Genomic DNA, 72,089 nt, shown 5'->3' with positions numbered 1-72,089 from the left:
GTTTCGTACCGTCGGGAGACTTCTTTGGAATAATTACGATATTTGAATTATAAGGCGAATCAGAATATTCTATAATTCCATCTTTTAGATGCTGTTCTAAAAATTCATCCAGTACTGGCTGTAAGTGATGCGCAACTCTATAAGGCTTCCTATAAACTGGGGGGCTATTTCCTGTTGGGATCCTATGCTGTGTGATATCTGTTGCTGGCAGTGGACCTTCTGCATTAAATAAATCTTAAAACTCAACTAAAACTGCTTCTATCGTGTCTCTTATCATTTCCTTGCAAATGCTCAATCTTCTGGCGTAATGCGGTTTTATAGGCGTCTGGTTTCTGACCATCGTTAATATCTGACCAAATGAAATCTTCTTCTTCAAAAGTACTGACTGTAGCTACTAATATTCCCTTATGCAACTCTTTGTCCTCCACTCCGAAATTGTCAATATGTACCGGTACTTTTCTTTCTCCCTCGACGTCTTGAACCCGTACAACACTCCTACGTACAAAACAATGTGATACATCTAATTCCTCATTTTCCTCTAAAGGCTCTATTAGACACACTGTATCTGTAGGTACTTCGGGGTCAACGGTCATCCAGAAAAGTTTTCCTGAGCCAGATGGTATCTGATCCCGCGAATCAACCTTCAAGGATGTTGCACGCAGTATAGTTGATTTCGCCTTCCGGTTAGGGAAATCTTGCGGCAGAGGGCCCTTTGCAGCGGTGTCACCTAGCTGAAACACTATTCCGCTAAGTTCTACAGTTTGCTGTCTGAGGTCGATTTTAGCGTGATGTTTATTCAGGAAATCCAATCCTAGGATCGCGTCGTACCCGTCAGTTACCTTTGTTACCACTTCTACATCTTCCTGAAATTGTACACCGTGAATATAGAAAATCAGTGATGTACATCCTAATGACTTCACTGTACCACCTCCTACTCCACTCAATCTATACCTTGGAGGGTCATATTTCTTTTCTCCAATACATTCATTACTTACTATTGATACGTTTGCACCTGTATCCACTAGTATCCTTGCCTCCTTATCCTGTATGGTAGCAGATAACCAGCATTCCGCCTTCACATTCGCCTTAATGGCATGAAATTTTATTGGGAATGCCTGGCGGCGGCTCCAACATTCCCGTTTGAGTTTAACTGATTTCTATTTCCAATAACTTTCTTAGACCTGCATTCCTTGAATGTGTGACCTATTCTTTGACAATTAGTGCATTGAGGTTGTCTGCAGTTTTTTGCTATATGTCCCTGTCGATCGCACCTAAAACATCGTACTCCTGCTGAAAATACATTTCGCTTCTCCTTGTATCTGGTGGCAATGTCAATTTCTTCAAAAGCCGTCGCCACAGATACAGCTTCCGCTAAATTTTTAGGAAACTCTGCCCTGACACGACGGGAAGTTTCAAGAGGTAACCCACGTAAAAATGTATCCAGAGCTCTATCTTCTGCCTCTTGTAAAATAACTTTATTTGCTTCATCACTAGTTGTCAACTGATAGGTGTTAATATTAACTTTTCTAATCCTATCTACAAAGCTTTCTAACGACTCGTTTTGCCTCTGAGTGATAGTGTTTAATTGTTCCCTATAAAATCTACAGCTGTTCTGTTTTTGAAAACGTGTAAGCAATCCTTTCTTCAATTCCTCAAATGTTAGAGCATTCCTTAATTTTTCATGGTATAAGACGTGTGCTTTAGCCTCTCCTGTCAATCTTAACTTTGTCATTTGTAAGAGCTGTTCATCTGACCGTGATCCTAACTTTGCAGCTGCTACCAAATCATCAAAAAAGGCTGTTATGTCCTCGCCAGGTTTACCTGAAAAAGGAGTTACTAAGGCTGCTGCTGAGGAATCTAGGGTGGGAGGGATTGAACTGGTTTGCCTAACCTCACTCAACTGTTTAAATAATGCATTATTATCACTTTTAAGCTGTGCTATCTGATTAACTAAGCTCTGAATAGCTTCCTCAGTAGAAACCGCTTGTGGTGCTGACTCTGACTTTGTACGATTTCGTGTCATCATTTTACAAACTAGTAGTTACACAATATTACCACACTGAATTCAAAAGATGTTTAAATATTTTCGACAAAACTCTTAAAATCACGAGAGAAAATACACTTCTAAATAAAAAAAAAGAAAATATTACGACTGCTATGCAAACCTCTATCCTTTCACACATTAAACAATACTAACTGTGAACCTTCAGTGACTGTCATTCACACCTCATATTGAGCCAAGGGTTTTTTCTCTGACACCAAATGTAACAACTAAAACGGCTTCTGATCCGAAATGTAACAGTTGTGTTACTAAATGTGACACTTCTGTCACTAAATGTAACTGGGTTTTCTCTTTTGATGCAAGTCAATTGTCAGGATGAGCATTCTAAAGCATTCTGTCACGGTGAAAATATTAAATAAATTAACTTTTCCCTCTTAACAACATGTGGGCAGGGTGGGTTCTTCCTTGGCTCGGGTATGAGGTCGAATGAAACATCATTTTTACATAAGATAACTTTTATTGAAGATTTGTACAACTGTATCTTACGGGATGTTCTGGTTCGGAGAGTGGCAGCTGTGTCGTTTGTGAAGTCTTCTGCTGCGGCAGCGGCGGCGGCGGCGGCGGCGTCTGATTACGCGTAGCGGTGTGTATCTCGTGTCGCTGTCTCGCCCAGCTGACGGGAGACGCGCAGCGCGAGGTGGCCGGTTTAATTATTGCGAGCGAAGTCGTGCATCGGATGATACCTTGGGTGTGGCGTCCCAGTGTTTCTCTTCTCTATGCGGCCGCGTGTGTTGTGCGTCGCCCAGCGGAGCGGCGCGGCGGGGGAAGGCCAGTGTCCCGGACTCGAACCACGGACTCCCGCTTGCCAGTCTTCGGCTGTCAGGTCTTCATCCCAGCTCACAGGTGACTACTGATGTGAGGCCGTCTCCTTCCCGTCCTCACGAGTCACCCGGGTACGTAAAAATCCGACTTCAAATACCTTTTAACTTCTGTCTTCTGGCTGCCGCGGCTGCTGCTTGCTATTCCATAACAGCGGAGGACTTGGTTCGTCTGTGCATGATGCAGACTCTTCTTACATGACGGTCTTCAGCACCGAAACTGACTGAAAACTACTGCTACTCTTCTTTTCTTCCTTCGTACCTCGCCTTCGTCTTCGTCTCCGTCTCCGTCTTCATCTCCGTCCCCATCTGTCTTCATCTGCATTTGTCTGGCCCACTGCGTCTCGCGTATTTATTCACTTCAGTTTACTGGAGGTGAACGACTTCACGGTCATTGCCTCGTCTGTCACGTTGAAAAGCTTCTCGAAGAATCTTCTTAACGTCGGTCGTTGGCTCTTGGAATGTAGGTGAGGGCTTTTGATCCCATGTGACGACTGAGAAACACGTGAGCCGGTCATTGCCTCTTCTGTCACGTTGAATAGCTTCTCGAAGAATCTTCTTTACGTCGGTCATTGGCTCTTGGGATGTAGGCGAGGGCCTTTGCTCACATACGACAACTGAGAAACACGTGAGCCGGTCGGGCGATGCCCTGACGGCTGAATCGACAGCGCCCGCTTATGTGGAAGTTGCTGACTTCGCGGTCATTGTCTCTTCTGTTCTGCTGCTCGGCCCGCTGCTTGCGAGTATGTAATTCTCTAAACTAAACCAAGTTTTTCATTTATATTCTAATTTCTAGTTCACTTTGAGTTCACTAATTTATTTACTTAAGTAGCACTCAACACTATGTCATTAAAGTGGTGCACCACAACTTATTCTACAAAATAAATTACCAAGTACTTGAAAAGAAAATTATGAATGCAGTTCGTGTGAAGGTAAATGTCTTTTTCTGCTCCCACATTTTTTTGAAAAAATTATTATTTACTCGATCTGTAGACAGAAAATATTTATATTAGTACATCTATAAAATTTTATTTTAACCAATGCTGCAGTGCAGCTAGAAACTAGATATTAAACAAAATGAGTAAATAAATACATAAAGCAAGCCATATGGCATTTCTCTCAATTAGCAAGACAATAGCCGTGAAATGTTTCTCATCGTTTCATTAGGCATTTTAGTAAATATCATAAATTAAGAGCTCCACAGTATAATCATATGTTTTCAAGTTCGACCGTGTCGTTTTTTGCGATGCTTTCTACAAAGGAATGTCAATAGCGAGGATAATGGCCTCTTTTTTTTCACCTGTGCCTCTGAAAGGCACTCACTAATGACTTCTTTCCAGGCAACTGTTGCCCATCTGGGTGCCCACGACGCATTACGTGCAGGTGGTCACTTAACTTTCTTACGGAAATATTTACGACAGCAGTTTCTGCTACAGTGACAGTCTCATATAAAAATATTTCCCAGGTCAAGAATTTGCGTTACAAGTGTGTAGAAACAAAATCTTAGTGATATAACAGAGTCCAAAAAATTTTCGTCGGCATTGTAATACATTCACGCATTTACATACATTTCATAACTCTTAAAGTACGATTCTTGGTTTCCAACAACCTGTTTCACAAACCAGAGTCCCTAACCACTATTCATTATTCCTTACCTTATTCGTCGACACTTCTTCAATATTTCATCATAACAGATACGTAGCATACTCAAATAACTCATATAGCATCAGCTTATTGATCATAAACATACCACAACAGCATAATACACATAGTCATCGTAATAATAACATCATAACACCTCAGTCAACTCTCAAAATCGTCGCAGCTTCCTCCAATAATTTCAAAACCTAAAAAAAATTCTCTGCTCATGTCAAAAGTGTCATCTGCCTCAAACGTACTTTAAAAATCGTGATCCCATACCAAATATATCATTCAAAGCTCTCATAATATCACAATGGGTCCGAAAAAATATGAACAGTTCACAAAGTACAGACAAAATACAATTTCGTAAGTGTGAAGTTACCCAACTGTGTAATTGCGTAAACATGTGTCACTGATGTAGTAAAAAAAAGTTTATCTCTCAGTTAAATGATCAGATAGCTGTGTAATTTGTGTGTTAGAGAAATATGGTACCGAAGTGTAAAGTTGTATAAGCAAATACCATATTAGCTAGGGCTCCTTATGCTTGCCAAACACATGGTACACAAAGTAAGCGTGTACCCCCCTGAGGATTAATGTAATTATACCCTAACAGTCCCTGAATAGCTTCAATGTCGTCTTTGCAACGTCCTTCTAAAATAATATGCCGTAAATGTTCAGGCAATTTGATTAAGCAAATGCGGATGAGTTCTGAGGGGCTGTATGGGTTTGAAAGATACTGATTCTTATGCAACATGTCTTCAAAATATTTGACAAGACTGGAAAATTGAGATTGTTCAAAGTGTTTCATCATCATGATGCTATGGTTTACTCGGTCTTGTGTAGCTTGAGATCAATATGCTGAGAGGAAGGCATGGTAAAATTCTCCTTCACTGTGACAATCGTGAATGACCGATCGCATTCTTACAGCTGGTTCATTCTCTAAATAGCCACATATAAATTCTAATCTGTGTTCTAACGACCAGTTGGGAGGAAATCAATGAGAGAATTGATGGAGCCATGCTTGTGGATGAATGTCGTTGCCATAATTCTTAAATGTTTTGAATTTACGTGTAGTAATGAACAGCTTATAGTCAAAGTCATCATGTCGGCGAGTCGCATATCGGGCAATGTTACGTCGTTTCGGCGGCTCCATTTCAAAATTCGGTGCACCTTGCCAATTTCTTTCATAATTTCCGAAATGCGCTGTGTTATTATTTTGTGGCTGTCCCGTATTTCTATGTCCCTCTTCCCGTATTGGGGCGCGAGTGTCCTCTGAAATACGTAATTCTTGTATTACTTGTGCCAACTGATCTTGCACTTCCCGGATTTCTCTTTTGTACTGTGTATTGATTTGATTTTGATTTTGTTTGAATTTTCTAATTTCTTCATACTCTTCAGTGTCAGTGAAGGATATGGGTGTTGTGTCATTCAGATCATCATCTACCTTTGTAGATAAGTTAGTGAACTGATCTGAAAGTTCGGCTACTTTATCCGATAGTGAAATTATTTCCTCTGTATGTTTTTCTGAACCAAGTTTCAGAGTGTCCATTTGTGTTGAAATCGTATCTACTGTGTCCTTTAAGTTTTCCTGGGTTTTTGCAAGTTGCGTAACCATATCTGTAGATGCAACTGAGTCAATTTTAGCTTGCAAGGTCTCATGATTTTCATGAACAATAATTTGCAGTTCTTTTATGGCTGCTTCGTGATTCTGTAATGCATTTTCATGCCGCGAAAAAATAGGTTGAAAATGCTCACAAATTTGTGTTTTTACGTCATTACAGGCTTTTTGACATTTCGATTCAATGTTATGTAATTCAGTAGTTAAATCTTCACGTGTTTGTTCAGGAGTTTGTTCCAATGAGTCTAACTTTTGAAGCTGTTGCTGTGTTTGTCTCTGGTGTTGTTCCATTGTGTCTAAATTTTGAAGATTTTGTTCCATTGTGTCTAACTGTTGCTGTGTTTGTCTCTGGTGTTGTTCCATTGTGTCTAACTTTTGAAGATTTTGTTCAATTGTGTCTAACTGTTGCTGTGTTTGTCTCTGATTTTGTTTCATTTGCTGCGTTAATTGCAATAATAATGTATTAGTGTCTGGAATCTGTTCCTCTATGCTTTTCGGCAGTGCATTTGCACCGGCAACATTTTCATTTTGACGAGCAGAAAATGTGTCTTGACTAATTTGAGAAAACGGTGGGGACCCAAAACCTGAGTCTACAGTATTTGCAATATTGTGTTCTGTCATTTCGGATTCCTGAGGCGAGCTGTTGCGAACCGATCAATCTATAATGCTTCCCTGTTCACTAATTGTTCCACTGTCTACGCCATTATTGGCCGCCCGCTCCATTTCCCTATGCACAATTACCAAATTGGCACTTTGAATGTCTGTTAATTCATTACACAGTGGTACTGATAAGCTACACTCGTCGTCACTATTATTTCTCAGTTTACTTTGTAGCCTAGTGTTACGTTTTCCACACGCCATTATTGTCGCAATATTTCACACAATAACACAGAAAAGCACAACTTGAAGAGCAAAAATAAGAGAACACATTAACATAGCACTGAAAATAATATCTAGTTAATTGCAGCTGCGAAATACTTGGTGCAAATCTACATGCATGCCACAACTGTTTTACTGTACAACAATGAAAAACTACAACTACAAAGGAAATTCTCTCTATGATTACGTGCTAGCAATAAACAATAGCTACACTAATTACACAAACTACAAGAAAAAATCAGAAGATTCCATTGAGGTATCCTGGCAGGGTCGCCATACGAAACGTCCTCTTTTGAACAATTAACCTTGACTGTGCTTAAACTGACACACAGTATTTTTTAGCGCAACGCAATCTGACTTTCAAAAACCCCTACAAAAGAATGGCCCTGACTAACATTAACCTATACCTTTCACAAATCACTTACCTCACCAAAAATCTTCGTTACTCGAACTACTGCAATACAGCGAGCGCCACTACTGCCACCTAAATAAAAGATTCAAACTACGGAAGGCACTAACTACTGATAGGCATAGTTAGCAAATGAAAGATTTTAATAGAGAACAAACAATGTATTTACCTTAATAGTCATAATTGACATCCAGTCTTACAAATTTCAAAACTCCACCATCTCTCTCCCCACATCCACCACTACTGGCGGCTCACCTCCAACTGTGCAACGCTACGTGCTGTTAACATCCAGCTGCCGCTGCCCAACACTACAATGGCAGACAACAATGCAAACTAGCCACAGACTGCACACAGCACAGCCAGTGATTTTCATACAGAGCGCTATGTAACGTTGCCAATAAGAAAACATAAAGAGCCTACTTACAATCTCATAAAATATTTACATTTTCTCTCAAAATACATTATATTTATTGGGGATGTGTTGTCCTTAAATGTTACATGATTATTCCCTATAATAAACGTGACTTCGCGATGACTTTCTCTACTCTTCCAGCAGAGTACACACTGTGATGAACGTTAGCCACAAATTAAAACTGTGTCATCTCAGTTACATTCCTAAGGCTGAATTTAAGTGAAAGTTAGCTCCGTTCTTTCTCCTGGAGGTTTCAGGCTATAAGCAGAGAAGTAGATCCTCTATGGACAATGGAATTTATGGAAGGAAACATATGAGAAGTTGCAGCTTTGAGTCCAACTGTGAGGAATACACTGATTTGAACCCTAGGAATTCGCTTCTTAGCCCCTCCCCGTCCAGAACATGATTTTCACTTGCCACAAAGATTCAAACCAAAAAATATGTTCCTACAGAATATGTTTACACAAGGATTACCCTCGTAATAAATATACACATTTACTTTATTATAGTGTTTTGGTGTCTGTGTATGTCCCAGTCACTATCATATATCTGCTGTAAGATAGTCTAAGAAGTTATATGGATGCTTATTATGGCCTTTGAGAATGATCTTGTGAAACCCAATACGCTCTGTCAGTGACGAGACCCGGAAGGTAGCAGATATCGGCGTTTGAGTGATGCCATGTTCACTGTCTTCCGAAAGATGTTTGATACAGTCCCGCATCGCCGCATAACGAACAAAATCCGAGCGTGAGGAGAAGCGGACCAGCTCAGTCGTTCTTTGATGCAGAGAAATCTTCAATAAAAGTAGCATGCCCGAAAGAAGTGTTACAGGACCATTGCAGTTCGCAATGTAGGTAAGTCGGAAGCCCTATGAGACGGTTGCGAATGTTGCTGTGTTGCCTAAAGACGAATCAACGCTAAAAAATTGTAAGTAATTGGAGGAGGATGTGCAAAAGATCGGCGCTTGATGCCGAGCTTGGCAGTTGATTCCACAACATATATAACTATAACGTACAAGGTGTCAACAAAGTGTTCACAGAGTTATAGTTCCAAAACACTGTAGAAAGAGAAAGACTGCTCAGAATGTCAGATTTGAACAGCATGTAACTGACGAAAGGGGAAACGGCATGGAAAAAAATGACGCATGGCACGAGGTTGTTTCACAGTTTGCCCAGCATCACTGTCTCCATAGAGGATTGTGCGCTGCTGGTTTACAGGAACAATGAGTTTGCGCCAGTAGTCTTTAAGAAGTTCCAGACATTGCTAAGTCTGTCTCCTAAGGGTCTGGAGAAAATGGTCCACTTTTGGCAGAACCGCATCATAATCCTGTGTTCGGTGTGGGGCTGCGGTGGCGTGAGGGGACTGCTGTCGCCTGTTGTGGGATTGTGCACCACTGAGGGCTAAGGTAGGCCGAAGTCTCTCCGTCGTTTCTAGGTCCCCGGTTTAATAGACAATACAATGTCTGAGGTAGTGCTAGAGGGAATTGACACCTTGAATCCTGCAGGGCTGTCCATAAATCCGTAAGAGTACGAGGGGGTGCAGATCGAGGGGTGCAGATCTCTCCTGAGCAGTATGTTGCAAGGCATCCCAGATATGCTCAGTAATGCTCATGTCTGGGCAGTTTGGTGGCCAGCGGAATTGTTTAAACTCAGAAGAGTGTTCCGGGAGCTACTTCATAGAAATTCTGGCGTGTAGGGTGTCGCATAGTCCTGCTGGAATTGCCCAAGTCCGTCGGAATGGACAATAAACATGAATGGATGCAGGTTGTCATACAGGATGCTTATGTACGTGTCACCTGTTAGAGTCGTATCTGACATATCTGGGGTCTCATATCACTCCAAATGCACATGCTCCACACTATTACAGAGCCTCCACTAGCTTCAACAGTCACCTGCTGACATGCAGGGTCCATGGATTCATGAGGTTCGTCTCCTTACCCCTACACGTCCATCCGCTTGATACAATTTTAAACGAGATTCGTCCGACCAGGTATCATGTTTCCAGTCATCAACAGCCCAATGTCCATGTTGACGGGCCCAGGCGAGGTGTAAAGCTTTGTGCCTTGCAGTCATCAGGGGTACACCACTGGGCCTTCGGCTCTCAAAGCCCATATCAATTATGTTTCGTTGAATGGTTCGCACGCTGACACTTGTTGATATCTCAGTATTGACATCTGCAGCAGTTTTCAGAAGGGTTGCACTTCTTAACGATTCTCTTCAGTCGTCGTTGGTCCCGTTCTTACAGAATCTTTTTCCGGCAGCGGCGATGTCGGAGATTTGATGTTTTACCGGATTCCTGATATTCACGGTACACTCGTGAAATGTTCGCACTGGAAGATACCCACCTCATCGCTACCTAGGAGATGCTGTCCCATAGATCGTGCGCCGACTATAGCACCACGTTCAATCTCACTTAAATCTTGATAATCTACCATTGTAGCAGCAGTAACCAAAGTAACAATTGCTCCAAACACTTGATGTCTTATGTAGGGGTTGCCGACCGCAGCGCATTATTCTGCCTGTTTACATATCTCTGCAGTTGAATATGCATGCCTATACCAGTTTCTTTGGCGCTTCAGTGTAGCAGCCAGGAAGAATTGTTACAATCACTTCCTTACTGACAGACTTTCGCATGAAATAAAAGCTTAACGCAACACATCTACTACCTCCTTGTTGCCCATACAAGCTACTAAATTCACCATCAAATATGCTGCTTTGTCATTTCTGAGAAGCCTGAGCTGTAAGATAGACAATCCCCTCAAAAGTACAAATTTCAGAATAGGTTCCTTCAAATACAATAAGCTGCAAAAGCAAGCGATTCATAGTATCGGTACTTCCGTCCATCACCATAAGAAATCTGATATATGCAAACTAGTGTGTGAATCTTGTCCAAAATACTTCACTGTCCAGACAGACAGAAGCTTCGAGATAAGATTTAAGGAGAACCTCAATGCAGTGTGACTACACAATATAAGCAATCCCTTGTTTCCTCACAACTTTGATCAGGATGAGCACCAGAACTGAAGTCATAGTTATTTTACAAGTGAGGCGGGTCTGACCAGTCAAATATATCTTTTCTGCTCACTTTCTATACAAATAATTGAAAGCAACTTACATAACCTTCACTATGTACACAAAGGCAATATTATGAATCTTCGAAGAAATAGAAATATTTTCAAGTAAAAGTATATCACCTCACGACATCGTATGAACTGAATGGACTAGCTAACAATGCTTTTCTGAAAAAAACTTCCAAAAGTTATTCCCTCATAGAACACAAAAATAAGTTTCACAAGCTACTAAAGCAAATATATGTTTCACTTTTATGTATTAAATCTAAGATCTATTATTATAAGCAATCAGGAAAACTATTTATGTTTTTAAAGAGCCATTACATTTAGTAATTTTGTGCTACACTTTGCACCATTTATTTGCTATTGTCGAAAATATATCCATGCCAAGAGTATGTCTTGCAACGCATCTCTAACACCTAACGTAAACAAAGCACGTCTTTGTTTGTAGCCTATTTGTAAGCTATCGGTACACGTAAAACACATGAAGCTAATGTCAAATCAGGTTGTTCTACGCAGAACTGCCAATGATGACCACCTTTTACTTTGCGTTTCCGAGATTGTGTTTATAACACTGGAATAAGTTTAATATGATAACGTTCCGAGTTGCACGGAAAATAATACAAATTCATTCAAAGCAACCAGGGCACGTTCACAGGAAGTTCTTGAGCTATACAGATATTATGCAGTTTCCTTCTTTACTTTATTTTCATTTGCTTTCTGAATTTTTATCTGTTAAAATATTTTCACTATGACACACAAAATATCCAACATCTGCTCAATAGTTCGCCTGTAACGCAGCCACTTGAGGAAGAAAGTTCGAAACTAGTAATGACACTGAACAAAAAAATGTGTTAAGCAAATAGTCTTGAAATTAGTGTTTTTTTGCTATTTTTATGACACATAATATAACCACGGAGCCCTCATGATATCAACTACTAACAACTTAACAGCTACCTGTCACGCCTAATGCTGAGTTCCCTCATAGCCACGGAGAGGCGAACAGATCTCTACTGTCTGGCTAATCAGTATCAAATATCATGATTTACTGATAATCTTATCCATAAATTACAACCCAAACCACATTCTAATTGCAGCAGCATGTAATGTAACTGCTAATGTCGAGTAGTATTGGAGAAGACAACTGAGATTAACAAGCAACCCGATACCGTACTCACATCGTTTTACCAACGAAAGATGTTACATTGCATCACGTGGAGCTGTAATGAAATGTTTTCCGTATGTTTTATACTTATTTTTTCCTAATTTCGGGTTTTATGATATTACAAATGGTTCTTCAGTAATGCAAGTAGCCGTCTTTTGTCGTTATATATAGACACTCATTTGTCCTCCGTACATATTTTAATGGAAAGAAAGAGAGAAACTCGCTAATAATGGTAGCAAATGCTCTTTGCCATGTACTGTACAGTTTCTTGTACAGTATTTATTTGGATATAGACGTTCAGTGATGTTTAGACCTTTACCGGAGGAGAGGGGGCATCTTGGTGAGTGCGCTGGTAATTGAATTTTAAAAAATTACCTTACCGTTTTTGCCAGAATTCCATTGCAAGCATCTAAAAGCCAGAAAGTTCGTATGAGACACTTCCCCTAAATTTCTTGGCTGACAACTACTGCAGTCTTAAAGGAACGCTGTCGAGAAAAGTGAATCAGAAATTAACCAAACTGTCGAGAAACTGACATCGCAAAAACTATTCGCTCCTTAGGATTCAAAGTTTGTGTTTATTCTACTCAAAAATTGATTACACAGGAGATGACGAACCGTCCATAAATTGACATCACAAAGATTATTCGCTCTCCTTAATCAGAAGATTGTGTCCAGTCCATTCAAAAATACTTTCTGGGAACGAGGGTCCCAATCTCAGATTTGCACGTCAAAACTAATAGAGTTTTGTGAGTATTTCGATGTGCAGTTACCCGTTAGTGTGCGGCCAAGGTAGTAATATAACCTGAAGATGGCTGAGGGTGTTAACTGAAACCAATAATGGTGCGTTTAATGTGTTATTTTGTCACTGCATAAATCATATTTAAAACGAATCCGATCACTGCGTAACTTTCCGTCCTACTTTAGAAAGTCAAAAATCATTTTACAAATGTCTGTGCTACTGAGGGATAGGGTATGGAAAGCTTACTCCCGTAAACATCCGAAAAGAAGATATTTAAATAGGATGTCCTATTTCATTACTGGATCTTGCATAAATTAAGAAATAAAATTCCCAAGTAACAGTCTTCGTAATACTGAGTGTCACAGCCTGGAACATGTCAATGAAATCAAGTATACGGCTAAATTTAATATTAGCCGTTTCATGGCAATCAGAGAAACAAATGACAATCAGTATCTCCGCTGATTAAACAAACATGGTTTCCATGTGGCTGCAAATTTCGTAGGGTGCCATCGTATTTGATTTCATCGTAGTGATGAAGAAAGCAGAAAATCTTGTCATATCCATCCGAACAACATGCCTGTGTGAACATTTCGTAAGCCTCCTCGACCTACTAAAAAACATAGGTTCTTCGCTGTATGTACGCCGCACAAGGAAAAGAGAAGTTTATTCTCATTTTATTTTGAAACAAAGTCATAGGAGAATCATAATAAATAACCTTCAAGTAATACACAAGAAAGTTAGATTTAAGATTTACGTAACTTACGTTATTAACTAATCACCCAAGTAGTTCACGAGTAAATCAGCATAAAGAAATCTAAAACCCATTGAGAGATCAGACTTTAACAAAGAAAGAAAAGGAGAAATCGGCATAAAGAAATTTAAGGACATTGTGAGATCAGACCCTAATAAAGGAAGAAATGAAGAAATTTCTGTCTCTACCTTAGGGCTGCTGTACATCGGAGGATTTAATGCCACTTTTTCTTTTATTAAATAAATCATGCATAAAATTAAGAGCACGTTTTATAAGACATAGAAACACCTTCTTCACTCGACACATTATTGTTCATCAGTCCGGGGCCCATACAAGGTAGGAAACTTCAACCTAAGGACAACATTTCTAAGACTGAATGATGAGAGCAGCATAACGGTAGTGAAGAAATGAATTAATGAAGAAAAAATGTAAAACCTGACGGACTTAAATGTTAAAAAATGTAAATGCAAAAAACGGATAAACGCGAAGAGTAATGAAGGTTATCCTGTAAATCAACTTCTTAATGATTTCAGCTCATCTGGTGCTAACAGCTGTAATCCCTAAAAATACCCTAACTTGAAAGTAATGATAATAAAAATAAATAAATGACAGTATTTTGTAGCTGTTTCTTCTACAGTCTGCATGACTTGACTCAAGCCGCCATACTTACGTGACGTTTATTCCATTGTCAAAAGTTGTCCCGATTACAGATCCCTTCGAAGATGAAGCTTGTTTTGTAACGAGAAGTTCTTTGTCATTTCGTCTCTGTTTATGGTGAAAATGTGACGAACAGGCAATACATGAATTTTAAGGGAGAATAAGTATGGCTTATAATGAAACAGTTTACTGAAGACCATCTGAATTCTGTGATGAAGTTCCAGACCACTAAATGGGAGACTCGTGTCGACAGGTGAACACCCACTAATGAACATGCAAATTCGTAGAAGAATTTCGTAGTCGTTTCCAAAGGAATGATGTCTGTAGATCACTAAATTAAGCCGAAATTGTTAATATTGATGACACTAATTGTGACTTGGGCTTTATCAAATTTCGATAGCAGAAACTGCTCGAGAAGTTGCCTCCAAATATATTTTCTTATTTCAATTTATTTGAAACTATAAAAATATAGGTAAAGTCATGAGAGTTCAATAAATAGTAAAAAAGTTATTGAGAGAGCAGGCCGAAAGTCCGTGGAGTAAATATTTTGTATATGGTTCACAGGATACATAAACGTTAGTGGCGACTTTGTGGAACTAAAGATACGTTCTGAACATATTCCGGTTAGTTTTAAAATACAATAGTTCTGTGATATTTATTGTGATTCGATTCTTTACTTACCGAGAAGTTGCATACCTCAACATGTTCCATAAAAAAATCGTAATTTCAGGATTTGTTTACTATTGGAATCTTCCGAAGATATATTTGTTAACATTAAAAATTAAGGATTTAATCTACGAAGGTTCAGTGACAGATATCTACAAGATTACAGGTGCCTACCTCGTTATCTCCGCTCTTTACAGTTTCGTTGCCGTGGTAATACTCTGTGAAGCTTGAGACGATTAAAAAGTCGTTTTATCTTGAAAATTTTTGATCTCTCTATCCATTTTAAAACAGTAAAATACAGGGTATCGGAAACGAGACTCTTCTAAGCTTGCACTCGGGCAGCTGGAGTCTCTGTTAAAGGAACACAGTGGGAAGTGTACACGGAGCCGGTTTCTTTTATTACTAACCGCAAGGAGACCTCACGGAGAGCTTTGTCGAAAGCGGTAAAGGACGACAAATATTTGAGCTCTGGGAATTCGCAAACTTTATTTCAGTTCCAGAGAGTGAGAGGAAAAACTTGCGAACGCAAGGAAGCGGAGGTAGAGCCGCTGTCTCGAATGTTTACCAGAGTAATCCCGGCTAATTAAAAAAAATATAATGTCTGTGGCGCAGCAGCACTCTTAATAAAGACGCTGACATTTACATCAACGTAGAAATAATCTTCCAAGGATGTCACAGACGTTCGCAAATATTCCAGTTTCAGCTTGCAATGACACACGCTGTTTGCCATATACCTAAATCTCACAGCATAAAATTTCATCGACACTGAAACTGGTGAAACTCGCCGACGAGATTAAAACTTCAAACGAATTTTCCCCGAGAAAACATAGCAAAACTCTTACGTTACTGGTGGCCGGGGGTTTACTGATACGCTAATTCCACGTACCCAAGTGAAATATCACGACGTCGCGAAAGCTGTCTAAGCTGAGCAAAGTCATCTGACAATACGAGCAGCAGGGAAAATAACCACATTGTGCAGTAGTTACATCGTTATCGCTGTATGTGGACTGCTCGGGGGATCAAAATGGTAAGCGCTAAAATGGGAGTTGATTAAGTTTGCAATTGGTTCACACATCTGAATAATTGGATTCCAGCATCCCTTTTGTTCTAGATGGCTTTTAACATGTATATTCCTCCATGCAGAGACAAAAACGAGAAACATACCGTAACACATGAAATATACAAAAATAAGCACATTACTGTAGTGCCTATAAAATTACGTTACCAAAATCACATACGCTGACAACAAAACGTAATGACAGATAATCATATTAGACCATTTAGACAGAGTTACTAGAATACTTAACTGTATACCTCGTTGCTGGAAAGTCCTCAGTCATTCACAGACGTGTCCATTGTTCAGACGTGTTGCTTTTAATGGCAAGAAAAATCCGTGAACAAGAGGAATGTAATCTAAGTGGGACCGGACGTCAGCAACTTTTTTCTTTTCAATGAGTCTGCGTCCGTCGTATTTTAATCGAAGAGTAAGAACTGGGTTTTGCCTTACACGTTTCCTGAAATTTAGTTTGCGCCAGGTGTCATGACATTAGCGAATAAAGGTGAAAAATATTCAGAAGTCACCTGACATATGCATACTTTCCTTAGGATGTCTAACAAATGTATTCTGTACATCAAATTCACCAATTTTCCCAAAATGTTTTGAACGATTACCCCACACTGCTTTCATCTACTTTCTCAAAACAATTAAAAGGACAGTGGTAGTATTTTATAGAACGAGAAACATATTCATTACATTTCTCCTGCTTGAACTTCCACTGTGAAGTGTATTTCAGTCTTTTCCGAAATGACCTTTTCCGTGTGTTCTTCTGTCCCATCACGACAGGGATCAGAGACAGTGACAGTCTGCTCGATATGAAGGCCAGTTCGAAAGTCCAACAATATTACCCGAATAGCAACAAAGAGTATTACTATTACACCATCATTGCTGTTGTAGTTATTATTATTTTTATTAATTGTAAGAATATAAATGAAGTAGTATGCATAAAACACCATCAGGCCTTCAACAGCAATCATTCAATAACAACCTCGAACTTCACGCATTTCATGAGCGTAATGATATGTCCAAGCACTTTCCATTACGTTCGTTAAACGTAGTAACTACAACAGATATGCAAATTTGCGTACCTCTGATTCAAATGAGTCATTGGAAATGTACTCCTGAACTGGTCGGAGGTATTAGTATCACTAATAACATTTTCTTTTTCTAGTAACTCGTCAGATACGGCTATAATGTCGGCAAACGTACATTCACGGGTGACTCTTAGCGCCAGCAATTTTAACAGTCGCTTGCCATGATATTCCCACTGCAGACAGCCTCTGGCGTTTACCACGAAGCATCGCCCTAACTTCTGTTGAGTCAAATAAGAACTTCCTCCTGATGTATTATATTCTGCTGTTTATAAACAGCTCCGCTTGCCATATAACTCAAAATACTTAGCGCTTACCATTATGTTCTCCCAAGCCGCTCATAGCTTACTCATGGTAAAGCATGAATAAACTTCGTATACAGTACTGAAATATTTTCGTAAGATTTCCGTTCATCGACAGTTGCCATTTGAGGCCACTTTTCGGGCTAGTGCACCTTGATCGTGTTTAATGGAACAGGAAACTACTTGAAAAAGAAATTCGAACCACGCTACTTTCGGGGGCAAATGATTCGGGTAGCTAGTCGCAAAACACTTGGCTGCAGTGAATTTTCACTCTACAGCGGAGTATGCGCTGATATGAAAGTTCCTGGCAGATTAAAACTCTGTGCCGGACCGAGACTCGAACTCGGGACCTTTGCCTTTCGCGGGCAAGTGCTCTACCAACTCAACTACCCAAGCACGACTCACGCTCCGTCCTCACAGCTTTACTTCTGCCAGTACCTAGTCCCCTACCTTCCAAACTTTACAGAAGCTCTCCTGCGAACCTTGCAGAACTAGCACTCCTGAAAGAAAGGATATTGCTGAGATATGACTTAGCCACAGCCTGGGGATGTTTCTAGAATGAATTTTCACTCTACAACGGAGCGTGCGCTGAAATGAAATTTCTTAGCAGGTTAAATCTGTGTGCCGGACCGAGACTCGAACTTGACCTTTGCCTTTCGCGGGCAAGTGCTCTACCAACTAAGGTCCCGAGTTCGAGTCTCGGTCCGGCACACAGTTTTAACCTGCCAGGAAGTTTCACTTGGGTTGGAGGTTATCTTCAGTAATGTTTGCGAATACTCCTGCCACAATGTTGAATTATTTTCTTTTGAACAAACGTGTGATATCTGCCATTTTTACTGTTGCTCCTGATTACTTGTCGTATAATGCTACAACACCAATCGGTTTCAAAAACGGATGTATATATAATATCAGATAGGAATGGATTCAAGCTCTCGGGGGTGAATGTTCTATTCTCCCAGCCTAATGATTCTCGAAGGGACGTATTCCTGAATACGCATGGTTGTGTGTGAGATATTGACTTACTGCCGCGGCCAGCAAGATCTCCAGCTCTGTCTCCGATAGAACGTCCAGCTCGGATGAGAAATCTATCCCACAGACAGGATCCAGAATATTAAAGATCAGTTGTAGCAGCTGTCGGTCAGCTTTCCGCAGGAAAGGCTGCGGCTGCTTTAGGACACCCATCCCAACCGAAGCAGCGCATTCATCGTCGCCAGAGAGGGTGCAAGCCCGTACTGACAACGTGTGCTCATACTGCCAAATTCTTTGTAGATTTGACTTGATATTATAATCACTGAAATAACATCGCATAGCCTATCAGTTGATGAAGTTCCGTTTCCTCCCTCCTTTCTGTGTGCTTCACTTCTTTTGTGTCAGGGCGTGTATAACGGATCCACTGCTTTCGACAGCTCGTATCGCATTACGACTCGTCGAGATGGCGAAAGAGAGGTTGAAGGCAATTACTTCTGTTTAAGCCTCATACGTGTTGATGAGGTGGTAGAGGAAGCTGAATTGCTTAGAATGGGTCACTTTTCCTTTTTTATGTCGGTATGTTATGCTACGGTCATTAACGAAATAGTTGCAATGGAATCGCTCTTTTTTCTGCTCATTCATAACAACTTCCGTTACCTGATAGACATTTTGACAGTCGTTGACAACAAAAAAACGTTCAAATGCGCCTAAACAAAATTATTGTCTGTAGTATGAGCGTCACTCCAAAAGAAATGCACACTATTTTTTTTTAAATCCATTTTTTATTCTACATTTTTGAAAGTTTTACAGTGTGTAGATACATCCTTTAGGAACAATATTCTCATTTCTCCACATAATTTCCATCCCTCTCAACTGCCTTACGCCATTCTGGAACCAGCGCGTGTATACCCGCACGGTAAAATTCTGGACCAACCTGTTGGAGCCACTGTTTGGCAGTCATCATCTACAAACCTTGTTCCACGAAGAGAGTCTTTCAGTTTCCCAAAGAGATGATAGTCACATGGAGCCAGGTCAGGACTGTAAGGCGGGTGTTTCAGAGTTGTCCATCTGAGTTTTGTATCGCTTCCATTGTTTTTTGACTGACATGTGACCGTGCATTGTCGTGCAACAGAAAAACATCCTGCTTTTGCCGATGTGATCGAACACGACTCAGTCGAGCTGGAAGGTTCTTCAGTGTCATCACATATGCATCAGAATTTATGGTTATTCCACTTGGCATGATGTCCAGAAGCAAGGGTCCTTTGGAATCGAAAAACATCGTAGGCATAACTTTTCCAGCAGAAGGTTTGGTTTTGAATTTTTTTTCTTGGGTGAATTTGCATGATGCCACTCCATTGATTCTCTCTTCGTCTCTGGTGAAAAATGATAGAGCCATGTTTCATCACCTATCGCAATTCTTCCAAGAAATTCATCTCCACCATTGTCGTACTGTTCCAAAAGTTCGCTGCATACCGTTTTTCTTGTTTCTTTGTGAGCCACTGTCAACATCCTGGGAGCCAACCTGGCACAAACCTTTTTTAACGCCAACACTTTCAGTATTCTGTAAACACTTCCTTCCCCTATCCCAACGTAGCGTGACAATTCATTCACTGTGATGCGTCTGTCAGCAGTCACCAATCAGTTAACTCTCTGCACATTGTCTGGAGTGTGTGGAGTACGAAGCCTGCCGCTGCGAGGACAATCGTCAATATTGCTGTGCCCACTTTCATCAGGGGTAACCTGCTTGCCCACCGACTAACTGTACTGCAATCGACAGCAGCATCTCCATACACCTTTTTCAACCTCTTGTGGATGTTTCCCACTGTCTCCTTTTCACAGCACAGGAATTCTATGACAGCACGTTGCTTTTGAGGAAAGTCAAGTGTAACAGCCGTCTTGAAGACATGCTGTGACGGCGCTACTCACGGGAACAGGTTGAACGAAGTTTGAAAACAAGCGGGAAGGATGTCTCTACACACTGTAAAACTTTTACACATTCAGAATGAAAACTGTATTTTTCTTTTGGAGTGACCCTCGTAAATAGTTTGGATCTAATATTGTGGTCATTAGCAAAAGCAGAATACACAACATATTATTAGCCTGGATGAAAATATACACGATAAGATCAGCAAAGTCAGATGGTGGCGCATAGAAAAATGGTTTCATGGTGAAGAGATAAAAATTAGGATTGGTTCTACTGGGACAGCATTTCAAACACTCAAACATTTGACAGGTAATCGCCATCTTTATCACACGTTGTCGAATTATAAGTGAACGCGTCACAAACCTGTCAAAGTTTCAAAGACAGCAAACCTCAAGAAACACGTTGCAGTGCAAAAACTACTTGAGATAAACAAATTATCAACTGCGCTCATGCCTTAAAATTCGACCTAAAAACGCGGGGAAGTCTAAATACAAAATAAGAATACCTCGTTTCGCTTAAAAGAGTTTTCTTTTTGAAATAAATGTTCTGTTTCCGCATTTTCAAATTTTTCGGTAATAACAATTTTCAACGCAGTCACAAATAAATGTTTGTGTTCAAGAAACTTAGTGTCAAGTCCAGCCTAATGGTAACTGCTACCGTCTCTTTCTTTTATTGATGTATGAATCTTTAATAAAGAACAAAAGAAACAAGAAAAAGTTGCAGAGTAAAGTCGCAGTTGAAAATTTTCACTCAGTAGCTGTTTGGAGTCAGTAGTGAAATATACAACAAAAGTTGTCGTCATGATCCGTTCTCATGTCTGCTATTTGTAAAAATCGAATACTACAACGTTCGAGGCAACTGATGATATTGACAGCATGGATTATTTGTGTGTAATCGCTGAATCTGCACTAAAAATACAGTAAATACACCGCACCCAGCCAATTTAATAATGAATTATTCCAGGCAAGTTCCAGATCGTTTAATTAGTAGTCCTTCTTCTTTACTATAAGCTTGTTTCCTCTATAGCGCCATTCTCAGTGAAACCTGTAGATGTTGTAGTTGGTGAGCCTACTTACCTTTATATAAGTTGTACATAAAGGTCTGTTACATCTGCACTTACGTCTAGCTGGTATAGAAGCCCATATTGCATCAGTTGGTAAACTGTCGACTGTCTGTTTATTGCTAGACAATTGTAAGTCATATAATTTCTGTTTATGAAGAATTTTTTCGTGAAGTCCGCTCCAAATGGCCATTACTTAACAAAATTGTATATTACCTTAGATAAGCAGATGAAGCTTTGTTAATAATGGATGGAAATGATGAAGACAACCTATAAGTTCACAATGACCTCAGCAACAGTAGTCCAAAAATTAAATTCACAATGGAAACAGAAACAAATTAATCCATAATCTTTCTTGACCTTAAAATCAGCAATATTAACAATCATCACATGTTTGAAATCTGCAGGAAACCAACTACTAGAGACAACATAATGAATGGAAATTCTTGTCACCCAGGATCGCAAAAATATCCCTATTTCAATCCAATGGTTAACAGAACAATCAATTTGCCACTCGAACACCAAACACTACAAAATGAGCTTACAATCCTCCAATATATTGCCCAACAAATTAATTTCAACCACAATACAGGGCACTAACTCTATGAAAAACACACGAAACCTAAAAATCAAGTCATTCACAAGGACATAAAATTAACAAAAGTAAAGAAATTTAAACAAAAATCAAAATACGTAGCGACAATATACTTGGGACAAATACAGAGTAAAATAAACCAAATCTGAAACAAAACAAACAAAAAACTAATATTCCGAACAAACGACAATCTAAGGACAAAAATTCTATCTGGAAAAACTAAAATTGCTGATTTCGTCTACTCAGGCATATAAAAAATTTCGTGTAACGACAGCACTAAATTCTATACCGGCCAAACTCCAGTATTAGATTTAAAGAACACACAACAATCTCCGACAGCAATCAAGCCTTAAATAATGCGTGACTTAACAAATGAAAACAGCTTTTCATAACGTACTGTCAAGAATCTAATTATTGAACTAAGTTGGTTTAAAGTAGAAAGAGGAATAATCTTCTTCAAATCAAACTTAAAATTGCCCCCCCAAACCAAGCTTTTACCTACATCTAAAAAATCAAAATCATAAAGCAGAAAACATTTAATGCATTAAAGGTATACACAAAATACCAAACGGACATGCTACGAATATTCTGGAAGAATTAGAAATACATACGCAAAAGAAAAAGCATCAAAACGATATTCTCAGTGAACATATAGATCTTAAACATAAAAATTATCTAGGAAATTTTATTGACATTTTGGAAGTCTAGAACACATAAAACACACAGTAAATGAAAACAAAAGATAACCATAGATACAAATCATAACACAATTGTAATGACAATGAAACACAACTAACGTCAATGACTAGCAAAGATTACGCTGTAAACATAAAGCATCAGCCATAACAGACTGTCATCCTAGCTGTCAAACGTATTTCACAAATAAAAGATACACAAATAGATCTTTATGTACAACTCTTACAAACGTAAGTAGTAGAAAAAATGGCTCTGAGCACTATGGGACTCAACTGCTGTGGTTATCAGTCCTCTAGAACTTAGAACTACTTAAACCTAACTAACCTAAGGACATCACACACATCCATGCCCGAGGCAGGATTCGAACCTGCGACCGTAGCAGTCCCACGGTTCCGGACTGCGCGCCTAGAACCGCGAGACCACCGCGGCCGGCTAAGTAGTAGACTCACAGACTGTAACAACTAAAGGTTTACTTGAGAATGGCACTATAGACGAAACAAGCTTGCAGTAAGGAAGAAACAATACCAATTAAACCATCCGAAGCTTGGCTGGAATAATTCATTGTAAAATGTCATATTATGACGTATTCTAATGCTGCGGACCGGGCCGAAAAGAAAAAGAAACCAGCCAACTTTTATAACAACATTTTCACTAGTTGTATAGCCATAATGAAAATTAAATTAAGTATATCTTGTGACAGGACCTGGCACAATTTGATGTCATCTTCGTTCTATCTAACTTGCCATGCATGCCAAATGATCTCCAATCGACGGTACATGGATTCATGTCATTGTAAACACTACCAGTTTTGAATTAAGTTACAGAATTTCTCCTTTTATCCAATCGTTTAGGAAGTTTATTTCATTCGTAATCTCCGTTGTCATACTCACTCTCAAATGTCACACACAGAGGACGACATTGGGGATAATTCCGGTACACTGCTGTCTCGAGTGGGATTGCATTCATACGTGTTTTACATAACCAAATTTTATTTCAATCTTTATAGTGTTACAGAAATTAAAGAAATCAAATAACACCAGGGGGCTGGGCTGTTTGGGGTAGGAGACCAGACAGCGAGGTCATCCGTCTCATCGGATTAGGCAAGGATGGAAAAGGAAGACGGCCGTGCCCTTTCAAAGGGACCATCCCGGCATTTGCCTGGAGCGATTTAGGGAAATCACGGAAAACCTAAATCAGGATGGCCGGACGCAGGATTGAACCGTCATCCTCCGGAATGTCAAATAACACCAGTTGAGTAATTCACAGTCCACTGGTTGTATAGCTATATACACTACTGGCCATTAAAATTGCTACACTACAAAGATGACGTGCTACAGATGCGAAATTTAACAGAAAGGAAGAAGATGCTGTGATATGCAAATGATTAGCTTTTCAGAGCATTCACACAAGGTTGGCGCCGGTGGCGACACCTACAACGTGCTGACATGAGGAAAGTTTCGAACCGATTTTTCATACACAAACAGCAGTTGACCGGCGTTGCCTGGTGAAACGTTGTTGTGATGCCTCGTGTAAGGAGGAGAAATGCGTACCATCACGTTTCCGACTTTGATAAAGGTCGGATTATAGCCTATCGCGATTGCGGTTTATCGTATCGCGACATTGCTGCTCGCATTGGTCGAGATCCAATGACTGTTAGCAGAATGTGGAATCGGTGGGTTCAGGAGGGTAATACGGAACGCTGTGCTGGAACCCAACGGCCTCGTATCACTAGCAGTCGAGATCACAGGCATCTTATCCGCATGACTGTAACGGATCGTGCAGCCACGTCTCGATCCCTCAGTCAACAGATGGGGACGTTTGCAAGACAACAACCATCTGCACGAACAGTTCGACGACGTATGCAGCAGCATTGACTATCAGCTCGGAGTCCATTGCTGCGGTTACCCTTGACGCTGCATCACAGACAGGAGCGCCTGCGATGGTGTACTCAAGGACGAAACTAGGTGCACGAATGGCAAAACGTCATTTTTTCGGATGAATCCAAGTTCTGTTTACAGCATCATGAATGTCCCATCTGTGTTTGGCGACATCGCGGTGAACACACATTGGAAGCGTGTATTCGTTATCGCCATACTGTCGTATCACCCGGCGTGATGGTATGGGGTTCCATTGGTTACACGTCTCGGTCGCCTCTTATTCCTATTGACGGCACTCTGAACAGTGGACGCTACATTTCAGAAGTGTTACGACCCGTGGCTCTACCCTTCATTCGATCCCTGCGAAACAGTACATTTCAGGAGGATAATGCACTACCGCATGTTGCGGGTCCTGTACGGGCCTTTCTGGATAGAGAAAATGTTCGACTGCTGCCCTGGCCAGCACATTCTCCAGATCTCTCACCAATTGAAAACGTCTGGTCAATGGTGCCCGAGCAACTGGCTCGTCACAATACGCCAGTCACTACTCTTTATGAACTGTGGTATCGTGTTGAAGCTGCATGGGCAGCTGTACCTGTACATGCCATCCAAGCTCTGTTTGACTCAATGCCCAGGCGTATCAAGGCCGTTATTACGGCCAGAGGTGGTTGTTCTGGGTACTGATTTCTCTGGATCTATGCACCCAAATTGCGTGAAAATGTAATCACATGTCAGTTCTAGTATAATATATTTGTCCAATGAATACCCGTTTATCATCTCATTTCTTCTTGGTGTAGCAATTTTGATGGCCAGTAGTGTATTTCAGTTCGTGAGGCAGAAACCGCGAAATCTGGTGACCATGACAGGACTCGAACCTGAAGTCTTTCATATGATAGCCTACAGCGTCCAAGTTCACTAAACAACTGGCCCCTACTATAACTCGTAGCACTGCACAACTCTGACCTTCCTTTTCCGCTAGTGAAACCGGAATCGGAGGAAACAGGAGTGTTTCACGTATCCCGCATATAGAGAAACAGCACGTCTGGTTACCCGTGTGGTTTAACTCCCGTGACGCGTCGGAGTCTGCTGACCAGACATGCAAATGCGTCCCATCCAGCGGCCTGGCGCTTGATATTAACTGCACGCTCAATTGTCACGCTCCCGGGGGCTCTGCTTTGCTCGCGTAATTACAGCGGAGCCGATAACAGGCGGAAGGAGGGAGCGGGAAAGGGGGAAGGGGATGGGAGGGCAGAGATCTGGGGAGGGCCGGGCTGGTGAGATGAAGCGACGACGATGCGCCGACCTGAGCTGAGCTGATCTGGCGGCGCCCCTGGGGGCGCTGAGCCCAGCGGAACCTAACCACTGCGCTTCCCGCGGGATCTGCTTGCAGCAAACACGTGGAGCGCCGATCCCTGGCCCGTGTGCGGCGCGCGACCCCTCCCTACTAGCCTCCACGGCGACCGAACATTATCAGCTCTAGCCCCTGACCTGCGTCAGCTACCCTCGCTGGTAGTGGCACCTGAAGGCGCCGCTTGACAACTGTCCGGAATCACATTAAATAAATTCACAACTGCGAATAAGGACAGCCGTCAGCCGTAGAATGGAATGGCGTCAATGAAAATTTGTGCCGAACCGGGACCCGAACCCGGATTTTCCGCTTATCGCTAGCGGCAGGATTACCATTCGGCTATCCGTGCACGACTGACGTCCAGACCCAAATTCCATATATCCTCAACCATACGTCTACGATCTGTACTCGCACATCCATTATTTACCGGGTGATCAAAAATTCAGTATAAATTTGAAAACTGAATAAAACACGGAATAATGTAGATAGAGAGGTACAAATTGACACACATGCTTGGAATGACATGGGGTTTTATTAGAACCAAAAAAATACAAAAGTTCAAAAAAATTCCGACAGATGCCGCTTCATCTGATCAGAATGGCAATAATTAGCATAACAAAGTAAGACAAAGCAAAGATGATGTTCTTTACAGGAAATGCTCAATATGTCCACCATCATTCCTTAACAATAGCTCTAGTCGAGGAATAATGTTGTAAACAGCACTGTAAAGCATGTCCGGAGTTGTGGTGAGGCATTGACGTTGGATGTTGTCATTCAGCATTCCTAGAGATGTCGGTCGATCACAATACGCTTGCGACTTCAGGTAACCCCAAAGTCAATAATCGCACGAACTGAGGTCTGGGGACCTGGGAGGTCAAGCATGACGAAAGTGGCGGCTGAGCACATGATCATCACCAAACGGCGCGCGCAAGAGATCTTTCACGCGTCTAGCAATACTTTGGTTTTTTTTCCTAATAAAACCTCTCTTCCCAAGCGTGTGTGTCAATTTTTACCTCTCTATCTACATTATTCCGTGGTTTATTAAGTTTTCAAATTTATACTGACTTTTTGATCACCCTGTATATTCCTGTACAGGTCATACGTTGTACTTGAAAGTCGCTTGTCCGGTATCGGCAGATAAATACAATATTGCAGTGCTTGTAATATTCTGATAACGATGCAGAGTTCCTTTGGACATGAATGCAATATCGTAAATATCCGGAAGGGACCGCTACAAAACGTTTAGTTAGTTGGAGTAAACGGAACATGATTATGAACCCTAGACAGGGAGGCAAAATGGACATAAAACTATGTTTGTATTTCCTTGAGGTTGCACAAAACATGGAAAAGAAAACTCTGTTCATTGACGATCCGTTTCGGTTTAGGAGGAGTTAGGGTCCCAGAAAGGCAGTTCTAATGTTACGGTTGGTAAGCAAGACTTAAGCAAGGTACTACTAGCGCGATGGTTCTGGTATCAAAGGTCTTTGTAAGCATGATGTTGCACGCTGTATGTTATATTGCAATATTTTAAGCAATATATATGTTCTACGAGGGTTGGAACTTAAACAGTGTCAACTATTTATTCACAACCGATACAAAAGAGTTAAATGTTTGCCCCGGCAGACCGTCAATGCAGAGTATTACTGTTCGTTTTTGGATCATCACCTGCGACCAGCTTTGCGAAAGAAGCGGCGACACTTTCTGCGTAATCCACCCATCATTTTGCACGACAATGCGCGGGCGCACACAGCGCAAGCTGTGGCAGGTCTGTTCAGTCGATGGGACTGGGAAGTACTCTACCATCCACCATACTCCCCAGGCTTAAGTCCTTATGACTTTGATTTGATTCCGAAGATGAACCACTTCGTGGCATTCGCTTCAGAACTGTTCCAGAGATCCGACAGGCAGTAGACCGCTCCGTTCGCACCATCAACAGAATAGGTTCTGCTAACGGTATACTACGCCTTCCACATCGCTGGCAACTGATTCTATACAACGCTGGTATCTACTCTGAAAGGTCGGCTGGGGTGGTCGAGCGGTTCTAGGCGCTACAGTCTGGAACCGCGCTACCGCTACGGTCTCAGGTTCGAATCCTGCCTCGGGCATGGATGTGTGTGATGTTCTTAGGTTAGTTAGGTTTAAGTAGTTCTGAGTTCTGAGGGACAGATGACAGAAGTCCCATAGTGCTCAGAGCCATTTTCTACTCTGAAGGACAGTAACAGGTGCAAACATGTAACGCTTTTGTATCGGTTGTGAATAAATAGTTGCCACAATTTAAGTTCCAACCCTCGTATTATGTGTTTATGGACTTAGATTCGAATGCAGTGTATGCATTACAGCGTGTTTTATTGTCAGTAAAAATATAATGGAGCTTTGTTATGTTCTTGCTTAAGTCGTTTGGGCATTTTACCTTATGTGACCAAATAATTTGGACTGTATAGCATCGTATACGTTACATTCATACGTTATACTGATAGACCACTGCTGGCGCTACGAAGTATGGAGCGGAAGCCTTCGTAAAATTCTCTTTGTACTATTATGCCCAAACGTACCTGAACGATCTGTACTGCGCTTCGCCTGATTTGTATGCAACCCACATAACGTAACTGTCTTGCTGGTCCCCCGTTCTCTATTCAGTACAGTCGCCTGACTATACAAAATGGCTAGAGCAAGAGGCCACAAGAGATAAACGCTCTCTATGGCTACCAGTTCAGATTCAAATTAATACCACGATAATGCAAATATCAGAAATCAGTTCATTGAAGAAGTCATAGCCATTACGCTTGTAAAATCAAATTTATTACAACTGATGATCTTTCAAAATGCAAATTTCACCTAGAAATTATACAACGCAAATTTTTATAATGGACTGGGATCCGCAACTCTAATTAACCAACTATTGCTCACATTAAGTAACCATGGAAGGTCTTGAATATGGTTTCAGTCACAAGTAACAAAGTATGTGCCCACTTCAACTTGAAACGACATGGAAAAAAGTTTTTTGATGGATGATGATTCGAACTCAGCACCTAATTGAATTGTTAATTAAGCATAATAAAATGTTAGCAATGGTAATTTTTTCACCAGTACCGAAGTGACTGAAACTAAAACGACGACACTGAAGAAGATTTTCCTTACAGGGAATCGAACACAGCACCTATCTTCGTTGTGTTCTAATCACGAATTGATGTTCAAAATAGGTAGCGAGATGTGCACATGGCTGAACTGGAAACAACACGACAAAAAGTTCTACGCTGACTGGGAGTCGAACGCTACACGTATCATCGTTGTCGACTACACATGAAGAGAAGCTGACTATCAAATTCTTTTTTGCCAGTAAATAGAAGTGGCATATTTGAACCCGAAATGATATGATAAAAAGTTCTATGTCTGACTGGGAGTCAAAATCAATACCCATCGCTATTGCTGACAAAGTGGGAGAGGCATAAAAATGGTGATGATGTGTTGACATGTAGCTTGGTTTGCGATTGTTAAAGGTTGAAATGACTGGACATAAACCTTTGTGCTAGACAAGGATTCTAACTCAGACATGTGCCTTTCGTGGAGACACTGCGTAGTTCGGGATCTTCGTTAAACAATGAGGTGTTTTAAATGTGTCGTCTTTAAGGACTCGAACCCAGCAAAAGGTGAGATGTGTGTTCAAGTTCTAGGACAGCAGCAGTATTATCAACATTTCATTTTAAAATACAATAAGCTGTAAGTGCCTTGTGACCCTACGTGGCGACTGGCTCATTAGTAAAAAAAAAAAAAAAAAAAAAACTCTCGTATAGAGAAAGTAAGTGGTGACAGAGTTTCAACCTCTTGTAACTTTCCCCTCACTCGTGGCCCAAACTACACCGACTCATCTCCAAAAGTTAGCGAAGAAACGCCGTGTTTAATGTGGATTGGGAACCACGTTGCAACCCTCTACGGTTCCATTGGCGTTACCAGAGGTGAAGAGGGGCTGCATGTGCTTATTAAAAATGGTTGCTTACGATGAGAACCGAACCTAGACCTTAAGCATAAGTAGCTATCATCATTCCAACAGACCACCAAACTGCACAGTGCATTGGTCCAGCGACACGTCTCAAAGAAGGATGCCCTACACTGAAAGAGAATTCCGAATCCCAGTTGGAAACATTTATTTTCTTGTTCATTCACATCGATAATCACAAGCTGACTTGGCTACTCAGTGCATTCATTTTCCTTGGTTTTATAATCACTGCAATAAAATCACATAACAGGCAGCTACACGAATTGGCAACATGGTAGGTTGTGGAAATTTCTGTTGGAGGACTTGCTTTCCACTTGCGATTCTGTGCTGTCATATAGAGTTATGATCTACTCATAAATATGATGCAATGCAAACACAAAGGCTAATTCTCGCGACACTCTCATCTTTACGTTTTTAAACCGCATTTAGTCTCATATAATCACGTAGGGAAGGACGTAGTGACATTTTCGCGTGCAGCATATTATATGAAGTCTATGAGGAAGTGCAGGGCACTCTTAGTTTTGATACGATGTCATGTTGCTTAATGTTCATAGGGATGGTGATCTTTATTACTTGGTTGCTACATTTGATACAATCAGGGTTAATTCATATGATGAAATTATTAACAGTAGTTAATGCTCTTGCTTGTGTGCTCTAGTGGAGGTGTAGCGGTAGGCTTTACCTGTGTTTGAAGGAAAAGCGTGCCGAGTTAATTGAAAGCAGTAAAACCGTACGGTGGCTAAGAGCTGAGGGGAGCTTTTTTTTCTGTGGAACCTGGGTGAAAACGTTTGCCGACAGCCAAGTTCCCCGGTCTCACTGTGTGCAGACACATTGGGTATCGCTGGTCGGTCGGCGGCTGCGTCCAGATAGGCTGGCTATGGTCGAAGAGTCGATGCAAGTTTGACCGGCGCATTGTACGACGTGATGGTCAGCAATAAAGCAGAGTATGGGCCCTTGTTAGGTAGAAATCGGATGAGATGTCTGAGAGGTTTTGCGAGTTCCGTGGGACAGGGCAGTGGCGCCAGGCATCCAGGCTCCACTACAAAACGTATTTGTGAAGGTGTGAGCTTTTTAGCGATTTTATGGCCATTCTTTAGAAAGTTCGAAATGGGCATGTAACACTATTCTTGATTATGAGTGGTTGTTGTTGTTGTGTTCTTTAGTCCTGAGACTGGTTTGATGCAGCTCTCCATGCTACTCTATCCTGTGCAAGCTTCTTCATCTCCCAGTACTTACTGCAACCTACATCCTTCTGAATCTGCTTAGTGTATTCATCTCTTGGTCTCCCTCTACGATTTGTACCCTCCACGCTGCCCTCCAATGCTAAATTGGTGATCCCTTGATGCCTCAGAACATGTCCTACCAACCGGTCCCTTCTTCTTGTCAAGTTGTGCCACAAACTCCTCTTTCCCCAATTCTATTCAATACCTCCTCATTAGATATGTGATCTACACATCTAATCTTCAGTATTATTCTGTAGCACCACATTTCGAAAGCTTCTATTCTCTTCTTGTCCAAACTATTTATCGACCATGTTTCACTTCCATACATGGCTACACTCCATACAAATACTTTCAGAAACGTCTTCCTGACACTTAAATCTATACTCGATGTTAACAAATTCCTCTTCTTCAGAAACGCTTTCTTTGCCATTGCCAGTCTACATTTTATATCCTCTCTACTTCGACATCATCGGTTATTTTGCTCCCCAATAGCAAAACTCCTTTACTACTTTGTCTCATTTTCTAATCTGATTCCCTCAGCATCACCCGACCTAATTCGACTACATTGCATTATCCTCGTTTTGCTTCTGTTGATGTTCATCTTATATCCTCCTTTCAAGACACTATCCATTCCGTTCAACTGCTCTCCCAAGTCCTTTGCTGTCTCTGACAGAATTACAATGTCATCGGCAAACCTCAAAGTTTTTATTACTTCTCCATGGGTTTTAATACCTACTCCGGATTTTTCTCTTGTTTCCTTTACTGCCTGCTAAATATACAGATTGAATAACATCGGGGAGAGGCTACAACCCTGTCTGACTCCCTTCCCAACCACTGCTTCCCTTTCATGCCCCTCGACTCTTATAACTGCTATCTGGTTTCTGTACAAATTGTAAATAGCCTTTCGATCCCTGTATTTTACCCCTGCCACCTTTAGAATTTGAAAGAGAGTATTCCAGTCAACATTGTCAAAAGCTCTCTCTAAGTCTACAAATGCTAGAAACGTAGGTTTGCCTTTCCTTAATCTTTCTTATAAGATAAGTCGTAAGGTCAGTATTGCCTCACGTGTTCCAATATTTCTACGGGATCCAAACCGATCTTCCCCGAGGTCGGCTTCTATCAGTTTTTCCATTCGTTTGTAAAGAATTCGCGTTAGTATTTTGCAGCTGTGACTTATTAAACTGATAGTTCGGTAATTTTCACATCTGTCAACACCTGCTTTCTTTGGAATTGGAATTATTATATTCTTCTTGAAATCTGAGGGTATTTCGTCTGTCTCATACATCTTGCTCGCCAGATGGTAGAGTTTTGTCAGGACTGGCTCCCCAAGGCTGTCACTAGTTGAGTGATTAGTATAGTGTAATTAAGTGTACATAACTATGAAGTGTTTATTCTCTATGCGTTAAGTTCTTTGAAGGGGAATGGGAATTTATGATGTATACTTTGTAAATACTTAACGGTGTGTTTAAATAATGGAATTCTATAAAATGCATCTGTTTGTAAAAACAAAATTGTATGTAGAAAACTGGTTCATACTAAGGGATCTGGTAGTGTGAAATAGAAAAGACGTAGGGACCCCCCCTCCGACACAGACTGGGCTTGGTGCACAAGAAAAGGTGGAAGTGGCGGTCAATCTGGGCGGCAAGAGAGAGAGAGAGAGAGAGCACGTTAGGCAGTGGCCAGCAGTTGTGCATTCAACACTGCAGGTGCCAAGTGAGGCATCCAGAAACCGAATTTATGATGGAATGGCCTCGGATGTGGTTCCGCCTGTAAAATGGTGCTCTCGCATTTGGAATGGCTCTATAAATGATTAATACGTCACCAAGGAAAATTAAATAGAGCTTAAAACCGCCAGAAGGTGACCTGATAGCCACCACGCGCTTGCCACCACGCGCTTGCCACCACTATTCCGCCGGCCGGCCGCGGTGGTCTCGCGGTTCTAGGCGCGCAGTCCGGAGCCGTGCGACTGCTACGGTCGCAGGTTCGAATCCTGCCTCGGGCATGGATGTGTGTGATGTCCTTAGGTTAGTTAGGTTTAAGTAGTTCTAAGTTCTAGGGGACTGATACCCACAGCAGTTGAGTCCCATAGTGCTCAGAGCCATTTGAACCACTATTCCGCCACTGCTTCAGCTACTTTGGAAAACAGATATGTATGCCAGTATGAACCAGTGTGGTTGTGTATGCTTTTGCAATAATAATTCAAGTGTTCCAAAATTTGTATTTGAACTTTCAAACTGTCCTCTTCATGATACCAAGCAGGGTCCTATGCTAAAAGTGCTGAAGACTGAGTTCCCTGTTTATGAAGGAACGCAAATTTGTTTCTATTTAAATGTGCCTAAGTTTCAGTTATAAAGTATATAAACGTTGCTGGTGAAACCATTTGTTTCATTGATAAACAAAGAGGCACATTATTTTAAACTTTTTAAAAAGCTTTATTTTGCTTTGATTGCGCCAAAGTTTAGTGCTAAAGAGTATAAATGTTGATAATTAAAATCACTTGCTTCTCAAGTCATGAAAAGGCACACAATGCTAAACCTATTTGAAACTTTACTTTACCTTGAATTTGTTTCCGAAGCCAGATAAGAATATTGCTTGTGTAAATTGTTATAAGGCAGTGAGAGCTAAATTATCTTAAGTGGGGTTGTAATTCAGCATTTATGTGATGCAAATTGTTTCTGAAATGTGTGCATAGTTGCTTATAAAGGAAGGGACAGTATATGGGCCCCCCACTTTAAACTTTGCTAATACGGTTAATTACAATTTCGTTTTTGCTATTGAAATATGAAACATAACTAGACTGAAATGAATATGAAATTTGATAGTATAGTGCTATTTCATTGCGTTTGTGATGTGAATGTGTTGGTCCAACTTGAACTCTTTTCTGGTGCCACTTAGTTTCGTGAGGTCTTTGAGAACATTTAGTGCTGAATTAGTTGAAAGCTAAGGTAATGACTGTTATTAATAAGGAGAAAGTCTCATTTACATTGCTGCAACTGATTATCTGCACAATTAATAACTGCTGCTACCCACTGTGCAGTTCGGCTGGTTGTTGTGTTTGTGCCCATTGCACTTAACTAAGAAAGAATTTATGGAAGTCCCTTTTGAAAGAATATATATACATATAACCATTGAGAATAAAGTTTTCTCCATATTATGCCTAATTAGGCTGGCGACCGTTTTTTTGTTTCACTTTTGTAAATTATCACTAACTTCATTATTTTCTAAGTTATAGTCTTTCTGCTTTCTACTAATTACCACTATACGAAGTTCACGTTCGATACCCTCTATCCGTTAGGTTAATGCACGGTCAAACTTTTCAAAATTCCTTCCAGAGGGTAACGCTTACTGAATGTTAAGGTCATATTTGGCATTTTACACTCCTGGAAATGGAAAAAAGAACACATTGACACCGGTGTGTCAGACCCACCATACTTGCTCCGGACACTGCGAGAGGGCTGTACAAGCAATGATCACACGCACGGCACAGCGGACACACCAGGAACCGCGGTGTTGGCCGTCGAAAGGCGCTAGCTGCGCAGCATTTGTGCACCGCCGCCGTCAGTGTCAGCCAGTTTGCCGTGGCATACGGAGCTCCATCGCAGTCTTTAACACTGGTAGCATGCCGCGACAGGGTGGACGTGAACCGTATGTGCAGTTGACGGACTTTGAGCGAGGGCGTATACTGGGCATGCGGGAGGCCGGGTGGACGTACCGCCGAATTGCTCAACACGTGGGGCGTGGGGTCTCCACAGTACATCGATGTTGTCGCCAGTGGTCGGCGGAAGGTGCACGTGCCCGTCGACCTGGGACCGGACCGCAGCGACGCACGGATGCACGCCAAGACCGTAGGATCCTACGCAGTGCCGTAGGGGACCGCACCGCCACTTCCCAGCAAATTAGGGACACTGTTGCTCCTGGGGTATCGGCGAGGACCATTCGCAACCGTCTCCATGAAGCTGGGCTACGGTCCCGCACACCGTTAGGCCGTCTTCCGCTCACGCCCCAACATCGTGCAGCCCGCCTCCAGTGGTGTCGCGACAGGCGTGAATGGAGGGACGAATGGAGGCGTGTCGTCTTCAGCGATGAGAGTCGCTTCTGCCTTGGTGCCAATGATGGTCGTATGCGTGTTTGGCGCCGTGCAGGTGAGCGCCACAATCAGGACTGCATACGACCGAGGCACACAGGGCCAACACCCGGCATCATGGTGTGGGGAGCGATCTCCTACACTGGCCGTACACCACTGGTGATCGTCGAGGGGACACTGAATAGTGCACGGTACATCCAAACCGTCATCGAACCCATCGTTCTACCATTCCTAGACCGGCAAGGGAACTTGCTGTTCCAACAGGACAATGCACGTCCGCATGTATCCCGTGCCACCCAACGTGCTCTAGAAGGTGTAAGTCAACTACCCTGGCCAGCAAGATCTCCGGATCTGTCCCCCATTGAGCATGTTTGGGAGTGGATGAAGCGTCGTCTCACGCGGTCTGCACGTCCAGCACGAACGCTGGTCCAACTGAGGCGCCAGGTGGAAATGGCATGGCAAGCCGTTCCACAGGACTACATCCAGCATCTCTACGATCGTCTCCATGGGAGAATAGCAGCCTGCATTGCTGCGAAAGGTGGATATACACTGTACTGGTGCCGACATTGTGCATGCTCTGTTGCCTGTGTCTATGTGCCTGTGGTTCTGTCAGTGTGATCATGTGATGTATCTGACCCCAGGAATGTGTCAATGAAGTTTCCCCTTCCTGGGACAATGAATTCACGGTGTTCTTATTTCAATATGCAGCAGTGTACATTGCACGGTAGTGTTATACTTGGCTCCCCTGTGAAAACAAAAGTCAGTTAGTCGGGAGCACCTTCGTCAGGTAGCACAATAGCGTTATAGACGGAACAGGGGAGATAACGATCTTTTTATGGAGGGCTGTGGTTCCATCCAAGTTATGCTTTTAGCAAGGACACGGTGTAAACACATGGGAAAGAGAGAGCAAAGCTGAATCTTTTTTCGTTTTCTCCCAGTTAATTTTTGAAGTCGCTGGTTGGTAAAATCTGTGTATGCAGAGCAGGGCGATGGTCTCCCAGCTTCGAATGCCGAGCTCCAGCTCGTGTCTGGCTTGTGCTAAAGTGGGTGTAGTCAAGCACGCTTATATTCTATGCTACCGAACTGCTGAGGAAAGCTGTATAGAAAGAGAAGATCACTCTTGTACTGGTGCTTCGGTAGTAAAGACCGCACAGGCGTGTCACAGAGTCAAATTGGTTTGGCAGATCAGCAAACGGGTTCACCTGCACACCGGAATCCACCGGCGTTTCAGAGGCTCACAGGGAAGTATCAGCCGAATGTGAGACCGCGTACTTGCATCTTTCTGGGTGCGCGCCGTTAATAACAGATTGCCGCTGTCCGTGACTGCACTCATCCCTCACCTGTAGAAGGGTAAAGTATTCGCTGCTACGTCGTATGGCTCGAATATATGCTTCTCAGCGATCTGTTCTTTAGAACCATATTTTTCTTTGTGCAATAGTAGAGTATAGATGCTTGATAGTAGCGTAGTTTTTGGGCCATACGACAGATTCACATTTATGAAGTCAGATAAATCGATTAGTTCTACATAGTGTAGCAAGTTGATCCCCAGCTGATCACTTTATTAACCGTAGACCGCATATTACTGAAAGCGATTGTCCGATAAAATATTTGTGTGGCTTTCTTTAGCCATCATTTGTCATGTGATATTATGAAAGAATATATCATTTGTTATTTACAGCACAACTCCTCCCTGTGTTCTGATTTATATTACCTTTGCCATTCTATTAAAGTCTTGGTTGCAACTGATCGAACCCAGAAACTTCGAATTGGCGACCCTGCCAGAATCTATGTCCTTGGCACTTCTGTGATACTGTCATTTAGCGTTCTTGCCCAACAGGTCCACATTATGTTGGTCAAAAAGAAACATGTGGTTCATTAGTTTGTTGTACGTACTTAATTCTCTAATTGTGTGGTTTTTGTATTTATTAGTATTATTTTCATTGTATTTGTGTCACTGACCTCTGTGTCACTTCTCGACCATTTTCGCGTCATTGCTAATGGCGTTGTCGTATTATTATGTGGTGTTTACTATTTTTTTTAATTTTGGTTGTTTGCTGATTCTTCATCTAGTGTACTATTGTCATAGTCTCGGATTGCAAACTGCTTTGTTAATTTCTTTATGTCCTTGTACTGTACCGCATGTTGAAACCTTCCCGTCTCCTCTATACCTCTTGTGTTACTGATAACCTTCCCTTTTACAATAACCTATGTAACCTTTCCTTAGGATTTCTATCTCTTGCTTAATAATAACAAATGAAATCTTCCCTTTGAAATTTATTCTCTTTCTCTATCTTCGCATACGAATTTAATTGCTGCTTATTAAAAGTGATTTTCTGATTATTTCGACGAAACATAGAATGTGTCGTCGTCGTGGCCCTCAGTCGTTATCTGCAATAACCCAAAACTGTTCCTTACCTTTTTTAGTGTTACTGGATCGCCATCTAACTGCTACATCGAACTGCGACAAGAATATACTTACTCTGTTTTACTATACTCTATTAGCTGTTGGTGGGCTTTCATAATAAGTGGCTGTATTTATTACCAAAGCTGACGTTATTGTTGGTGGGCTTTCATAATAAGTGGCTGTATTTATTACCAAAGCTGACGTTATTCTTTAACAGCAAAGCTGACGTTATTCTTTAATTAATTTGACTGAAGTTACGTAATTCATAGTTAAACTTTTTCTTGACAACAATAAAATTTTGCAAAGTTTTACGTTTATGGTTTTTGGGATGGACTGTAATTAGAAATGCAATATTGCTGGCATAAGTTAATTATATTCTGAATGAAATGATTTTACAAACGTTCAAATGGGACTTACTTTTTACAATAATCTTACAACTAGCAATGCGCAAACATACCTTTAGTAGTCTTGAGTTTCTCAAAAAAATTAATTCAATAATATTAGTTCCTCTTATTATAATAGTTAGCTGATGTCTCTGTACATCCGTTTATAATCTCTTGTAAATCATAGCTAGTGGCTGGCCGGCACACCTCTCCTCTCAACCCCTCGCTTCAGACCTGCTACCGACTCGCTTCCCTACTCGCTTACTACTGATTTCCTACGAACGCTAAAGTGCCGTTTCTCCTGCCAATAATGCTTTCTGGTACAGACAATCCCTGCTACCATTACAAAATGTATCCATACGCGGTCTCTCCCGCCCTTTTTAAAATTATATCAATTTGCGGTCTCTCTTGTCAACAATACTTTGGTGCAGACATTCCCTGCTACCACAATTATTTCCAACATGACAAATATTAATTATTCCTACTTAATACTATTAATAAAATATAAACATGTTTCATAAATTGTGATTTGACAATAAACAATAGAAATATACACGTCTTACATAACCCTCCACTGGGTTTCCTTAAAATTTTCCTACGTCGTTCAGTCATTTGGACTTGACGTAAGGAGAAAATTTGATTATAGAAATATGTGTAGTAATAAGTAAGTTAATAATAGAATATTTCTTTCAACAAAGCACATACATATACTGTCATAAGAATTTGTTTTCCTAAGTCTAACAAAGAGAATATTCAAAAGAGTATACATCAAAATATACAAATAATATGAGTCAGTAAGTTGGAAGTGTGCATCAGGTAGTAAAAGTTATTTATATTTCTAATAGTAATGGATGTCAAAAATGAGAACATAGTTTATGTTTCATTATAAATTGGCATCTATTAGTACCATATTCAAGGAAGGGAAAAAAGGAAATGGATAGCATGGTCAAAGCACTGGCAACTCTCTGTGAATGCATTCAAAGGTCCGTTTCTTTTCCTCACATAGCACAACACCTGTTTCGCCATGTGATTCCGTCGTCTCTTTGATCCATAGTTTTAGTGTAACCAAACACTAAGTTAACCGTCGAATTGCCTGAGTTGCTGCAGCTACATCAAGTACAAGTTCCAACTCCAATTGTCCATTAGTAGGGATGGTGTGCATCTTGGTATGCAAGCACCTATTGACGTACATCATGACTGTGGTGTGCATCTTGGTATGCCAACACCTCATAGAAAACATCGTAGATTGAAGTTACGTCGGTCACTATTCACTTTGTTTGTGCTCCATAACCATGGGGATGCACAGGAATTAAGGTACGGGTGTAAGCATTTTGTCAAAAGGTTCACGGATATTGTTAATACCGTTATTACCAAATTTTACATCATCTCTTTCCTCTGCGCTCATAAAAATTATCTTTACCGTATTCTTATTTTACGTTTAAAAGGACAAAATATGTCACCTTGTGTGACTGTAGAAAAAGTTTATAGTTTTAAACAATTACATAAAAAACATATTTTCCATCTGTAGTGAATTCAGCCTACAACACATGTTACATTAAGTGACAGTCAATAACATAAACAAATATTTCTGTAAGTGGAATTTAGTAGTACATTTAGGCATCAACATTTTTAATAAAATAGACAAGTACCTTTATACAAACTATGTCACTTTCTGTGACTCTAAATAAATCATAATCTGGTGTTCATATAAATAATTACATAAAGACGCTGTTATATTACTTCACAGGTTGTAAATTCACAGTTTCTGAAATATGAAAGTACATTTTGACAAACTATGTCACTTTCTGTGACTTCAGTATGTTCGGTAATGTGTTCGTCAGTTACGAGTCATATTGTCAGTCAACTATATATTATGTTTGAGTTGTGTAGCACACATTGTCATTGTTATTTAAGAGAAAACATTTGTATTTTACGTAGAATGCGAATCGGTATGCTGACATTTGGTGTGATCTGTTTTTCCTATGTATGTATCTGATGTAAAAGATATCATGTTCAATGCAGAAAAAATTTTTCGAATAGCAAAGTACATATAGTAAGAAATTTAATGTGGTTTCTCCATCCGTAGTGCTGTGCTGCGCTGTATCACCTTTTATCAAAATAAACCATTACCAAATTATATTCCTTACATACTAACATCTTCATTCTCCTCTCTCCTTTGTACCTCGTGTCATCTCTCTGCATAGCCTATAATAAAATATTCATTGTTAATAATTATCAGCGCACGGCATGACTTCAATATCTCTCTGTATCTGGAAAATCGCGTCAGCATTTATCCACATTTCTCCATATTCAATACTTATATTATAATTAAAACTACGTTTATTTTGGTGAACTATAACAACAATGCTGCACGGGTTAAAGAATACATCTAATTGCTACTACTGTATGAAAATTATTTGTACGTGTTATAAATTTACTTTTAAAGTAGCCCTGTTAATTGCTTCACTTACCTTACATAATGTGAAATAAATGTCCTGCGAGAACGCTTCTAAGACTGCTATTAATGCTCAGTGTATTTATCTGCGGTCGAATCGAGGTGACCTGTTGTGCACGTAAATAACCCATTAGTAGCTCACTGTATTCGGGCTTGCTGGAATGTGTCAAAAAGCTCATTGCTATACTCTGTCTATATGTATCCCTGTTAGAAGCTTTTTCTATTTTAAGAATTTCTTTATGTTTGACATATGATGGTTTCCTTTCGATTTTTTTGTTCTGAGTGTCTCAATGTGTACTACATTAGCGTGCGGAATATTTCGAATTCTGTATGGTCCTGCGTATAGAAGGTCAAATTTTTTGCAACGGTTCTTCCCTTTATGTGACAGATAATGGGTGCGGACTAGTACCTTATCGCCAATCTCGTACTTGCGTAATCTACTTACCTGCTTCTACTGTCTCTTCCGACGATCTGCAGCTCGTTTAATGTTCGCTAATGCCATGTCTATTATCTCACAATGACGAAGTCTAAGCTTCTCTGGAAAAGTAATCATTTCAGTAAGTTTATTCGGTGAGTCTTTATTCGTCAGTATTACAGTTGGTAAGAGCATCGTTGACTCATTAGGTATTGCATTTATTACTTCCTGAAACTGTGAAATGCATTCTTCCTATGTTGTATGCTTTCTGTGGCAATAAATTCTACAAAGTTTCCCGATCTCTTTCATTATTCTTTCTGCCGGGTTAGAAGAACTGTGATATCTTGATATGTAAATTGGTGTTATGTTCTTACTGTCTAACATTTGTTTCCATATGTCTGACCTTAACTGCGGTCCGTTATCTGAAATAACCTTCTGTACATGTCCTACTATTGATAGAAAATTTCTTACAAATGCTCTTGATACTGATCTAGCTGTTGCTTTCCTTAGTGAAGAAAATGTTAAAAATTTGGATGTCAGTTCTACGGCTACTAGAATATAACTATAACCTTTACTTGTGCTGGGGATTTGACCGAAAAGACCTACTGCTGCCATGTGTCTTATCTTACCGGTATGATGTGATACAGTGGTGGAATATTTGATACTGTAGATGATTTAGCTTTCTGACGTATCTTGCAGGATGCTATAACTTTGCGAATGTATTTTTCCATATTGTTGAAGTGACAATTTTGTCGAAGAATTAGAAAGCATTTCCTAGCTCCGTAATGTGCATAGCTTAGGTGTGTATACCATATCAATTTGTTTCTGATCCCTTCTGGAATGCATAAAAGCCAACTGTTGCCGTCTGGGTACGAGAGAATAAACAGAATATTTTGATGTATAGTGTAATTATGTCTGATTTTTGCGTTGTTCTTGTCTCGCCAAAGCGTTAAAATCTCTTTTAGTGTTTCATCTTTCTGCTGTTCTCTCTCTATGTCCTGTAATGCTGAAGATATAAAGTTTTCGAAAGCTACTTGTTTGATATACATAACGCTATGGTTGTTGTAGCAGAAGGAATTTTCTTTCTCTAGTCGTTTATGCTGAACAGATCTCGATAGTGCGTCGGCAACAATATTCTGCGTGCCTGGAATGTGTACAATAGTAAAGTCGAACTCTTGTAGATATAATTTCCAACGGCTTAATCTATCATGCGTAAGTTTTGCTGATAATAAAAACTGGATTGCTCGGTGATCGGTATATACTGTGGTGTGTCTTCCATATAGATAATGACGGAATCTCTTACATTCCCATACTACACATAGCGTCTCTAATTCTGTTACAGAGTAATTGCGCTCTGCTGGAGAAAGTATCCTGCTTGCAAACGCAATATGTTTAATGATTGTCTTACCTTCCTCCTCTACTTCCTGGAAAATATTCCATGACCAAATTGTGTTTTTACTTGTGAGCTGGTTATAGCAAGGGTGTGTCAAATGCTTTATAATGAATGCATTTTCTAAAATATTAATAATGCCTAAAAAGCTCCGAAGTTCCTTCTTATTTGTTGGCACGTCGATATGTTTCAATGCTTGCAATTTGTTGGAGTCTGGTGCAATACCTGTTTGTTAAATGATATGACCTAGAAACTTTATTGAGGCTTTTCCAAATTCAGATTTACGGAGGTTTATAGTTATACCAGTTTGCTCGAATGTATTCAGTAATTGTTGAAGGGTGTAGTTGTGCTGTTCCCAGTTTTCTGCTGCGATTAGAATGTCATCTACATATGTAGTAATTTTGTTTTTAAGATCCTGTGGGAGATTGTATTCATGCCTCGTTTAAAGGCTGCAGACGAAATCGTTAGTCCCAACAGAAGTTTACAAAATTGGTAACATTCACCAAAGCAAAGGAATGCCGTATACGTTCGGCAATTTGGATTTAAGATCGAGGGTGGTATATATAGAGGTGCCATGAAACTTTTGCAGTAACTCTTCTAACGTCTGTGGTCGGTCAGTTTCTGTAATGATTATTTTATTAACCTCACGTGAATCTAAAACTAAACGGAGTGATCCATCCTTCTTTTCAACGATGTGTAATGGATTTATATATTGGCTTGCTGCTGGTTCAATTATACCCTGATCAATTATTGCTCGTAACTCTTTCTTAACTGCTTCTGTGTATATATGCGGGATTTGATAGTGTTTTTCTTTGAAAGTCTCGTGTGCTTTCACCTGAAATTCGTACAAAAATCCTGTCATTGTTTCTGGAACATTGTTAAGAACTGTTTCATGTTGCACAAGAATATTTTCTAATTCTGTGCGCTCTGTGTCGTCTTTTGCTATACTGTCTCCAACCTTGCGTGTAATTGTCTCTAATACATTATACTCCTGTTCCTCTGCCATTTCGTTATTATGTGTATTCTTGTATAGTGTGAGATAACAATCATTATCTTTAGAATCTGCAATAATCTCGGTCCTGTGCATATTTTGTTCTTCTGAGGATACTGTGTTTTGAAATCTCACTACCACTTCACAGTCTTCCTTCTGTAATGTTAGGTATGACGATTTAAAGTCAATCTTTGCGTCGTACTGTACGAGAAAATTCATTCCTAATATTATATCAGTTGTTAAATGTGGAACTATCCAACAATTGCTGTGGAAAGTTTGCTCTGCAAAAACAAACATTAATTGTGTCTGTCTTTTGACTTCAATGATTTTTCCTGGAAATGCTCTCTTAACTTTAGTTTTGTGTAACGGGAATACTGGATAATAATTATCGCTATTGCATCTGTTAAATGTGTCTTCGTTAATTACGCACATTGGTGAGCCTGAACCAATTATTGCTAAAATATTTTGTGACTTTAAATTTATCTGGATTATTGGATGGCATATAGTTTTCTGCATGATCGGTTTTTCTTGTAACAATGTGTCTCGCACGTCGTCGAATGTAATGGCATTCTCTATCGTTATCTTTTCTCTGTCCTTACCCATAGTGTCGTCATTTAGAGATTCATCACAGGCTATCTCTAGTCATAAATGTTCTGCCATTTCATTTTCTGTTGGGGAGTGTTGTATGTTTTCTATGAGCTGTACTGTTCTACCGTTTTGATTATTAGCCGTAGGTGGCAGATGAAATCTTGTGTCAGGTACATTCATACGATAACTTGGTTGTTGTGCACTGTTTGAATTTCTATAAAAATTATCATTGTAGAATGTCCTTTGCGGTCGTGTTCGTTTTCTCTCCTTCTGTCGTCATAACTGTGGTTATACGGCGAGGCACGCGTGTTTCTCTGAAAATGCTGTCTTTGTTCGTTTTGTGTATTTTGCGGCTGACCCATGTTATCGTTTGCACCTGTCGCATTTTCTTGGCGATGAGTCATGTGAAAGTTTGACCGGTTCGGCATTTCCTGTCGTATATGTGTCGTATTATTTGGATGGCTTTGTTGTTGGCTTGAATTGTAATGTACATTGTTATTATACTGCTGTTCATTGAATCCATGTGTGTATTCTCGATTAAAGTTTTCATTTTCGCTGCGAAAGCGTTTATTATGATTGTTATTGCCAAATCGTGTATGCTCAAAATTAGTATTGTTTTTCTGGTTTGCGTTATGTCGTGAAAAGGTCTTATTAACAAACACATAATCTGCCTGGTTTACCTCTAGCAATTGCAGGATGTCTCTAAATGCGTACATGCTGTCCTTTTGCTGGCCTGTTAATAATGACACTTTTAATACTCTGTGGAGTTTTGAAATACACAGCTGTATTAATGCGGATTGACTGTATGGTTCATTGAGGTATTGGTTTTGTTCAACCATATACTCGAAAAATTGTGTGATTGTTGGCAAAGTATGATTCTCGAAATTTGGCAGACTAATTAGCAGATCTTTAACACTACTCTGTGTGGTATCTGACCAATATGCTGCTAGAAATACTTCCTGGAATGCTTCTACTGAAAAACACTGTCTAGCAATTGCTCGCAGTCTTCTCGCAGGTTCCCCTTCAAGAAAACTAATAATAAAGTCTAGCTTATGTTGAACTGGCCATGATGGTGGGAGTGCCGCATTGAATTATTGGATCCAGTCCAGTGGATGTATTTGCGCCCTGTCGTTTTAAATGTTTTTAACTTTCTCACTGAAAGGAAATGCTTGTGGTCGAAACCGTCATGTCTTTGTGTGTAATTATTTTCGTAATGTTGTGAATATGAATTTGTGTGTCTTTCTGCCTGGTTAAGATCTCTTACTCTCTGAAGTCTACCGACATTATATGTATTGTGCATCTGCGGCATGTCGTAATGGTGTGTGTTCTGTTGGACTTGATTGTTTGCAGTTGTTTCTTGTATGTCAGCTATCCTTTGCTGTAAAGACTTGATTCTCAGATGTAACAAATTATTACGTGATTCTAGGTCTGCGATTGTTTGTTGCACATTTGTAACTTGCGTATCTTTACTATTAGACATCTGTTGAACTGAGACTGGTGTAGAGTCATCTGATTTACTGTCATTGGTAGTATCTAACAGGCCTGTTCTTGTAGTGAGTTCGTTGATCTTTTCTGTCAATTCGTTTCGTAATTTACTATTACTTTTGGTTACTTTCTTAATATCTGCTTTCAATTTTTCTGAGTTTTGATTGATTTCTGTGTGTTCCATTCTGTCAGTTAGTGTCAGAACTTCTTCTGTTAATTTATCCCTAATATTCTGGATTTCAGTGTCTGTAGAAATTTTCGCCTCAATTGTGTGTGACTGGATTTCCGTGAGCCTCTCTTGTATTTGAATATTTGTCTCCTTAACCATTTCGATTTCTTCCGAAATCGAGTGTATGTAATTTTCCACGTAAGTTTTTCCCCGAGCAAACACTTTCTTTTTGTCATCCTGTCGCTGTTTATTAATTGTTTGTAATAGTTATTTTCGTTCTTTATCCTGCGATCGCACCAGTTTGCGGTGACGTATCAAACAGTTTTCTATGTGATTGTTAAAACGTTCATCAATGTGAGCGTTTTGTTTACAAAAGTTCTCTGTCATTGTTTCTCGTATGCTAACCGCGAATGCTTCTTGTTTATCTGTTATTTCTTGAATCTTGGCGTGTAATTCTTGGTTTGATTTTTCAGCGACTACCTTGATTTCGTTTTTTAGGTCTCCTGATTCTTGTGCCCTTCTGTTAAAGTTTTGATTCATGTCTTGTCTCATTTTTAGCAAAAAAAGCCATTATTGGATCCGTTTCGGATTGACATCTGTGTGTATTTGTATTCGTTGTTAAAGGTTGTACATCTGTATTCATTTGAACATCCTCAGACGATTGTAATCGTGTCACCTCCTCCGTGGTTTCGGAATTTTTGTCAATAAAACTGATATCTGCGACGCTGATTGTGTATCTGTGTACCGTTTGAATCTGTTTCAGCACATAATGGAGTCACACTGTTTGACTGCATTATAGTGGTTTCGTTTCTGAAACTATTATGTCTGCTACGCGTAATTTGTGGCTGTGGAGCGTCTGTTGTATTTAAAAACAAATTACTGTGCACTAATTTCTCATAATCAGTTGGCATTTCTGAAGTTGATTGTTCGTCAAAAGATTCAAATGGTTCAAATGGCTCTGAGCACTATGGGACTCAACTGCTGTGGTCATCAGTCCCCTAGAACTTAGAACTACTTAAACCTAACTAACCTAAGGACATCACACACATCCATGCCCGAGGCAGGATTCGAACCTGCGACCGTAGCAGTCGCACGGTTCCGGACTGCGCGCCTAGAACCGCGAGACCACCGCGGCCGGCTCAAAAGATTCCATATTATTACTGCTCTCGAATGTCTGTTCCCCTAATGTTTCACTACCGCGTTTTTCACACGTATTATTTCTGTCTATTCCTGAAAAGAATTTCTCATCACTATTTTCTACACTTTTATCGCTTTGAGAACGAGTAATTATTCTGCGGGACATTGTCTATAATTAACACACGCAACAAAATATATCACTGTTCAAAGCGGATTTAACACTGAACAAACACTTTTCAACGCAGAATCAATGGAGCAAACAGAATTGCCGATGGGCTGTGAATTAAAGGTATACAGTTTAGTATAAGCGTTGCGCCCCTTAAGACTAGCTTATTCATACAATTGTCAGAGTCCGTATATTTATTTTCACAGTCGATTCACTAAAGAGTCTTACCGATTGGATGTCGCCAAGTGAAACCTTCCCGTCTCCTCTATACCTCTTGTGTTACTGATAACCATCCATTTTACAAAAAACTATGTAACCTTTTCTTAGGATTTCTATCTCTTGCTTAATAATAACAAATGAAATCTTCCCTTTGAAATTTATTCTCTTTCTCTATCTTCGCATACGAATTTAATTGCTGCTTATTAAAAGTGATTTTCTGATTATTTCGACGAAACATAGAATGTGTCGTCGTCGTGGCTCTCAGTCGTTATCTGCAATAACCCAAAACTGTTCCTTACCTTTTTTACTGTTACTGGATCGCCATCTGACAGCTACATCGAACTGCGACGTGAATATACTTACTCTGTTTTACTATACTCTATTAGCTGCTGGTGGGCTTTCATAATAAGTGGCTGTATTTATTACCAAACCTGACGTTATTCTTTAATTAATTTGACTGAAGTTACGTAATTCATAGTTAAACTTTTTCTTGACAACAATAAAATTTTGAAAAGTTTTACGTTTATGGTTTTTGGGATGGACTATAATTAGAAATGCAATATTGCTGGCATAAGTTAATTATATTCTGAATGAAATGATTTTACAAACGTTCAAATGGGACTTACTTTTTACAATAATCTTACAACTAGCAATGCGCAAACATACCTTCAGTAGTCTTGAGTTTCTCAAAAAAATTAATTCAATAATATTAGTTTCTCTTATTATAATAGTTAGCTGATGTCTCTGTACATCCGTTTATAATCTCTTGTAAATCATAGCTAGTGGCTGGCCGGCACACCGTTCCTCTCAACCTCTCGCTTCAGACCTGCTACCGACTCGCTTCACTTCTGGCTTACCACTGACTTCCTATGAACGCTGAAGTGCCGTTTCTCCTGCAAAGAATGCTTTCTGGTGCAGACAATCCCTGCTACCATTACAAAATGTATCAATGCGCCGTCTTTCCCGCTCTTTTCTTAAAATGTATCCTTACGCGGTCTCTCCCGCCCTTTTTTAAAATTATATCAATTTGCGGTCTCTCTTGCTAACAATACTTTGGTGCAGAAATTCCCTGCTACCACAATTATTTCCAACATGACAAATATTAATTATTCCTACTTAATCCTATTAATAAAATATAAACATCTTTCATAAATTGTGATTTGACAATAAACAATAGAAATATACACGTCTTACAATGTATCTTGTGAGTTAGATAATACGGTTGTCCATGTGTTGCACAGATAATTAAAGTTTGTTGTTGATAGAGAATTTGAATGATAATGAGAAGTATGGGACGGAGACAAGTACACTGGGAACGGGAAAATAAAGCCTACGTCATGGAGGAAGAGCGGAATGAAATGGTGGAGGCACAATTTGAACGTAGGGAAGCGTTGGTGCGGAACGGTGTTAGCAACAACTATGTTGTGCAGCAAGGAAATCAGGGAGACGAAAGCGATAGAGTTTATTTTGAGGGGACAGACAGTGTCAGATCGCGTGTGATAGATGCGAGCGTACCACAACATATCGAAGCAGAGATAACTATTAGAAATAGGGACAGAGAAGAAAAATGTTGAAATGTATGTGAAATCTTATGGGACTTAACTACTAAGGTCATCAGTCCCTAAGCTTACACACTACTTAACCTAATTTAGCCTAAGGACAAACACACACACACACCCATGCCCGAGGGAGGACTCGAACTTCCGCCGGGACCAGCCGCACAGTCCATGACTGCAGCGCCTGAGACCGCTTGGCTAATCACGTGCGGCGACAGAGAAGATAGGGAGGTATCAGAACTCAATGATGCGGGAACAACACCGCAGAAATCATGTATGAGTTCGATCGATCACAATACTTAGGAAAAGAAGAGGACTTCAATCTGGTGGCATTTTTAATGGGAATGGAGAGGAAAATTGATGGGCTAAAGCGATTGGAGGGTAGACTAAATGGAATGGAGGAGGAGAATAATGTACTAAAAGGAATGGAGAAGAAAATTAATGAGTTAGTACGAGATAATAACAAGACGAGGAAGGACATCAAAAATATCGGTGCTCAGGTAAATCAGATGCGAGAGGAACACAAGTCATGGGCAAATCAACTATAGGAAAATCTACTTAAAGTAAACACCAAAGCAATCGATAGATTAAAGATTGCACATGATGCTTATAAGAAAGCAGAGAGCGCCAAGACAGTAGCAAGTTTCGCAAGACGAGTAGCAGCTGAAGCATCGAAAACGAGTAAACGCACAGAATAGCAAGGACGAGAGGCAGTGATCATTTTGAACAAGAAGGTCGAAAGCGTGGAAAAGCGGCAAAATGACGAGGAGCAGCGCATGGGCACGAAAATACGTGAAGCCACTGATCTTCATGCGACAGCGGCCATGGACAAATTAGAGTCTGAGCTGCGCAAATTAGGGAATGGTTCGGACGTGACAACTGCAACTCCAGTGAGCGAGACTGAAGAGTTCCGGACTCTTCTTTCGTACAAATCTCAATTGGAAGCTATCAACACGCGTATGGAGAAGGAATTGGAGGAGGCGCTAAGGAAACAATTTCAGATGCGGCCAAGCGCTGACGTAACAGCACTAGAAACAACTTCGGACGGCACGGATAACTGCATACCGTTAGCAGCAAGCAGAGGATATAGTGATACAAACGTTGCGTTTTCTCGAAGCCGTGGAGAGAGCATAGATGACGGGACGTCTAACAAGGACATCCAAAGGAGTGATATTTTCCGTAGGATGCAAGTTGTCGACGAAACGCCATTCGATTTTCAACATTTCTTACAAGTCCGAAAATTCGAAATTTTTCGAGATGAGAGTAATTTTACTCACCCACGCACTTGGATATCCCAATCTGACCTCTCCTTACCTCCAAATTGGCCTTCAAAATACAGGCTGGACTTTATTTGCGGACACTTGCAAAGGTCAGTTGCGGAGAAAATGCGTGGAATATCATCGACGTGTAGGAGTTACCAGTAGTTCGAGGACAGCTTCCTAAATATCTACTGCTCCAAGGAGACGCCAAGAGCGCATAAAATACTAGATGATTGTTGACAAAGATTTCGAGAGTTCAGGCTACAACAGTCCAGTCAAGTTCCTTGATGCAATGATTGACAAGAACCAGTACCTTGACGTACCATGCTTTACCGGTGAAATCATACGACACTGCTACACCAAACTTCCGTCAGCGTATCAACAAGCATTAGCTCGCAGGTGTAATGTGGAGCTCAGTACTTTCCGTAACACTCTTTTCGAACTAGAGTACGCATTCCGAGCAGAGAATATCATAGAACACACAAGAAACTCCGACAGATACGTAGCAGGCCCTATGACGCGGCCACACCATAACAATTATAATAATGGGAACGAAAATGTACGAAATGGAACACCTTACGGAAACCATTCACGGTCGGGAAATTCCGGGAGTAATTAAGTGGAACAACGAAGAGACTGGAATGGGAACCGCAATGGTTATGAACTACGCAACAGAGGCTGGAATGGAAGAAGGAATGACAAAACAACGGATGGCGAAACCGTAGATCCGGATTCAATGACAATAGGAGATGTGCGCGAATGAAGGAGGAAACGGAAATGAGAGGTCAGGCCGAGAAAAGGACCGAACACAAGACGAGGGGTGCGAGGAAAACGCGGAAGAGGCACAAAACGCATCTGCAACTGAACTCGGACTAGCCACATCAATGTTATTAGATACGACGTTCTTGAAAGAACGTTGCTGGAAGATTTCTATTCTGAACAAGCTACTGATAGTTTGATGGTCGGTGACAGCCGAACATAAGCATAGTAGCATAAGTTTTGTTTAGTTATAATAGTGTTAAAGACAACCAACATCTCTTTAGATTTTTTGTGATTCACTATGGTAATTAGCATAGGAACTTCTCCCATTACTGCTAGTCGTAAGAGTTAGGCATTGTTAGAATTTCACTGTACATGTATTTCTTCGTCACATGTATCAAGTTTATAGATGTACAGATGGTCATTCAGAACTGACTAATTACAATTGTTGAGAGTAGAAATGTGCCGATTTCACGACGGAAACTCCGTTGCTTATTTAAATCACATTTCGCATGAGTTAATATGTTCTCACAGAAGTTCTACAGTTTGCACGGAGCGACAGAATCAAGTGTCACAACAACGATAGAATTTTATTCCTTCGATTCCGAAACAAGTGCACGAGTTTGTGGAGGTAGGCACCGTCTATGCAATTAAAGAAACACAAAAGCAAATACATTTCTTGGATATAACAATAAAGAGAGAGAACAATAAACACACATTTGACATCTCCAGAAAGCCAATAGTCACAGACATACATGCTTCATCCAACCACCCGCAAAATCAAAAATTAGTGACCCTATGACACATGTTACACAGACTAAATAACATCCCAATCAGCAAAGAAAACTATGATTCAAATCGCTCTTTACGTTTTTTAAAGATTCACTTGTTTAATATCACTTATATGTTGTTTTGTTGTGATGACACTTACATCTTTGTACTAAAGGAACAGACTGACACATGTTAAAGAAATAAGCTGAACAGATGACACATGCCACAAGGACACTATGATTCTTTTATATTGGGTGAGTGTGAAAACGTTTGTAATCGATGTTCTGTCAAGGAATAAATGTTGCCATGTGTGTAACTGAGCAGGGGTAGTAATTTTCTATGGGGCAAAGAATCCTCAAGACAACAATATCATATTCTGGTTAGGGAAATAACCTTCTCTGGCCCCAATTTCAGGATAAATGAGTAGATAAATGTCTGCATGACCCTGTAGCCATTTAGTAATTATCATCAAAGTCTGGGTATGCAAGAATATGACCCGATGGTATGCCCATCACATTTTTTTCTCCCTTTAATTTCGTAGGTATGCAGCAGAGAGTGTATCTATAATCCCTAGTTGAATGTGGTAAAGACAGGGTATAACACTGTCATGGGGTTTACGGTGAACAAGGACTGATTTCAGTGGAACCTGGGCGAAAACGTTGGCCGACAGTCAAGTCCCCCGGTCTCATTGTGTGCGGGCAAATTGGGTGTCGCTGGTCGGTCAGTGACCACGTCCAGGTAGGCTGACTAGGGCTGAGGAGTCGATGCAAGTTTGACTGGCACATTGTACGACGTGATGGGCAGCAATAAAGCAGTGTATGGGCCCTTGTTAGGTAGAAAGTGAATGAGATGGCTGAGAGTTTTTATGAATACCGTGGGATAGGGCAGTGGCGCCAGGCATCCAGACTCTGCTACCAAACATATTTGTGAAGGCACAAGGTTTCAGCGAGTTTATGGCCGTTCTTTAGAAAGTTCGAAATGGAAGGAACAGGTGAGATAACGATCTTTTTATGGAGGGCCGTGGTACTCCGTGGTACTCCGTGGTACCAACCAAGCCATGCTTTTAGTAAAGAAAGACACGATGTTAACGCATGGGAAAGAGGGAGCGAAACTGAATCTTTTTTCGTTTTCTCCCAGTTAATTTTTGAAGTCGCTGGTTGGTAAAATCTGTGTATGCAGAGCAGGGCGATGGTCTCCCAGCTTCGAATGCCGAGCTCCAGCTCGTGTCTGGCTGTGCTAAAGTGGGTGTAGTCAAGCACGCTTATATTCTATGCTACCGAACTGCTGAGGAAAGCTGTATAGAAAGAGAAGATCACTCTTGTACTGGTGCTTCGGTAGTAAAGACCGCACAGGCGTGTCACAGAGTCAAATTGGTTTGGCAGATCAGCAAACGGGTTCACCTGCACACCGGAATCCACCGGCGTTTCAGAGGCTCACAGCGAAGTATCAGCCGAATGTGAGACCGCGTACTTGCATCTTTCTGGGTGCGCGCCGTTAATAACAGATTGCCGCTGTCCGTGACTGCACTCAGCGAGCTCATTGTTCTGTGCCCTCCTCACCTGCACTGCTATGGCATAGGGGTTGTAATGGTTCTTTATTTACGTGACCATTACGGCACTCCAACCCCGGTTCTCGATACCAGTAATATCGTACTAGTTTTCTGCGAGGTAACAGACATATTTTTGTGACAATATTCACATTTGGTTTTGTTAATGTATAGTTACTCCAATGTATCGATATATTACAATGATATGGCTCTTGTGTGTATTCATTTCTGTGAGACTTTCATAATCTTTGACTTACTTGTAACCGTTTTGGGGCGAATGCGCACAGAGCAGTCTTTGTTTCACTTTGCAGAAGTTAAGTTGTTATTTCGCTTTGTCAACAGTCAAGTCTTGCGTTTGGTTAAAGTGGACATTAAATATATTAAGATTGATACAAAACTGTTTTCTTGATGATGTGACAATTAAGAAGAAGTATATGTGAATTTAAAACAAGTTTAATAAAAATGTGGATCGTGAACACCAAGTCAAAAATTATTTCTACCATACCATTGTTCTGTTCTGGGATTGTTTGATCATTAAGAATTTCCTGAAAAACGCATTTGTTAGGTCTTCAAATATTGCTAAAATACAGATCTGGACCTTCTAACAGTCAAAGTGGAATCACCCTAGGATTAACAAGATGAGCCATAACAACTTCGACGAAATCTACGTGGGAATCCATTCAAGATAAGTGCCAAAATTAATGACTTTTGTACAGTGACTTATTTATTTCCATTCTGACGATACCATCCACAGTCAATAACTTTGTTGTTGCCCGATAAAGCGAACATATGCTGCGTGAGCAACATTATTAATTTGATTTCTAACCTACTTTGCAAGTGGTGGTATTGTTAGAGGGTCCAATATATGCTTCTCAGCGCCCTGTTCTTTAGAACCATATTTTTCTTTGCGCAATAGTAGAGTATAGATGCTTGATTGTAGCTTAGTTTTTGGACCATACCACATATTCACATTTATGAAGTCAAATAAAGCTATTAGTTCTGGATAGTTTGGTGTGTTGATCCCCCCGCTGATCACTTTATTAACCATAGTCCGCATATTATTGAAAGCGATTGTCAGATAAAATGTTTGTGTGGCGTTTCTTTATCCATCATTTGTCATGTGATATTATGGAAGAATAAATCAGTTGTTACTTAGAGCACAACTCCTCCCAGTGTTCTGATTTTATTAAAGTCTTGGTTGCAACTGATAGAAGCCAGAAGCTTGCAAGTATTGTTGCATGTCATCACCAGAGTAAAGTATACCTAAAAAAAACCGGATAAGTGCGAGTAGGACTTGCGGTCTGAGGATCCAGTCAAAACTTAATTTATGTGTATATAATAATAATAATAATAATAATAATAGCCAGTGCCCTGGTGCAAACCTCTCTATTGGTCGCTAGTTTGGCAATTCTCATGTTCCTACCCTATCGAAGATATACGACTGGGGAAAGGGCACCTACAGTTTAGCGTAGAATTCGAATCATGCGTTATTTCTGGCGACTGCTCACCATGTTGAGAGGGGAAGATAAGGTTAAAAGTATGACTGAAAAATTCGTGATTCGTTCGAGACGCGATCCTGTGACCTGGCATGTTACAAGTACACACTTTACCGCAACACCAGTAGTACCCACACAGGGACAGCCATTCATCTACTGGTGTTCGTGATTGAGTTTGCGGTGTCAAAATATGTAGCATAAACAGCCATATCGTTTGATTGCATTTACTCAAAATCCTAATTTTTTTACATCACCAAAGACTGTAGACGTTAGTAGTTGACATAAATTTCTTCTTGATACCTCTACCCTTTCCTGAAAAAAAGATATCTTAACACATGGACAGAAAGAAAAACTCCAAACGCAACAAAAAGAAAACAAAAAAATTTTTAAAAGCTAACGAAATTCTGGTAGACCACTATGTATTAACCTTATAAACAAAAAATATTGGTTGCGCCTAACAAAAAAAAAAAAAAAAACAGAGGCATAGGCCAGTGTGAGTCCTCAAAATGTTCCGTTATGCTTAAGGTGTTAAAAAATGCATCCTAGGGATGTGTCCAGCGCAGATGTGATCTGTTTTCAAGAACTGAGGCACTTTGTCATCGCAACATATGAAAATCGACCATGGAAACAGCAATTAGTGTTGATGCCGTACGAGAACGCCCGTCTACACTCTGCTGACTTCACAAAAGAAACTGTCCAGGAGTACGGCTAGAAAGCAATCCCTAGCGCACTTCATCTTCAGATTTAGCGCCCTCAAGCGACTACCTTTGTCGTTCCTTATCGAACAACCATCAAGAACAGTTTTTGTGGACGTAAACGCACTTTAAACTTGGATTGTCGATATCTTTATCGCCAAATGGTAGCTCTCTACAGGTGTGGGATCAAAAAACTCCGTGACCACAGTCGGATTATATTACTTAATGTGGAGGAGGCAGGGAAGGGGAATATAATGTTGATAATTAATTTCTCTCTTATGTTTTCTTGTTACATTAAAAAAAATAAACCAACAAGAAATGTCTTGAAATTTTCTGTTTTCTAATACAAATGAATTACAACTTCCCATGTCCCCATACTACTTAAGTCTAATTTAATAAAAGAAACAATATTTATAACAAGAGATTGCCGAAAGCATCAGGTATTAGCAAAATTATATGCACTTTCGGCCCTCATGTAGCCTGTGTATACGTGAAGACTTGTGTCCTACCCAAGAAGCATTTCGGTACTACCACAGATATGTGTAAGCCATGCACTGTGAGTAGACCCATAAAGAACCCAGTTATCGAATTATTCACACCTAATCAATCAAATTGTTTAATAAAAAATTAAGATGTGTGTCAATATAAGCAGGAAAATTAAGTTTAGCCAAAGGTGCAAGATCACAGTTTCTCAAATTTTTCACATTTAGATCTACATGGTATTAAACTGAAATTGCTATGAGATTTAAGATGGTGAAGTTAAGATTTCCTTAATGGTTTTCAATCTGGAACCTTATAGTTCGGGAAGAGAAGGAGCGATAAAATGTTTTAGACTCCATCGAGATTAGAACCTAGACCAGAAGCGAAGTTTCCTGCACAAAGGAATCACTTTAGCGCTTTTTTTAACGTTATTGTTTTCTGTAGATGGTCAGGGCAGACGTCATATGACATCTTTTCTAGTTGATCGTTGAATACTTCAGTCAGGTTTTTTTATTACAGAGGGCAGCCCACCCTCTGACCGAACACACTAAGCTACTGTGCCGGCCCTTAGCTAGCGAATATGTTTTGCTAGGAGTATGCTCTCAAACCAGCATTCTTCCCTAATAGACGGAACTGATAATGTTAAATATGAAATTGGTTATAGATTCTGTGTGGAATGACCTTTGTGGACTCGAGACCAACCAACTGGCGTGTCAGCCAATGGCGTCACTGGCTGTGGTATTTAAGGGTGTGGGGTGAGCACACCATTCTCACGGCGTTGTCGGCTCTGCTGACATTGGAACCGCTACTACTCACTCAGATATCTCCTAAATTGGCATTACGAAACTGAGTGGACCTTGCGCCAGTCCTCTCTCCAGCAAATATCCCGAGCAGTACCGGGAATAGAACCAGGGTCTTTCGTATGCCAATCATCCAAGCTCATCATTCAGCTTCACAAAACATAAATACTCCTAAGTACTTTATATTGTTCGCAGATGCGTGACTACACCTAACACTTCCGAACTTAATGCCCGCCAGACTTGGTGTGTGTTTGCTTTGTGTCTTACATATTATGTGTCCTTTGAAAGTCGGATCTGGAAGCTGGAGAGATTGAATAAGAGTCTCTAACCGTTCATTCCACCAACCTGTTGTCTTCTTACGTTGTGTCCCCAGCGCAGAAGACAGCTCGTCGATCGTGGGATCTTCTTCGGCGGAGGCTACTACGTTGTCATCTCGAACCTGTGATTGTGCTTCTTATGGGATACCACTTTCCGAGGTTAGTCTCTGAATTTACAGAGGGCAAGATCTGTAGTACTGACAATGATGGTAGGCGACACTTTTCATTAATGTATCCTGTTTCGTTATTATTTAAATATTCATACATTTTACACTGTCTTTTACAACACTCGACATAGCTTTCTTAAATCTAAGCTAAGTTTTCCATCCAACTTCTGATATAGAGTACATCTTCGTCCCTCCAGAACGTCGAAACGGAGTGACTAGCGCAGCCGAAGAACCTCGTCTCCCAGGCGCGCCAAAGCGACCCGAAGGTGTCCGAAGCACTTCGGCTCCATCATTATTCTTATGTTTCTCAGAATTAGTGAAATTTAATAAACAAAAATGACAGACTCGTAGGGTAACCATAATATATTGTTATACTAAAAACTGGGTTAAATACAATGAAAAGTATGTAAAGAATTAGTAAAAGAAGTTATGCGTTTTGGCGCCTAGCACCCGAATGTGCCGACCAATCAGAAGCAAGTTCAGTTCAATTGGTGGACTCTTCCACGGGACTGATACCGTCTGTAGCTTGTACCTCACTCCACTTTTGTTCCATATGCTACTTCACGTGTATCAAACGGCATCAAGGCGAGCTTCTAGCAAAATAAAATACTGGATGCCACAACCAGGAATATCACAGTTGCCTCAGACTAACAGAGGGTCTGTTCTATGTTCCCCAACCACTCTGTCCTGTGTTGCACTGGGGGTCGAACCCGCAACTTAAGAAAGGGGTCTGTTATTTCCTTACACCCTTCATAATTTTATCTTTCCTTGACTTACTACTGTTTTATTCAATATTTCTGTCACGCACACTGTTCCCTGTCACATGCTGATATCTGAAGGAGGATTTGCTGCTGTAACTTTAAGTTTATTTCATTTTCAATTTAGTTAGTGGGATTTTTTAAGTTATTTATTTAGGATTTAACAGTTTCACATAATAACATCACATAACTGAAAACAAACTCATTTCCATCTTAGTACGGAAATGTGCAAGGAATTTCCCATTTAGTTCTTAGATGACACTTTTGGAGAATTCACGTCATATTTCTTTTTTTCTTTACGCAAGATTTTATATCAGAATGTTATCGTGAGCTTTACATACTGCCGTCTTGAGAAAACTCGCGTACGTGATCCCGTAGTTGCGATGACAGTATCTTTCTCTTGTTCATCCCATAAGTATGCCAGATACTGTAAGTTGTCCATTAATTGAAGTCCAAAAATCAAATGAATCGTCGAATTTGTTGCAGGTCCCTTGCTTTGCGAAACGGTTTCCATTCGGGTAATGTAGCGTTAGAAAATTTTATACTGCGTATGTTCGTTCTATTGATCAGTCGAAAAATATCCCTTGCTGAATGTATCGCGACAAATTTTGGGCACTCAAGAAAATGTTCGATTGTGTCCTCCGAATTACAATTTCCACATGCAGCGACGGTTTTAACTGGATGGAGTGAAGCTTGGAGTAGATCGCTGTTTTCCGTTTTATCATTTTGTACCAAGTCTATCTGGTGCCTTCTGGTATCATTTTCATAGCTAAATTTTCCCAGACGATTTTCCATTTGTGCTGCGGTAATCGCAGCTCCCAGTATTTAAGAATTGGTATTCCTTTGAGAGCTATGGCCTTGTTAGGAATTTTGCCTTGTTTTGGGACGTCTGTTGGTATGTAATATTAACTGGCGCTAGCTCTGATTTCGGGTGATATCTTAGAAACAGTATAGCAGTTGGCGAGTATTCTCCCTTTTACATTACACACTCAGTTCCGTTGACGAGTAGTGCCGCGCATTTTGCGTGCAAGACCGTTAATTGCAGTCCACCCACATTTAAGCTGAGGGTGCTGATGTGGAAAAGAAACCTTAAAAATTTCACAGCGTTCACATAAACCAATATATCGCTTGCTGTACTGCTTTAGCTTGACTTTTTCTGCCATAGGTAAATTTCTGCCTGCACGGATTTTTGCTACCGCTCCTATTTTATATAGTCTCCTAGTGTTGATTTTTGGCAGTAAACCAGTTCCGCTGTATATTCCTTATTATTGGTAACTTGCAACATCACAGTCTTTGTGGGCTAATAACTGCATCTGAAACATCTGCCGCAGGATGTTATGTAAAATGCCAACATCTCCTAAAGTTTCCATGAAAATATCCAAGTTATTGACGTAAGTTCTACATATGAGCCGTTCGTTTCCTACTCAGATTCCTCGACACAATCGAAACATATGGCACGGAGGAGAGGAAAATGGTTCAAATGGCTCTGAGCACTATGGGACTTAACATCTGAGGTCATCAGTCCCCTAGAACTTAGAACTACTTAAACCTAATTGACCTAAGGACATCACACACATCCATGCCCGAGGCAGGATTCGAACCTGCGACCGTAGCGGTCGAGCAGTTCCAGACTGAAGCGCCTAGAACCGCTTGGCCACTCCGGCCGGCGGAGGAGAGGATCTAAGACTATTGAATTTACCGTCATAGATAACGGACAACCTTGTCTGACTGATCTTTTGATGGGAATTTTCTTACTTAATCTGCCATTAATAATGATTTGTGACACAGCTTTGCCCAAAATATCCTATTAATAAAATTGCTAATTTCTTCGATATGTCGGTTTTTGTAAACAAAATACAATTTCTATATGGTAGTAAGGCTCCACATATGTTTCTGTCCAGAAAGGCACACATTTAATATGGACTAATTACTTTTTCATTTACTGCTTTAATATCCGATTGAAGCACCGAGCGATTAATTTATAGTCAACATCGACTAATGTGATCGCATGTAGACTATAAATTTGGTGTTTATAGTTTTTGGTATCAATGTGATGCAGTTTTCTAAGATGGCAGGGTAATTTTTACCACCTAAGATGTTAATTTCCTCGTTAGGTCGATTCTACTCGTTAAGCCGATTTGTTTGATATGTCGCAAGCCATACTATGAATGCAATTTGGTAATTTGCATAGTACGAAGTGTAATAAGAACATACGTGGCTTACATGTACACGGTACTAACAATTCCTGCCCCCTAAGCGTGCAGATAAATACGTAATGTTTTGGTAGTGAAGTGGAACTGAAGTGAAAAACGTTTGCCGGTTGGCAACCCAGAAATGCGACAGGGAGATACACATAGCGAGCCGTAACATAACAACCCTCGCAGCAGGAAGGCCGCCCTAGGATTTCCGCGAGAGGAAAAAAGCACAGAATGCAGCGTCATGGGCCTTCCGTAAACAGCAAAGTCACGTGATACTACCGTGGACAGTGTGTGTGCTTCACGTGCTGGGCACTTGGCCTCATGGATCTATTAATACGAAGAGGGAATCTCGATCGCTGGTTGGCCAAGAAGAAGCCAGCATATACAGGAGTTTGTTTAGGAGATTCTTATTGGTCGAGCAAGCGACGATGGACCGTAACATGCGCTCCCATTGGCCGATACCAGTCGTGGAAATAAGCGAATCTGCAGTACAGTGGGGGAAGTTGTGTTACACAGAACACTTAATGCTCTGTGGTGACGCCGAGAGAGATATTTTTCTGTAAATACTTTGTTGATTCACGAAGCTCTGTGTCAGCCGAATTTGTGCTGGATTTCTCGTATCTCCGTAGTGAAGGACGCAAGAAGAGCTGTTATAGTCAGCGTTCTTGCGAGAAATTTTGAGGGTAATATTGCGCACGTCGTCCAGCCTTGACGGGTGTACAAAGCCATTTTTCCTGGCTAGGGAGGCACACATTTATCCACTCCACAGAAACATAGAGACGTTTTAGACATATTCAGTCAGTGGCTAGCATAGTCTGGTCAGGTCGAAAGGTACGAGAAGTGACGCACGCAACAGCCAGACGTCACCAGCGTGCTTTCATTTTTGAGTAGTTATTCGCATTCCCTCGCGTCCATGTCTGCCATGTAATTCACGTGTGATCTTGAGGTTTAAATTTGCCGAAGTGATCAGGCGGATAGGAATTTTGCCCAGCTGCAGTACTTTAGTTTATATTATCACAGCGTACAGTTGTGGTTTTGATAACAATATCAACTGAAATACTTGTACTTGATTTTTGGTTTTAAGTTGCTAGTGACTGTAATTAATATTTACCTTGTTTTTATTTTTCTGTGGGATCTTCCTAGTTGGCATAGGATTTTCCTAAGATTAGAATTTCTGTGTCTTGAACCCAAATGTGTATGGTAATTCATGTAATAAATCATTTCGTTATGGGAATAGACTGTTGCTTGTCCTAAAATAGAGCCCCCCCCCCCCTTACTCACTGACATACACTACTGCTCATTAAAATTGCAACACCAAGAAGAAATGCAGATGGACAAATATATTATACTAGAACTTCACGCAATTTGGGTGCATAGATCCTGAAGAAATCAGCACCCAGAACAACCACCTCTGGCCGTAATAAAGGCCTTGATACGTCTGGGCATTGAGTCGAATAGAGCTTGCATGGCGTGTACAGGTACAGCTGCCCATGCAGCTTCAACACGATACCACAGATCCATCAAGAGTCGTGACTGGCGTATTGTAACAAGCCAGTTGCTCGGCCACCATTGACCAGACGTTTTCAATTGGTCAGAGATCTGGAGAATGCGCTGACCAGGGCAGCAGTCGAACATTTTCTGTATCCAGAAAGGCCAGTACAGGACCTGCAACATGCGGTCGTGCATTATGCTGCTGAAATGTACTGTTTCGCAGGGATCGAATGAAGGGTAGAGCCACGGGTAGTCACACATCCACACATCCAATGTTCAAAGTGTCGTCAGTGCGAACAAGAAGTGACGGAGGCGTGTAACCAATGACACCCCATACCATCACGCTGGGTGATACGCCAGTATGGCGATGACGAATACACACTTCCAATGTGCGTTCACCGCGATGTCGCCAAACACAGATGCGACCACATGATGCTGTAAACAGAACCCGGATTCATCCGAAAAAATGACGTTTTGCCATTCGTGCACCGAGGTTCGTCGTCGAGTACACCATCGCAGGCGCTCCTGTCTGTGATTCTGCGTCAAGGGTAACCGCAGCCATCGTCTCCGAGCTGATAGTATATGCTGCTGCAAACGTCGTCGAACTGTTAGTGCAGATGGTTGTTGTCTTGCAAACGTCCCCATCTGTTGACTCAGAGATTGAGACGTGGCTGCACGATCCGTTACAGCCATGCCGATAAGATGCCTGTCATCTCGACTGCTAGTGATACGAGGCCGTTGGGATCCAGCACGGCGTTGCGTATTACCCTCCTGAACCCACCGATTTCATATTCTGCTAACAGTCATTCGATCTCGACCAACGCGAGCAGCAATGTCGCGATACGATAAACCGCAATCGCGATAGGCTACAATCCGACCTTCATCAAAGTCGGAAACGTGATGGTACGCATTTCTCCTCCTTACGCGAGGCATCACAACAACGTTTCACCAGGCAACGCCGGTCAACTGATGTTTGTGTATGAGATTCAAATGGCTCTGAGCACTATAGGACTTAACAGCTGAGGTCATCAGTCCCCTAGAACTTAGAACTACTTAAACCTAACTAACCTAAGTACATTACACACATCCATGCCCGAGGCAGGATTCGAACTTGCGACCGTAGCGATCGCACGGTTCCAGACTGAAGCGCCTAGAACCGCTCGGCCACCAAAGGTCGGCTGTGTATGAGAAATCGGTTGGAAACTTTCCTCATGTCAGCACGTTGTAAGTGTCGCCACTGGTGCCAACCTTGTGTGAATGCTCTGAAGCGCTAATCATTTGCATATCATAACCTCTTCTTCCTGTCGGTTAAATTTCGCGTCTGTAGCACGTTATCTTTGTGGTGTAGCAATTTTAATGGCCAGTAGTGTATTTTAGGTACACCAACAGCAGCTATTCTTCTGATGTCTAACAGTAGAGATGGCTGGGATCTCCACGACTGGCACAACGTCGGTTCACCGGCTTAAGATTTAATTTTCCTTTTCAGAGAATTTCTTGTGTGGTAAGTGATGGGGCATGTCACACCAAACTAGCACCAGCTTATTAGAACCTCTTAGAAATACTTCCGTTCTGTCAACAACATTGCGGATTTCATTAGCAACATCTAGGAAAACTTCGCCTAAAATTTTAAAATGTTTCGGACGAAACTCAACCCGGCCAGCCCTCAGTATTTTCCTTTAGAACTAGTTTTGACTGTTTCCTGAGTTTTGTCTAAAGTGAAAGCCTCGTCAACGTAAGTCCAGTCATTTCCCATAGGCATGTGAGGTGTTTCCACGTGCCAAGTCCCAGTATAGTGACCTGACATGACAACATAGCAACATAGCTTCAGATTAGAGGCAGTCCCTTTCCGTGTTTCTCTGGGAGCTTTGGAAGAGTTCGTTGGCTTTCTTTATAAACAAGCCTCAAAGGCAGAAGCAAGCCTTCCCATCGATTCAGAATCGAGCCCTTTGATTGACCCTGTAAAATTCCATGCAGAACTTTCGAGAACTTTCTAGAACGTTCCTCTGTTTAGAAGGGACCTAGACGCAACTGCCGCACTCGCTTTTCCAGCCCGTCTGGTTGGCTTAGCGACCCACAGGCTTTCTAACAGAAGCCAGGAATAGATGAGTTGCTGCCACACCATGAAGAACTGGCGCTGGGCGCAGCTTCCGGGAAATATTTGCGAATATTCGTGAGAGACCAACTCAGACTGGAGCAGCCAGTGAATACATTCGTTCTGATGGAACATAGATATTATGTCGGGTAGAGATTTTACAACTCAGTTCGCACTCAAACCTGCTGATATCAGCACCCCTGCAGTAGGGAGAGATTCACTTTACTTTTTTTCTTTTCTTTCACATGTGATGTTCAATCACTTCGCGCGGAACTTAAAATCATTACGTCAGGCTGTTGCGTTGGCTTGTATAAAGCGGCACGGTTGCGCTATGAAATCGGTACTTAATTTTGCACCAGTTCTTTCCTGTGATCCTCAGATGTAACTAGATGGCAGAAGTGCTAATTTAGTTTGTTCTAAATTTAGTTCTGCAGCACGGAATACAAAGCCATACCATAGGTCTAATTAACATAAAAAAATGGTTCAAATGGCTCTGAGCACTATGGGACTTAATATCTGAGGTCATCAGTCCCCTAGAACTTAGAACTACTTAAACCTAACTAACCTAAGGACATCATACACATCCATGCTCGAGGCAGGATTCGAACCTGCGACCGTAGCGGTCGCGCGGTTCCAGACTGAAACTAAGGACATCACACACATCCATGCCCGAGGCAAGATTCGAACCTGCGACCGTAGCGGTCGCACGGTTCCAGACTGTAGTGCCTAGAACCGAATTAATATACCCTCCTTTGACTTTATCTTGGCGGACAATATTCTCAGCAACTGAGCTATCCACAAACTATTCACGACCCATTCTCACAGCCTCACTTTACCAGTACCTCTCTCCTACTTCGTTAAGTTCACAGATATTAAGAGATGTGAGACTGTGAGGAAGTGAGGAAGTGTCGTGAGATAGTAAGCGCTTTGCTCGCGAAAGGCAGGGATCTGGATTTGTGTCCTGGCCAGGGAGTTTTCATTTCGCTGCAGAGTGGGAGATTCATTCGATGTCCTTTCCAAATGTTGACTGTAGCGCTCCTAACTGTATTAACACTAACCAATCGGCTATCACATTGTATGACTGCGATGAACTTCGCGCTCACTAAACACACTTTGGACCATGCACTGTCTAAGAAATCATAAATGGAGTGCTGGGGCTATAAAGCCGAGCTCGGACTGAGTTGGTTCGAGAGGGCAACGTCGTAAAAAAGGGAACGTCTTCCTGCGGCAGTATCTCGCGCCATTGCGCGGGAAGGTAGTAAATACGTTGGGAGTTTCCCATAGCGCACTAAATGTTTTCTGCCGCGGATAAAAATAACGTTCTTAGCTCTCCGCACTCAACTTTACGGTTTCCGGGACAGTCGAGCCTCGCAGAAAAGGAGCACCGCAAAGACACCTCCAGTCCGTGGGGCTGCCAATGCGGCAACTTGCGAGACTTCACAGATATCAAAACGTTTATTAAATATGGCCGTAGCCGCTTAGGGCTTTCAAACATAATTTTATTGTTTACTGCGATTTAAATCTCTTGTGTTAATCTTCTTCAAGCATAAATCTCAAATGCAAACATGCACTCAAGTGTACAGGGAGTTTTAGAATGACATTTGAAAAATTTGGGGAAACAAGAAAAAAATTCCAATAAATATGGGCTCTAAAATCCATACCTTAAGAGCTATGAGCACTTTTTCATCCTCGATACTGTGAATGACATTTTTTCTGCTGCAAGTTCTCAAATTTCTATATTTTAGGATGAGGTAGCATGGACCAACACGAGGAAAAAAGTCTAGTAAACTTGGACTCTAAAACCTCAAGAGTTATGAGCGCTTGTTAAGCAGGAGAGATGTGTTTCACTTGTTTCACGAACAAGTGCTCGGAACTTTTAAGATTTGTGTTTTATGGCCCATATTTACTTGACATTTTGTTATTGTTTTGGTCCATACTACCTCCTCGCACGCCATGGAATGGAAAAAGCTTGCGTAGTGGGTGGGCACAGTATCAAGGGTGAACAAGTACTCGCAGCTCTTGAGGTACGCATTTTAGATCTCATATCTACTGGACATGGTTTTCTTGTTTTGGAGTAAGGAACCTGTCCTCACATTTTTAAAAGGTCATTCTGAAACAAACTGCATAAATGCTGCCACCAGCAGACTGAAACTTCTATCAGGTGGTACAAGAGGACTAAATCCTCCTACCTTTCTCTACAGGCCTACCTATAAAAGTCTCAACCGTCCCATCCTTACCTATGCCAAAGTAGCATGGACCTTCACCCACCCAAAATGTTATCAATGTTTTGAATCCTAGTGCACCATGCACTCCAGCTTATCTTCCACATGCGCCGGCTTTTCCCCAATCGCCTTCAGCGCCAGTTAATCAAATTTCCCCTCCTCCTTCAACAGAATATCGTTTTCCAAACGCCTTCCTCTCACACCTCGTGAACTCATCCCCGTGATTTACCCCTGGTTCTCGCCATAACCTACCCTACACATCACATCGCAAATGAAAGCTCCAACACACCTTTTCCTCGCCCATCTGGCACTACACTCCTATCCCAGCTACCCGTTCCTTCTCACAAAGACATGTCCCATCCTTCTCCATCAAATATTCTCCCCAGTACCTCCCACATTCAAATCCACAGTCAGAATTACCAAGAGCCCACATTACATCATCCTCACTATGATTTTGTATGTACATCACATTACCGTTATCTGTTCATAAATGTAACTATCTATATTTTAACTTTACAAATCGTTGTCTTTTAATCCGAAGTTATTTAAAGAAATAGCCTAAGAACGGCAACATAGCCCTCCAGGAGGGAAGAGGGGAAGGGTGACGAGAGGGAGGGGGAACAAATAAGGAGTTCAAGTCACAGACTGGATTACTTAAGCGGGTATGGACATGTGCATTTGACATTTCTGCCTGAAAGTGAGTAACACCCAATACTGCATCGCGTTAAATAAAAAATAGAATAATATTTAAGAGCCATAAGAGGGACTACTGTGATTCACAAATAAATGAAAACTGTGAATCCACGTCACATCAAACCACAAAAATTATTGCACTAATAATGACTTATTGTCAGTGAAGATTATAAGGTTACTAGTAATCTTCTTTTCTTTTGAGAACAGACCAAAGAGAATTTCAAAACGCAGTCACCAGTGATTATCATCAGATTGTCTAAAAGCACACGCTGCAGGCAGTGACTCACGAATTGATTGTGTTATCAACATAAGTATCAAATTATGCTCGCAATACATTGTTAGCAGTCGATATCAGATGGTCGTTTCTAAAGAGCTTGTTCTGGTCTATAGGGCAAGTAGCATTAATACGAAGCTGTGATTCACATTAACGTTCTGCAGTATCTCTATCATGCCAAGTATCGACTTCCTACTTACTTGCAGGAAGTCCCGAAATAAGCAGTTGGATAGGGATTAAAACTCAAATTTAAAAACAACCTTTGCTGATCACTTATTAATTACAGGCCATAAGCCTAAAGAAGTTCATTATCTCAGCATCCTGCACACAGAGAAGACAGCCTTTATAATTGACATCCTTGAAGAATTAGAAATTTTCAAACATCTGTCTCTAAATGACGGTTTCATTCTGAACGAACAGTTGCAGCTACGCAAAAAATTTCTGCAATGGGATGCAGTCTTACTTAGAAACGCGTAAAATTGACTCCTTTTCTTCCTCAGGTAGACTCTAAAATACCGTCTTCCTCCCTCCTTTTTATTTATTACATTGTAATTTTCATACAAAATGTATAGAATAATTGCTATTGCGTTGTCCTGTATAAATTTCTGTTGGGATAATACTGCCTACTGATTTGTGAGATGAACATTCATATGCTATTTATAATTGTTTTGTAATGTAAGCTGCTGATTTCGTCGATTGTTAATAGATGGCGCGATTTTTTTCGTGGCCACGTAGGTAGCAACTTCGACCTCTAAGCCTCTTAGCCTGATGTCATCTACAGTTCTGTTCCCTCTTACAACCCTTAGGAGCTCAGAGCAGCACTTGTAATATACATCCTCAATTACTTTCTGGATGTATTCCAACTCCGTCTTTGTCTACAGTTTTCACCCTGATGTCTTAACAGATATCCATTTTCTCGTAGGTGTTTTCCATGTATACCTTTGTTCGTCTATTCTGCGGAGAATCTCCTCATTCCTTACCTTATCGGTGAACCAAATTTTCAACAGCCCGCATCTCAAATGCTACGTTTATCTTCTGCTCCGGTTCTCCCACATTCTACGTTTCATTAGCATACAGTTTTGCGTTCCAAATGTACATTCACATATCCTTTTTCTTCAAATTACGGCCTATGTCTGATACTAGTAGACTTCTCTTGGCGAGAAATGCCCTTTTTGCAGTGCTGTTCTCCTTTACACGTTCTTCTTGCTCCACCCGTCATGGTTTATTTTGCAGCCTAATAGCAAAATTCCTGAACTTCGTCTACTTCGAGACCCCAATTCTGATGTTAAGTTTCTCGCTGTGCTCTTCTCTGCTACTTCTAATTGCTTTCGACCTTCTTCGATTTACTCACAATCCATATTCTGTACTCATTATACTGTTCATTGCAATCAACAGATCCTGTGATTCCTCTCCACTTTCGTTGAGGATGCCCGAGTTATATGAGAATAGCATCACTGGTATCTTTTCACCTTGAATTTTAATCCCATTCTTGAACCTTTCTTTAATTTCTGTCATTGCTTCTTCGATGTACAGATTGAGCGGTAGGGGCGAAAATCTGCAGCCTTATTTTATACCCTTTTTAACCCGAAGACTTCATTGTTCGTCTTTCAGTCTTATTGTGCCCTGTGTATTACCCGTCTTTCCCAGTGGCGAACCGTCCATTAAGGCTCTAAGGCTGGGCGTAAAAAAAAAAAAAATAAAAAAATAAATAAAAAAAAAATCCGTCCAAACAATTTAATCGCATCTGATCACGTATCCTCGTAAATGATTTCAAATATTTTACGTTTGAACTTCGCATATGCACCCGCCATTAGAAAGCTTTGCAACCAATAGCAGCTCGGTATTCGTGCTTGTTACGAGCATGTGAAGTAATCCCGTTTCTTTCACGTGGTGGACTGGGGCTTTTACAGCAAGGATATGTTTTTTAAAAGCTGACGTTTGATTGGCTTCTGCAGGTGGATACAAGCCAAAGTGGAATGACAAGTCATTCAGCAGTTTCCAAGCAGATAGCGCTACTTCGCACCAAGCCGGGTAGAACGAGAAACCGTTAACTCTTAATTTAAGTGTTTACTTAAAACACAAAGAACGAGTCGTCTTGGACTACATTCATAATTCGTAGGAAATAAACGAGAATGCACCACTGGATGATGTTGCAAGATGATAGAAAATAGACTAAAATTTAGAAGCCTCACTTATTTCAAACGTTGGTAGTTCCATAGCGAGTCTGCAGCATTCCACACCAACATTGCGAGACATGCTTATGGTGAAACATGGAACATGAATTTTGTAGTTAAAATGTAGTAAGTAATTGTAGTGATTAATTGATTAGTGAAGTATCGTCAATTTGTCTTGTCATTGTATAGTCGAAAGGAAAACTGTAACTTGTCTAATATTTAAATCATTTTATTGTAACGCATGGTATTGCTGACTACCTTAAACTACCATGGTCATGATTATTTCATCACCAGATCCACTGAATTTTTCAGTTGAAAACCCTGCAATATTCTCTTGCTTTCTTCGGAAGATAAGCTCCTGAAAGAACGAAAGCTGACGCGAAGTCTGTATATTCAATAATCTTATGGAAAATTTGTAAGACGTTTCCAAACACAACGGTGCAATTCAAAACCATGTTTAAGTGAAAGCGTTGTAAGGAATTTTGTTTTTTTGTTTTTTTCTTTTTAGCGTGTACTGTTTGGAATGGGTAATGACGGTTTAAATGGCGAAAGTAAGGAGAAGGTGAAGAGAGCCTTAAAAATTTCCTTTCCAACGTTAAAAGGGTGAATGTTCCAATTCACATATCACAGCAGCTGTTAAATTCAATCAGGTAGGTACAGTAAGAATTGACCATGATTTTTCCGAAGCAACACGCCTGGAGGCTTTGGAATACAACGAGAAGGTTGATCAAAACAGAAGTATAATGACGAGACTTCTTTCGATTATCTGGTTTTAGCATGGCAATGATTTAGCTCCTCAAGATAACGAATAATCTGAGGTGTCAGTAAATAAAGGAAATTATTTAGAACTTTTATATTTCTTGGCAGAAGAAGAATCATACATGAAAGATGATTTAGCATCCGATGGAGTATTTCAAGGTACTTCCTCTGACACATAGAATGAATTAATAGCTTTTATTACGGACGTTGTTACAGAACAAATTTCAAGTGACGTAAAAAATAGTCCTTTTATATCAGTGCAAGCCGACGAAATAAAGGATGTCTCAACCAGAAGTCGAGTGAGGGTAATTTTTCGTTTTGCAAGTAACTGATCACGAGAAATACAACAGAGATTCGTAGGGTTTTATGATGTATCCAAAGACCGGAGTGTACAAGGTACACCCACTGTTTTGTTTCAAGCGATAACCAGTGGACATATTGATAAAAATAAATTATTATCGCAAACATACGACGACTGCAGGGCAATGGCAGGAAAAAATATGGTGTCCAGTCTGTTGTGCAACAATCATAGCCTCATGCTCTCTTTATCGACTGCTGTACATATCAGTTGAACCTAGTCCTAGTAAATCTGTCAGGATTTTTTCACACATTTTTATCTGTTTCAGTAAAAGAAGTGAACTACTGAGGGAAAGGGCTTTCAAAGTCCTTGTGAAACAAGGTGGAATTTTCATTCACGCATTTCACAGACCTTTATTCTTCACTGTACAGACTTGAGAGCAGCATTTAATGAAGTAATAAACAATGAAGAGTTGGATGACAATTCTTTATATCAAGCAACTGGGCTAAATAGTGTACTGGGTAATAAAACTTTTCTTTTCATACTATAGCTGTACAATTTGATTTTCCAAAATACAAGTATCTTGTCTGACATTTTGCAAAATAAAACTGTGGACATAGGACGCTGTAAGCTCGAAATTGAAAACTGCGTTAAGGCTGTTGAAAGCTTAAGGTGCGAGGAAATTATTCTGAAATGCATAGTGGAAGCTGATAGCCTTATAAATTCAGGAGTGTCTGAAATTAATTTTAACGAAATAGAAGCAAGTATTCAGAAAGTGAGAAGGCTAGCATTCGAAATAATTGACACAGTAGTAGTAAACAGGGAAACCAGATTCCAGGACTCTGATGAAACAGAACTTTTAAATGAGAAAAAGTTCTCAGGTTATAGTTTCCCAAACAATTTCCCGGTACACGAAACTGAAAAACTACTTGGAAGATATTCTTTCCTTGACATTGAAAAACTGAAAGCAGGACGTACGTTTATTTACAGCAGTGTGGATAAAAGTCTTCAGCCTCAGCACATCCTTAAATCCATTACAAACCATATATAAAACGTGTCCTGTGGATGTGTGAAATTAATGTCGTTGGTTCTTGCTGTTCCAGCAACAACCACATCTTCCAAAAGATGCATGAGTACATTAAAACGCGTTATACCTATCTTCGCAACACAATAGCAAATGATAGACTGTAAAACGTGCCGATTTTGGCTTTAGAGAAGGAAACAGTGAAATCTTTGTGAGCTGTTTAGGTTTTTATGTTGGTAACGCCACGTAGCGCTCTGTATGAAAATCACTGACTGTGCTGTGGGCAGTCTGTGGCTGGTTGGCATTGTTGGAATATTCGCTATTGTAGTGTTGGGCAGTTGGATGTGAACAGCGCGTAGCGTTGTGCAGTTGGAGGAGAGCCGCCAGCAGTGGTGGATGTGGGGAGAGAGATGCCAGAGTTTTAAAATCGGACGATCTGGACTTGTGTCCGGCAGAAAAAGGAAATTTGTAAGACTGGATGTCATGAACTGATATATATATTATGACTTTTGAACATTATTAAGGTAAATACATTGTTTGTTCTCTATGAAAGTCTTTCATTTGCTAACTATGCCTATCAGTAGTTAGTGCCTTCAGTAGCTAGAATCATTTATTTAGCTGGCAGTATTGGCGCTCGCTGTATTGCAGTAGTTCGAGTAACGAGGATTTTTGTGAGGTAAGTGATTCGTGAAAGGTATAGGTTATTGTTAGTCAGGGACATTCTTTTGTAGGGATTATTGAAAGTCAGATTGCGTTGCGCTAAAAATATTGTGTGTCAGTTTAGTGATGATCAGAATAAGTAAAGAGAGAACTGTCTGAGTACGTTCAGTTTTGCTCAGCTGTTTGAAAATCAAATAACGTAAGAGGTTTACTAGCACAGTCATTCAAAATTTTTGAAAGGGGACGTTACATCTTCAACCAAATGACAGATGTTCATATCTCGTGTTATCAATGTTAACGCCCAGAAAAAGGACAGGAAGATAGAACTAATTTATAGAAAAAGTAACGGTGAGTTACTTTGTGTTATATTTTTATTAATGTGCGGCTGTTTAATGTTTTATGCAGATGTTTATAACAATTTATGTACTAGTTTCAGTTTTAGTAGGGGCACGTAACTAAGTTACTTCTGCGGTATTTCTATTTTATAAGTTTCTGTTTTAAGTTTTTTTTTCCTTTTTCGAAATTCGTAATTCTCAGTCTACCCTACAAAAAAGCCACACTTAGCCACTGGTCTTTCCTCTAGCTTACTCCTATTTTTCCCAGAACTTCGGGCATATTGCACCATTATACATTGTCGAACGCTTTTTCCAGGTGGACAAATCCTGTCAACAAGTCTTGGTTTTTCTTCAGC

Source organism: Schistocerca nitens, chromosome 7 (genome assembly GCF_023898315.1).
Source record: "Schistocerca nitens isolate TAMUIC-IGC-003100 chromosome 7, iqSchNite1.1, whole genome shotgun sequence".
NCBI lineage: Eukaryota > Metazoa > Arthropoda > Insecta > Orthoptera > Acrididae > Schistocerca > Schistocerca nitens.
The sequence above is the reverse complement of the archived record's forward strand: the minus strand, read 5'-3'. Positions refer to the sequence as shown.